Consider the following 68146-nt stretch of genomic DNA (forward strand, 5'->3'; position numbering starts at 1 on the left):
TGTAGCCGAGGGGCACTTGATGCAGTGGCGTCCACCAGACCAGGACGCAGGAACCAGACAGCCCTGGCCCCCCCCCCCCCCCCCCCCCACTGGCTCAGTCACTAAACCTCTTTGGGAATCAGCTCCTTGAGGTTAAAATAAAGGGAGGGACTCCAGCTATGCGTTCAGGTGTTTCAAACCCATGTCTTAACAGTGACTTCTCCCCCTTCTTCACACTCTCAACAGCCAAAAAAAAAAAAAAAAAAAAAAAGAAAGAAAAGAAGAAAAAGTTGGTCTTATTCTCCATGATTTAGATTCTGAAAATATTGATTTCCTGCATATACTCTTACAAGCAGAATACTGCCTCCTCCCAAAAGGAAAACACTGGACTAGAAGGTTCCCTTCTGCTCTACCAAAACCCCACGGAATCTGTTTAACTTTTCATCTCAACTCCTCTTCTTAAGATTTGCCTTCTTCAGAAAGCAGAAGGAAGGAAAAAAAGAAAATCGCAGTCGGGCTCTGGTTCCTCGAGGCTTTACCGTAGGAAGCCATGCTGCAGAGCCCTCTGGCCTTGTGAAAATGCAGTCTGCAATCTGGACACCTTTTATTTAATTTCAAGAACTCCCCTTGCCTGGCGGAAAGGGGTCTGAGCAAAGCAGCGCAGCGCAGATGAGGGGAGGGTGGAAGCAGGACACTCGCAGACTGGTGTCGGCTGGGCTGCCCCGACTGGGACAGAAGCAGGAGCGACGGGAGGGGCAGAACAAGTCATTCTTGACGCAAACAAGGGTCTTGGGGCGCGCCACCCCATCCCAGTGCCTGGTCATGCAAGATGCAGAAATGGAGACCGTGGCCCCTCAGGACCACGGAGCAGATGCACCAACCGAAGGGAGTCCTTTGGGCGCCTCCTGAGGCGCCTGCAGGGTCTGGGGCAGAGTAGGGTATGCTGTCCACGAGCATGGTCAGATAACAGATAGCACCGGTTGGGAGGCTCAGGGCAGGAGACCGAGGCTCTCAGACTCTAGCACCCGCTTGCCCGGCCCTCCCGGGAAGAGACTCACTTCCTTAATCGCTGCTCCTGTGGCCACAGCCTCTCCCTCACCCCTTCACCCTGGGAATAAATCAACTGGAATAAATCAACAAAGTGAGGTCTGACCCAGGGCACCAGCTGCCTCTGGAGGGCCGGGTCACTACTGTGCAGTAAAAAGACGCACCGGATTGAAGGACCGGAGGTGGGAAGAACAGGCTGGGGGCAGGGGACCTACTGCCCGGGAGCGCCTACACAGGAAGAGCCTTTCTGGGAGGCACCAGCCAGGGCATTGCGGAGCTGCTTGGTCCCCCGCCTCGGGGTAACCGGGGGAGTTGGCCCCCCGCTGCTTCTGATTTCTGGTGGGTCAGGGGAAGGAGGCAGGAGAGAGACTGAGAGAGGCCAGGCCAGAATAGTCTCTCAGACACGGGAGGTAGGCAGTGTGTGTGGTGGGGGACACTGCTCTGGGGCCCAGGAGCCCTGCCACTCTTCTTGCGGGATCCTGGGTAAGCCATCCATCCATCTGGGGTCTCTCTTCTCTCAGTTGCCAAGTGGGGACTATCCTACCCCATCCACCTCAGAGGGACAGGCTAAGGGTAAAAACGGCTGACGGATAGAAAACACGTTTAAAAAAGTACAAAGCGCTATTGGAACGCGAGGCAGTGCTGTCAAAAGACACGTTACCCCTTAGCCCATCCCTCATTTCACCGACACACTTTGGCTAACCTACTCGGCATCTCTTAACCTTAGGAACTCATTTCTTTCGCTCAGAAGGCTTCTGGGACTCCCTAGTTGCTTCCCCTGATCACAGTCTGTGACCCCCGCGGCCAGTGGGGCGCGCCAGGTGTCTGAGGGGAGTGCCCGAAGACTGTCACCTCCTCACTGTCCCTCTGGCACCTTCCCTTGGGGAAGACGCTCAGCTGGCCCCTTGGTCCACCCTATGAGATGAGCTGGCCGTCCGTTCAGGCCGGACAGGTCTAGGGGCTCCCTGCCCAACCCCCCCCTTCCCCCCCCCCCCCCCGGAGGACCCTGTCTGGAGTGCAATTCCTCTTCCCAATTTCCAGCGGGCGGCAGGTGGAGGGAGGGAAGGCGCGCCGAGAACCACGAACCACGGGCAGGATCGGGTTGGGGGGGGGGGTGTTCCGGACGCGCCCCCAGCCCGGGGCCGCTCCCCACCCCCTGCTCCTGCCGCCGGGCCCTCCCCTCCCCCAGCCCAGCCCTAGTCGTGCTCTGGTGGCGCCTGGAGAGGCCGAGGGGCGCCGAGCCCCGGGCCGCCACTGTGCACGCGCAGGTGGTCCTTGAGCGACTCCTTGTAGCGGAAGCTCTTGCCGCACTCGCCGCACGTGTAGGGCCGCTCGCCCGTGTGGATGCGCTGGTGCTTGAGCAGGTTCTGCTTGCGGATGAAGCTCTTGCCGCAGAGCGCGCACTGGAACGGCCGCTCGCCCGTGTGCAGCCGCTGGTGGTTCTGCAGGTGCTCCTTGCGGCTGTAGGTCTTCTCGCACTCGGAGCACTTGTAGGGCCGCTCGCCGCGGTGCGTCATCTGGTGGCGGATGAGGCCCGAGTGGCAGTTGAAGCTCTTCTCGCACTCGGCGCACTCGTACGGCCGCTCCTTGGTGTGGCTGCGGTGGTGGATGATGAGGCTCTTGCGTACCCCGAAACTCTTGCCGCACTCGGGGCACGAGTAGGGCTTGCTGCGCGCGCCGTGCAGGAGCAGGCTCCTCCGCAGCCCGCCCGGGCAGCAGCTGCCGCAGCCGCCGCCGCCGCCCCCGGGCCCCCCGCCCGCGCCCCCGCCGCCCCCCTGCGCCCCGCCCGCGCCCCGCTCCCCGGCCAGCGCGGGGAAGCCGTCGTCCGGGGGCCCGCCGCCCGCCCCCGTCTCGGCCGCCGGGAGCACCGCCAGGCTCGGCGGAGCCGGCTGCGGCTGCGGCTGCTGCGGCTGCTGCGGGGCGGGGGGCGGGTTCTTCACCAGCAGCAGGCTGTCACCTGCAGAGGAGGACACACGGAGAAGTGACATGCTGATGGCGCTCTGTCCGGGGTCCCCCCCCTTCCCCCCGCACACCCTCCCTGAGAGGGGCCCAGGCCCGTAACGGATTTCCTCTGCGGCTATCTGGGCCTCAGCTTCTCCGAAAAAATGAGGGGACTGAGCAAGGGCAGGGGGCATGTTCCCTATGGTTCCGGGGCTCCTTGACCCTCTGACATGCCCAAAGCCACCCGCTGGCTGGAGAGCACCAGAAGCAGGTCCAGCAGGTGGCACTCAGTTAGGAGAGGAAACACCTGCAGAAAGCAGGGGCAGGGATGGGGGGGGTGGGGGTGGGGGCTGGGCTATGCGGAAGTCACGTTGGAAGGCCGAATTGCCAGGAAATAAGAAAACAACCGCATTCTGATGTTTGATGCTAATTTATCTAAGGAGAATCTCTGGACCAGAGGGAAAGAATTTACCAGAACTTATCCAAGGCGAAAGCCTGTCTGGGGGCCTACAGAAATGGAATGCAGGGAGTGGGGACCAGAACCACACGGCCATTTTCAGTCGTGTTTCTTTCAAGCCACTGGCCTTCAGACTTGAACAGCAGCACAGTGCCCGGACCACTGGGCCCAGCCTGCCGTCTCTATCCCCATCAAAACTGACCAGACAACGGGGGGAGGGGGGGGGTGTAGGGAGGGTGTTCAGTCAGTTAAGCCTCCAACTCTCGATTTTGGCTCAGGTCATGATCTCGTGGTTCGTGAGTTCAAGCCCCGCATCCGGCTCTACGCTGATAGTGTGGAGCCTGCTTGGGATTCTCTGTCTCCCTCTCTCTCTGCCCCTCCTCCAAGCATTCTCTCTCTCTCTCAAAAATAAATAAATAAACTTAAAAAAAAACCCAAAAAACTGACGAGGTAGAGAGCCAACTCCATAGGACACTGGCCAGGGGCCAAAGCCTCAGTAACTCTCCCGGCCTCAATCCAGGGTGCCAGGCCTTCAATCCTGTAGGACTGATCGTGGGCTGTGGCCTCCATCGCAGCTGCACCACAGGCCTTGTTTCTCCCTCCACCCAACCTGCTTCTCTCACCCCTTCGTTCCCAAGGGGACCCCAAGGAACCACACGCACATAAGCCTCCATTTCAGGGCCTGTTTCCCAGGAAACCCAACCTCTAACAGTCCTAATTTCTACTCTGATAATTCTTCCAACTCGGTGTGTGCATCAATCCACTGCTCTCACCTTCCCATCATGCACCCGCTCCCCTCTGCCCTCCCTTGCTGACCCAGCTTAGTTCCCGTGGTCAGCACCGGGGTTACTGGGCCACGAAACACCCTTTATGCCTCTGCTCTGCTTGCCTGGGGAACCCCAACACAGCAACCATGCTTGAGCAGCTGAAGATGGCTGGCAAAAATTGCACAGATCTCAAAAGGGGCCCCCACCCAGCCTGTCACCCTACTCTACTTCTCAGCGTGCCCTGATTTATGGGGCATACATCCCACCTCTTCCAGCCGCCAGCCTGAGAACTGTTGTTCCCGCCCTCACTGGCCAGTAATGAATTCAGACTTAGGCACGTGACCTCGTTCTGGCCGATGACACGTGAGGAGGAGGCTTCTGGGTGCTTCCTCACTCCTTCGAGTGTAGGAAAAGAGATGGCCTTTCCTTTCCCTCTGGTCTGGATGTGACTGCTTTGGAAGAGCTGTGCCCATCTTGCTCCAGCCATTCCAAGGAGGCTGAACAAAGAGCTGGAAAGAACCCAGGTCCCGGATAACGTAGCTTCATCCTTGAATCAACCTGAGGCTGAACCTCAACTGCCTCTTAGTTACGTAGTGGAATAAATGTCTTCGTTGTTGAGGGCAGTTTCAATCAGGGGTCTAAAGCAGTGGAGAACAGCCTACCAGGCACGGTGGTCCAGTATCTCCCAATTTAAGAGAACATTCTCCCCGGACCCCATGTGCTCCCAGGCTCCGCTACCCCATCTCACCTCATCTTTGGTCCTTTTCATACCAATGTTCTTGAAGAGTTATCTACCCTTGCTTTTACTGATCTCTTTCAAACTCTCCCCGCTGAAACAACTTTTTCAAGGTCATCAACAACCTCCAAGTTGCCCAATCCAATGGCCTCTTCGCAGTCCTGCATATTCAGGCCCTCGTTGTGTTTGTAGTTAACCCTCCCTCGAGAGTCTCTTCTCTTAGCCTCTGGATTTCCTCCAGGCTCACACCTCATGCCTCTTTAATTCTTTGTCTACGCTCTCCCTAGATCTCTTAGAGTCCCCAGCCTTAAAATAACCTATGTATAATAGTTTAGCAGGCCTTTGTCCCTGGTCCCTAGGAGGTAGCCTCTAAATCCTTGGAATTTCCAGGGTGAAAGGAGTGTCTTTCTTATTCAAGGTAGGCTCTGGTGTTATGCTAATGAGGCAATTCGTGGTGAGTGCCTAGATAGTGGAAGCCAAAAAATGATGACTCAGGATCTGGGCTGCCTATGCCAGTAAGACCGTCCCCACGACTGGAGAGAGGGGACAGGCTGGAGAACGACCTCAACCTCACCTCCAGTGGTTCAGTCAATCAGAAGTATGCAAAGAAACTCCAGTAAAAATTCTAGACACAGAAGCTTCAGTGAGCTTCTCTAATAGGCAATACATACTGTGTATTGTCACACATCGCTGTGCTGGGACGGTGACACTCCTGATCCCACAGGGAGCAGACAACATAAGCTTCCATAAGCTTCAATGTTTAGGAGCCTTCCAGAACTGGTCCTGTGGATCTCTCCTTTTGCTAGTTCTGATTTGAATCCTTTTGCTCTAATAAAACTAACTACGAGTATAGATGCCTTCCTGAGTTCTGTGAGTTGTTCTAGTGAACTGAACCCCAGGGGCTAATGGGAACCCCTGAATTTGTACCCAGATGGTCACAAGTGAGTGGGTTGGGGACCCTCAAATTTGCAGCTGGTGTCTGAAGTCAGAGCAGTCTCGTGGAGGAGGGCACTTCACCTGGGAAGTCTGGTCTAATTCCAGGGAGCTGCTGTCAGAAGTCATTGCCACCTACAACCCCAGGTGAATCTAACCCCGAGTTCTCTCTTGAACTTCAGACTCCTGTGTTCATCTGCCTACTTGGATGCCATCTCAGATCTTACAGGCCCAAAGTAGAGCACTTGATTTACACAGTGAACCGGCTCTGTCCCAGGACTCACCATTCCAGGAAACGGAATCTTGGTTCAGGTCCTGATTTCACGGTGTGTGAGTTCGAGCCCTGCTTCGGGTTCTACGCTGACCCCATGGAGCCTGCCTGGGATTCTCTCTGTCCCCCCCACTCCCTCTCCGTCCCTCCCTTTCTCTCGCTCTCAAAAATAAATAAAAATAAATGAACATTAAAAAAAAAAAAAAAAAAAAGGAAACCAGATCATGTCACTAACCTGTTTCTTCCCCAGGGAGGCCTTTCCTGACTTAACCCCCCGGCCCCCACCCCCACCTGCCTGCTTCCCCCCCACCCCCGACCCTCCCTGAGTCATCACCTCAGAGCCCGGACCGCCCCGACTTTATCTGGTATGCTCTCGAACTTGCTTGTCCCCCATCACCTTCCCACATAAGGAGCGACCCAGGCTCTTTTTCCCTGCTGTTCCTAAGTACTTGTAATACTGCATAGCACAGAGTAGGCACTGAGGAAATATTTCTCAAATAACAGAAACTGAAAAAGGCGGGGACCAGTGCTTTAACCCAAGGCAGCGAACAACGTGGGAATTTCAGGAGCGGGCCTTCAAATTGCATTTTGTAGGTGTTGGCATCTGCGTAGGGGAGTCTGGCTCTAGGCTCCTGACCCCACTCGCTCCAGAAGCACCTGGTAGCCACGGGACTCCAAAGTCCTCCTCAGACTTCCTGCTTCGATGGAGCCTCACGCACACTCCCTTCCCTTTGACTGAATTAGATTTTTCTTCCTGTCTTACACTAGCTATCATATATAATTGAGGAATCCCTTTTACTACAATGTAGCATCCAATCAGGCCAAAGTCTGACTTTGGGTCAAATAGGACACCAGGTCTTTCTTGCACACCCCGGGGCAGGGGGAAGGAGGCTGGCAGAGACGGGCATCCTAGGGTTCTGTGTTTTACTCTAATTCCACTACCCTCTCCAATCCCAAACCCTCTCCAGAAGACGTGATCCCACGTCTCACCAAAAGTCCATCCTGTTGTCCTTGAGAAAGGACGTGTACTCTCTAAACCTCAGCGATACCACAGGTGAGATACTAATTTCAAGACGAACAAGCGGAAGGCGGGCCCCCCCTTCGGGAGAAAGTCAGGAAGCTCTGATAAGAGGCTCTGGTGACCGGGCCGGCAGGAGCATTTCCCGACACTCCCGTCTCCCAAACGCCGGGCATTGCCTCCCAAATGCCAAGGTTCGAAGGCCTCCCAGAGAGAAAACAGCACGAGGCAAATCGTTCTGTGACTCAGAATATCCAAACCGAGTAGGTAAAATGGTCTGCTCACTTGCAAAGCTTTGCAGTCTCTGTATAGACTCCCCTCGATCATTCCCATGGCCACATAAGGTCTCCAGGAAAAGGCTCCTCCAGGCCCACGCACCCCCAGGCAACTTGGAGAAATCAAGTGGTCGTGCTGAGGGACGAAGGTTTGGGCAGAATTCCTGGCACGGGGTTTGGTGAACTAGCACCTACGTCTTCGAGGCCAGAAACGGCCTGAGCACCGTCAAGAAGGAAGTGGAAAACTGCGGTCACTTCTTCCTGGCCTCAGTCAGTCCCCTGGCTTGCCCGGTCTCACCCCAGCCCAGCAGCAGGTCGGAAGAGGACCACTTTAAATTCTATTTTCAACAAGGGCACACGCGGCTCCTCTCCGGCACCCTGACCAGTCCTCCAGCCCCAGCCAACTCTTCCAGACTGGACTCAACTGGTCTCACGGAGAGCGGGATCCACTTGCCTGGGTTTTAAAGGGCCTTCCCGATCAGAAATAATCTATGTGCTCAGCTCTTCCCTGGATTCTAGGCTCTTGGAGGGTTTCAGGAGTATGGACAGGGAGCATACTGACCAGAAGACACTAAGTCAGCCATCTCGAGGGCAAGGACATAGTGCTAAGTCTGGCAAGGAACGCCAGCCAGACGCTAAGGGTGTTAAATGATCCGCGAACATATGCCTAAGGTCACTGGCCAATAAGTGAAACTTCAAAAAAGACCCAGGAGACCCAAGTCATGTGAGACGTTTGGTCCCTTACCTACTGGGGGAAAAAAAAATCCCCTCTGCCTGTTGGAGCTTTAGTATCTTTACCAGCTACCCCGGGAGGTCAGCTCAGGGCTGGCTTGGGACTACAGCCAGCGTCTTCTAATTACGTGAGCCACCCGGTGCCATCAACTCCTGCTCAGGCGCCAGTGGCTCGGCTCTCTCCCAGCCCCCTCGCCTTTCCCTGCTGTTACAAGCTGAACTACAGCCCCCCCAAAAGATGTGGAAATCCAAACCCCAGGTACTGCAGAAAGTGACCTTATTTGGAAACAGCCTCTTTCCAGACGTAATTAGTTAAGATGAGGTCATACTGGAGTAGCGTGGGCCCTGACGCTAACTTATGTCTTTAAAGGAAGACGGCCAGGAGAGGACACCGACACGCAGGGAGAACACCACGCGAGGGTAAAGGCAGAGGTGGAGCCATGCATCTACAAGCCCAAGGAATGCTAAACGCTGCCACAAACACCAGAAGCTAGGAGGTTTTCAGAAAGGGCATGACCCTGCCAACCCCTTGATTTCAGACTTCTGGCCTCCGGAACGGAAAGACAATACGTTTCTGTTGTTCTAAGCCACCCCGTTTGTGGTGCCTTATTAAGACAGTGCTAGGAGGGGCGCTCAGTGGGTTGAGCGGCCGGCTTCGGCTCAGGTCATGATCTCACAGTTTGTGGGTTCGAGCCCCACGTTGGGCTCTGTGCTGACACTTCAGAGCCTAGAGCCTGCTGTGGATTCTGTCTCCCTGTCTCTGCTCCTCCCCCACTCGTGCTCTGTGTGTGTGTCTCTCTCTCAAAAATAAATAAACATTAAAAAAAAGAAGAGGACAGCACAAGGACACAAACATGCCCGCCGTCTTCCAAGAGGAAAGGAGACAGTGCTTTGATACAGAGCATCACCCTGTCAGGGGGTAGGCCGAGGCAAGCAACCAGCCCTGTGGACGACATACCCAGGGGCCCCAGGGGACGCGTTACTCACTGGGGCCAGAGTCTAATCCGAGCTCTCCTTCCATGGAGTCACGTGGGCCCCACGGGTATGGCTGCTCCTCCTGTTTGATCCACGACAGAATGTCATGTGCTGAGATCAGAGACTCTGTTCGTGGAAAGAAGGCAGCCTGAGATTCTGTTCATTCCCACTGAGCAGCCCGTCAAGGGTTAGAAAACCCTCACATGCAAGGCCCGCCGCCCCGGCTCACAGGGCACGTGGCAGTGGGGCATCTCTGTCTCATTTCCTGGCCTCCTCACCCTCCCAAGCACCCTCACGGATGGGATCTCGCTTGTGCTCGAGGTATTGAGCTGGCCACGGAGGAGGAGGCTTCGCCCAAAGTCTGTGCAGCTGCAGAACCCAGATGAGAACCTGCATCTTCCAATCTGTCTGCCTGCGGGTCCACAAGAGGCCACAGGGAGGTCTGGTGTCTGACGGCCCATGGGACCGGGGTACAAATAATAGGACTTAAGAACCAGCAATGGCAGGGGCACATGGGTGGCTCAGTTGGTTAAGCGTCTGACTTCAGCTCAGGTCATGATCTCTCGGTTCCCGGGTTTGAGACCCGCATTGGGCTCTCTGCTATCAGCATGGAGCCTGCTTTGGATCCTCTGTTCCCTTCTTTGTGCTCCCTCTCTCTGTCTCTGTCTCTCTCTCTCAAAAATAAATAAACATTAAACAAAAAAAAATTTTTTAAGTTCTAAAGTTGAAACAAGGAATGCTAGCTTTTTAAATTTTTCTAATGTTTATTTTATTTTTGAGAGAGAGGGAGAGAGAGAGAACAAGCAGGGGAGGGGCAAAGAGAAGGAGACACAGAATCCAAAGCAGGCTCTAGGCTCCGAGCTATCAGCACAGAGCCTGATGCGGGGCTTGAACTCACGAACCGTAAGATCATGACCTGAGCCGAAGTCAGATGCTCAACTGAGCCACCCAGGCGCCCCAGGAATGCTAGCTTTTATGTCTGATCTTGTCTTCCTGGTGTGTGGGGTCAGTTGAGACCCTGGGGTCATCGCTACCAAATATGAGGACACGGGACTTCTCCAGCTCTACAAGCACACGTGAAAACACATACACACATGCGCGCGCGCACACACACACACACACACGCAGGTCCCAGACAGGTGCAACTTCACTGTTCTGTATGCGTGGACCGTACCCAGAAGTTTCTCAGAAGAGATTTAACTAGCGTCCGCTCATGAAAAATTCCAAAAAACGTAAATTACTTTCATTCTGTCACAGAAATATACACCAGTTCTAAAAGTCTTTCTGGTTATATTTATTGCTCAAAAATTGTCATTGCTGAAATAACTGTCGCGTCAGTTACGTTGACGCAATAAACTGTCAATGTAATGATTCTTTTAGAAAAGCCCTCTGTACTTTACGAATGGTTAAATTCTAAAATCTGTATGAAGTTGCTAACTGAGGGACATGCTGTATTCTATCCCCTGAGCCTTTCACTGGCCTTTAACCAAAAGTGATCAGACTGACTTCCCAGCAGTTACAAAACTCAGAGAGAGTCTCCGTGTCCTTGACATTCATCCTGGTATCTTGCTTACCTGAATTGGGGTCCGTTGGAATATCTCTCTCTGCCAGATCCTGCTGATCCCATACGCACGGGTGCTCCTCCTGTTTAATCCGGGACAAGAGGTCCTGGGCGGAGGCTGGTGAGTCTGTGGGGATACAGCAACAAAGGCCTCAGGGGACACGAGGGGGCCTGCAAGTCTGTGCTCTGATCCTGCAACGATCTCTTTTCCCTAAAATTCAGGCATAATTGAATCACACTAATTAATTAAAGGTTTAAGTCAGCTTGTCCCCATTTAATGGAGCTTTTGTGGCAGATGAGTGGATACTGTGGGGCGAGCATCATTACCGGTGACTTCGAGAGAGTCTTTCTGTGCTTCGGGAACTTCAGTCGTTAGAGTAAGAGTCACATTTGAGCCCAAAGCTCCACCGTGGCCAGAGGTATTCCTCGCCAGGGGATTTTCCAGGAAAATGCGGCCTTCCATGAGCCTTTTAGATTCACCATTTTATTGGGATTTTTCTAAGATGTATGCTCTCTCTTCTGCAGTCTGCTCAACCTCATTTACTCTTTCTTGCCTTCTTATCTCTCAAAGCTCTCTTTGAAGATACTAATACTGTGATGCCGTCTGGGAGCATGCCTGATGGAAAGGGAACAGGCTTTCCCCCACTCAGATGATGTGATCCCTTACCTGTGGGCGTGAGGCTCTGACTAAGTGGGGGCTGAGGTTTGTGGAACTCTAACCTCTGGATAAGTAATGAGCTATAGTATGTTACGAGATCCTGTGATGGGTAATTTTGTGACAGCTAGGCTATGGAACCCACATAGTTGGCCAGACGTCATTCTAGATATTTCTGTAAATGTATTTTTTTTTTTTTCTTCAGAGATTGGTATTTAAATCAGGAACCCTTGAGTCAAATGGACTGCCTTCCACAACGTGGGTGAACCTCATGCCAACAGCTGAAGGCTTTCATAGAAAAAGACTGAGCACCCCCAAAGGAAGAGGGGATCCGGCCAGCAGACTGGACACGGCAGCCTCCACAATCATTGAAGCCAAGTCCTTAAAATCAATCAGTCTGTCTCTCTCTCTCCACACCCGGACACACACCCACACTCACCTTGTGGGTTCTCGGGAATAGTTAAAATAGTTGAAAACTGATACAAAAAAGACAAGAAACAGGACAAGCTAAGCCCGGATGGGCGGCAGATTGCCGGAGCCATGTTCGTGCCCCTTCAGGAAACCCTGTCTCTCTGCCCACCCGAGGTCCAACTTCTCCATTTCCAGCTCTGGCCTCTGGCCTGGCACACACAATGGACAATGCTGGGGGCCGTCAGACCATGCCGGGCCCTTCCTCTCCCTCCCTGGCTTGGGCAGCTCCTGGACTCACTCACCAGTAATAGACTCCGTGGGGACGGCTCTTTCCTCCAGGCCCCGCTGGCCCCGGACACATAGGGCTTCCTCCCGCTTTACCTGAGAGGACGAATCCTGTGCAGGCACCAGGGGCTCCGCTCCTGGGGAGAGGGAATCATGTCATTTTGGTGTCCTTTCTGAACAACATCACCCGGATGTTCTTGGGGTCAGGAGCACGGCTGACGGCACTTGTGAGGGAAGGACACGGGGGCTTCGGGTTCCTGGTGGGCAACTGCAGGGGACCCTGAGAAGCAGAAGGTCCTGGGAGCAGAGAAACAATCAGTATTCAGGACAAAGGGGTAGGCCTGGCCACAAGATGAGGTGTAATAAGGCCGGGAGAGAGTTCCAGAAACCACCCAGGCTGGGTTCGGTGCTAATCAGGACCAGGTCAGAAGTTTGACCTCCGTGTAGGAGTCACTGATTTTCACTTTTCACCCCAGTCAGAAAGAGGTGGCCAGACACACACACACACACGCCAGGTCCTTCTGATGTTCCATGGCGTGATGTACCAGCCCCGGCAGCGGGCGGCTTGGGTGGAGGGGGACAGATTAGATGAGGGACTGGGTTCAACACTGCCCGCAGCCCAGCAGGCGAGTCACCCAACCTCTCTCTCGGCCTGCTCGTTTCCCCCACAATGTGGGCATAGCGATCACGGCTCTAGCTCCCGCACAGGGATGGATGAGAACTCGGGGAGACTGCTGATGTACCGGACTGAAATGCGAACGCCTGCAGCGCTGGAAGGCAGGGAAGGGGCCGCTCGGATGAACTGTCCAGAGACAGAGACTTGATCAGTGGTGGCCGGTGGCTGGGGGCCGGGGGCTTGGCGGGGGAAGTAGGAGTGACTGCTCATGGGTCCGGGGTCTCCCGTGAGGAAAATGTTCTGGAACTCGACAGTGGTGACGGTCACACAGCTGTGTGAACCACTGAATTACACACTTTATAAGAGTGACTTTAGGGGCGCCTGGGCGGCTCAGTCGGTTGAGCGTCCGACTTCGGCTCAGGTCATGATCTCGCAGTTAGTGAGTTCGAGCCCTGCGTCGGGCTCTGTGCTGCCAGCTCAGAGCCTGGAGCCTCATTTGGATTCTGTGTCTCTGTCTCTCTCTGTCCCTCCCCTGCTCACACTCTGTCTCTCTCTCTCTCTCAAAAATAAATAAACTTAAAAAAAAATTAAAATAAATAAATACATACATAAAAGAGTGACTTTATGGCACATGAAGAGAACAGACTGGCAAGGAGGGGTCACTACCTTCTAAGGGAGCTTCCTTAAAAAGGACAGAGTTCAGGGGCGCCTGGGCGGCTTAGTCGGTTAAGCGTCCAACTTCGGCTCAGGTCACGGTCTCATGGCTGAGTTCGAGTCCCGAGTTGGGCTCTGTGCTATCAGTGTTGAGCCTGCTTCAGATCCTCTGTCCCCACACCTCCTCCCCTACTCATAATGTCAGGAACTAGATCTCCTGGGGACCACACATCCCCTCTTAAGGAAGGCAGTGAGGAAGGCGTGAAGTGTGAATCTGCCTGTGGTGAGGCCCCAGCAAAACCCTGTATCCATGCGGGCTCCCCATCTGCCCCGGGGCTAGGTCCGGCTGCTCCCAGGTCTCCGGCCTCTTCCTGCAGGCGGAGGTCAGGCCTGGGAGGCTGCGAGCCTGCTCCTCTCTTCTCTCTGCCCAGCTCACCTGGGCCTCCACAGCTGCCTGGCTCTGACCCAACAGACAAGCTCGGTGCTCCTTGGGCCCAGAAGCCTCTTCCTGTAAGTGACTGCCATTATTTCGGTGGTGGCAGAACCGGCCCCAAGAACGACTCAAGGGAAGCCTGTCTTGAACTAAAGCAAGGATGGTGAGGCTTCTCTCCTGCCCTGACCTTGGCCCGGGGCTTTTTTTCAGCTGTCATCACCTGTGTCTGGATCCATTAAGATTTCTCGCTCTTCTGGGTCACGCTGCTCCCACACGCAAGGCTCTTCCCTGGGCTCCGCCTGGGATGGCGCATCCGGCTTGGGCACCGCGCCCTCCGCGTCTAGAATGAGTTGGAAGGGAAGGAAGGACACAGCGAAGTTGACCAATGGATCCCGATCAAGGGCGCTGGCAGAAGTCTCCCTCACTCCAGGGGCGCCTGGGTGGCGCAGTCGGTTAAGCGTCCGACTTCAGCCAGGTCACGATCTCACGGTCCGTGAGTTCGAGCCCCGCATCGGGCTCTGGGCTGGTGGCTCGGAGCCTGGAGCCTGTTTCCGATTCTGTGTCTCCCTCTCTCTCTGACCCTCCCCCGTTCATGCTCTGTCTCTCTCTGTCCCAAAAATAAATAAAAACATTGAAAAAAAAATTAAAAAAAAAAAAAAAAAAAGAAGTCTCCCTCACTCCAGATGCCCTCCCCACCAGAGGGCCCCTCGAGGCGGTGGCCATCACGTATACGAGCTAATCTCTTATGAGGAACCTTGAGAACCAGCGAACGGATTCCCAGGTTCTGGTGTAGAAACAGCTGGACTCTAAAAGCCAGCAGCAGACAGACCGTGGCTCGTCCAAGGCTATTGGGATGAGGCGTGTAGTCAGGTGCCAGTGATGCGGTTTGGCTACATTCCAGAACTAAGCAGCCCCAAGCTGAGTGCTATAGTGGCAGTTCCTGTAACTGGGCTTTCAACCATCGTGTTGTTAGAATCATTCTATCTTTAGGGCATTATAACCACAGAGTTTCTTGCATTTCCCTGAGGGATAAACACGAACACCTTGCCTGGGTGGTGTGAACGTGAGTTGGGAAGCGTTTCACTGCCCTCTGCACACGCTGCCTGCCCCAGAGGAGGGAGGGCGCTCTTACCCAGGGACACCAGGGTTTTGTAGTTCTCCTTGACAAGGTTGTTGTAAAGCTCCTTCTGCCACTCGTCCAAGTTCTTCCACTCATCCTCAGAGAAGTAGACAGCGATGTCGACAAATGTCACCGGAACCTGGGCCGACAAGAGTCACAGTCTGGCACCTGCTTGCTTGTCCCCACAGCCTCCCCTCCAGGGGCCACGGGGACCCTTTCACCCCAGAGCCTGGCCTTCGATCTCCACGGCTCCTTGTCCCCCAGATCCCAGCCCAGTCCACCTCAGTGGGGACAGTCCACTCTACTCCCGATCTTCTTATGCTTCCAAAACAGGATGGTCAACATGCCATTGCCCCACCCCCTTTTTTTAACGCACTTAACCATATCCTTTGTAAGTTCGCTTTCAGGTAAACTGGGTACCTGAAGGCAGAGCTGAAATCCACATGCTGCTTTTGGCACTCCAGGTGTCGGAGGTGTGGAAGGTTCTCAGGGGGGGGGTCCCTGTCCCCAAACCTGTATTTCCAGTCAGGTTAGCTCGAGGTACACACTTACGTTTTTGTCACCAAAACACGTAAATCTAAGGGCGTGTGCTAAAGCTGCAGGACCTTGACCTCGATGGTTCAACGCTAGATCCCAAGCATCTGGAGGCACCTGCTTTGGAGCCAGTAACTGTGTGTTGAATATGTCGAACGGCTGTTGCCAGTACTAGGCAGCTAAGTCCACTGCAGCCTGGCTCACCCATTGCCAGTGCGGCTCCCTAGTGATTCCACCCAGTCTAGTCTGTTCTCCAGGACTCCTATTTCGGTATGACAAGGGTCCTTGTCTCTACTCCCCTCAGACGCTCACCGGCATGGCCCAGCCTCGCACCGAATCTTTCAAAATGGTTTCGCTTCATGACTTTATTATCTGAGCTTCCCCTCCGGGACACACGGCCTTGTCGCCATCGCTCGCACCCTGGCCTCCCACCCTCCATTCTCCCCGGCCCTAACTGGAGCGGGTCAGGCTTCGAACCTGCACACACGGCCAAGGCAAGCCCCTGCGGCACCTCTGGACACATTAGGTAAGGACAGCCCTCGGGGTGCCTGGCCCACTGGCGTCCAGCTCGGTGAGTGGGCAGTGCCTTTACATTAGAAATATCTAGGGGCACCTGGTGGCTCAGTCTTTGGCTCAGGTCATGATCTCACAGCTCGTGAGTTCAAGCCCTGCATCGGGCTCTGTGCTGACAGCTCAGAGCCCAGAGCCTGCTTCGGATTCTGTGTCTCCCTCTCTCTCTGCCCCTTCCCTGCTCATGCTCTATCTCTGTGTCTCTGTCTCAAAAATAAATAAACAGTAAAAAAAATTAAAAAAAAGAAGAGGAAGAAGAAGAAGAAATATCTAGGGGCCCCTGGGTGGCTCAGTCAGTTAAGCATTCGACTCTTGGTTTCAGCTCAGGTCACAATTTCACGGTTCGTGGGATCAACCCTCACATCAGGCTCTGCAGCAACAGTACAGAGCCTGCTTGGGATTCTCTCTCTCTGCCTCTCCCCTGCTGGTGCGCGCGCACGCTCTCTCTCTCTGTCTCAAATAAATAAACTTAAAAAAAAAAAAACTTTCATTAAAAAAAAAGAAAAAAGAGGGTGCCTAGGTGGCTCAGTCGGTTAAGCGTCCAACTTTGGTTCAGGTCATGATCTCGTGGTTTACGAGTTCGAGCCTTGAGTCAGGTTCTGTGCTGACAGCTCAGAGCCCAGAACCCGCTTCAGATTCTGTGTCTCCCTCTCTCTCTGCCCCTTCCCTGCTCATGCTCTGTCTCTCTCTCTCTCTCAAAAATAAATAAACACTAAAAAAATTAAAAAAAAGAAGAAGAAGAAGAAGAAGAAGAAGAAGAAGAAGAAGAAGAAATGTCTAGGGGCCCCTGGGTGGCTCAGTCAGTTAAGCATCTGACTCTTGGTTTTGGCTCAGGTCACAATAGAAGGAGAAGGAGGAGGAGGAGGAGGAGGAGGAGGAGGAGGAGGAGGAGGAGGAGGAGGAGGAGGAGGAGAAGGAGAAGGAGAAGGAGAAGGAGAAGGAGAAGGAGAAGGAGAAGGAGAAGGAGGAGAAGAAGAAGAAGAAGAAGAAGAAGAAGAAGAAATGTCTAGGGGCCCCTGGGTGGCTCAGTCAGTTAAGCATCTGACTCTTGGTTTTGGCTCAGGTCACAATTTCACAGTTCGTGGGATGAAGTCCCCACATAATGCTCTGCAGCGACAGTAAAGAGCCTGCTTAGGATTCTCTCTCTCTGCCTCTCCCCCATTGGTGCTGTCTCTCTCTCTCTCTCTCAAATAAATAAACTTAAAAAAAAAAAAAAAAAAAACTTTCATTAAAAAAAAAGAAAAAAAGAGAGGACCTAGGTGGCTCAGTCAGTTAAGCGTCCAACTTTGGCTCCAGTCATGATCTTGCGGTTCACGAGTTCAAGCCTCATGTCGGGTTCTGTGCTGACAGCTCACATCCTGGAGCCTGCTTCAGATTCTGTGTCTCCCTCTCTCTGTGCCCCTTCCCCACTCATGCACTCTCTCTCTCTCTCAAAAAAACAAAAACAAAAACAAAAACACCAGACCCGCTGGTGCCCAGCTCAGTGAGTGGGCAGAAGCTTTATATAAATTAAAAATGTCTTGGGGGTACCTGGGTGCCTCAGTTGGTGAAGTGTCTGTTTTCTGCTCTGCTCATAATCTCACGGTTCGTGGGTTCACGCCCCTTGTCGGGCTCCATGCTGACAGTGCAGAGCCTGCTTGGGATTCTCTTCCTCTTTCCCTATTTCTCTCTGCCCCTCTCCCACTCTCACACATGATGCCCTCTCTCTCTCTCTCAAAATAAATAAATAAACGTTAAAAAAAAAACCAAAAACGACAGAGGGGCGCCTGGGTGGCTCAGTCGGTTGAGCGGCCGGCTTCGGCTCAGGTCATGATCTCATGGTCCGTGAATTCGAGCCCAGCGTCAAGCTCTGTGCTGACAGCTCAGAGCCTGGAGCCTGTTTCAGATTCTGTGTCTCCCTCTCTCTGACCCTCCCCCGTTCATGTTCTGTCTCTCTCTGTCTCAAAAATAAATAAACGTTAAAAAAAAAAAAGTTAAAAAAAAAAAAAAGGACAGAATTGTCTGCTCTCACATCAGGTGCTCATAACCTCACGGGCATCCTGCACACCTATATGCCACCTGCTGAGTGATAGCTCACGCATCACCCATCTTTAGAGACAGAACAGAATTCCTAATTTCCTGGATCTTCCACCAGACTTCGGCAAATCCCCAACCTGGGAAAACCGACACAGACCACTTTCCGCATTTGAATTTCCTGCTGCTAGACAAAAGTCACAAAATTCTGCAGGTGACACCCACCATACGTTCGTGCCACTTGTCCCAAGGCTGCTTTGGAAGCCTCTAGTTGATCTTGTTGGCATCTGCTGCGCTCCCTGAGAGGCATCTTTCAAACTCTTCCCTCCTCCCATCGGTCCCAGATTCTGATCACAGGTAGCTATTGGTCTCACCAAGTCAACCCTCCTGCTAACGTGCCCCTCATTTCTCCTCCATCTCCTGCCCGGGAAACTCAACCCAAACAATCTTTTCTCTCTGACATCCCAGGCTCTCCCGTGTGGGTCACCCAACCTAAGATGAACCCAACTCTGCCGCGTCGAGACCCTACCCTCCCTCTTCGCTTGAAACACACTTGGCACTTTGTTCTCCACAACCCATGCCTCCTTTAACCCTTTACAATCCGGCTATGAACCCCTCACACTCCGAAACCACACCCTGGATGGTCATCAGTGGCCTCTTGTTAACCCTCACCCTTTCATACCTCTTTGAAAGGGCAGATCGCCTTTCTGGAATGTTCTCCTTGTTGGTTTCCACAACTCTGTTTCCTCCCGCCCACCACAGCTTACTGCTTCCTCTTCCTCCCCCAACCCCAAGGCTCTGCCCTTCCCCTTCCCTGTTCCTTTGCTTTTTCTTCGGCAAATTCATCCCCTGCACCACCTCAGTGGTTACCTCTTTGCACATGACACTCTTCGGCTTTCCTTGTTGCCTTCAGAGTTCAGATTTCCACAGCCCTCTGAGTGGCTCCATTCAGTCGCCTTTTAGGTACCTCAAACTACACGTATCCAAAACCAAGTTCATTCTCTTTTCCAACAGGCCGACTCCTCGGCCTCACTTCATCATTTCTATGAAGAGTCACAATTCTGGAATCATATTCTCGGGGTCGGAAATAGATATCCCTTCATAAAAACTTCCCTGGGCCAGGATACAGTCTGAGACATGGCCGGAGACTACAGGGAGCCTACAGTCTGGCTAGACAGAAAAGACTATCTGTGAATTATCTGTCGGCCAATTAACAGACACAATAGAACCCAAAAGGCACAGAGGATCTGAGAGACAACAGCCTTCCTTGGATCTGACAAAGCAGATGCATTTAGCATGGCCAAGAGTACACGATGAATTCTAACTATTACTAGCAACGTTAATTAACTTTCTCATGGTGCTTTACGGGCGTGGGTTTTACAATAGGCCCACGAATTCTTTGACCGTCCCTTCCAAAAGTACAGCCCAATTCTCCTCCCCCTGAGCGTGGGCAGAAGATTCAGTGACCCACTTCTAACAAATTAAGCAGCGATGTGTACGATTTCTGAGACCAGGTCATAAAAGACATTACGGCTCCGCGCCGGTCTCTCTCTGGGGTCACTTAGTCTTGGGGGACAGCTGCCATGTCGTGAGGACACAACAGGCGTGTTGGGAGGTCCACATGGTGGGGAACTGAGGCCTCCTGCCATCAGCCAAGTGAGTGGGCCATACTGGAGACAGGGTCTCCAGCCTCGGCTGAGCCTTCAGGTGACCATAAACTGGATTATAACTTCATGAGACTCTGAGCCAGACCCACTCAGCCAAAACTCCCTAAATTCCTAACCCACAGAAAGCACAAGATGGTAAATACGCTAAGTTTTGGAGTAATCTGTTACACAGCCACAGATAACTAACACACAGGGAGCTACACAGTGTTGTCCCATCAACAAAATCAATGAATCCTCACAATTCATGCGACACACGTATCATCATTTTCATTTCCCATGAGAATACTGAAACTCAGAAGGACCAGCTGGGCATTTACCTACAGAATCATTTACTTCTCCTTCACTTCTTTCAAAAGAGGGACTGAGGAGGCTCCGCGACAACCAAAAACAGACTTCAGCAGGTGTAGGAAGACAGTACGTGGCAAAAGCCGAGATTCACACCCTAGTCCTCTGATCCCAGACCCCATACCCATCCCATCGTTCTGCGAGGGCATATGTCAACTTGGAACGCCTAACGCCCGATCCGATGCACAGAACACACAAAGGTGCCACCAGAGGCCACGGAGCCGGGTTAAAGCATGCGGCACGGAGAAGGGGAAAGGGCAGTGTGTGAAGAGATGCCGGTTGGGCCAGATAAGCAGTGTGCCAAACCACACTGAGAAGGAGCGTCTGTGGCCGCAGCGGGAGGGGGTATTCGCGGGAGGAACCAAACCACTCTTACAACTCAGTTCTAGGAGCCCGCAATAAATTGCCGTCACACCACTCTGCTGGCAAAGTCACTGCCTTGGTTGCCTCAGCAGATATGGAGACAGAGGAGACCCAATCCCTTATTTGGAGGTGGGAGCTCTCCAGCTGGACAGAGTCACTCAGCAAATACTTTTAGAATACTGACTAAAGTCAGGTACAGCTATAGGCAAGGAGACACAGCAGTGAACCATGCAGAAATGACATTCCAGTCAGAGAAAACCATCCAAGGGGACAAAAAAAAAAAAAAAAAAAAAAAAAGGAAGTACATACTTAAGGTGACCAATGGCACAGAGCAGGGACAGGGAAAAGAGCATGTAGGGATGGGGGGGCGTGGTTTTCTTGTTTGGGGGGAGGGGCATGGAAGGGCAGACCCCCGGACGGATGGAAGCGACAGGAGGGGGCCAGGTAGGTACTCAGGGAGGGAGCTTGCTAGTGGACGAAAGTCCCTGAGGTGAGACTGCGTGGCTGGGAAGGAGTGGACAGGAAGGGCGGAGGGGAGAGGAGGTCAGAAAGGTGCAGCTGGAGAGAGGGCTCCTGATGGAACAGGGACTTTTATGTTGCATGAGAGGGAAGCCGTTTGGGGGTTTTAAGCAGAAGTAACTGATTTTTTTTTTTTAATTTTTTTAAATGTCTATTTTTGAGAGAGAGAGAGAGAACATGCACAATTGAGGGAGGGGCAGAGAGAGAGAGAGAGAGAGAGAGAGAGAGAGAGAGAGAGACACAAAATCTGAAGCAGGCTCCAGGCTCTGAGCTTTCAGCACAGAGCCCTACTCATGGCTCGAACTCACGGACCTCGAGATCATGACCTGAGCCAAAGCCAGAGGCTTAAATCAGCCACCCAGGTGCCACTAACTGGTTTATATTTTTGAAGGATCGCTCTGGCTGCTCTGCTGAGAACAGACTGTACAGGGTGAGGGACGAGGATGGAGACCAGGCAGGAGACCATGGCGACGGAGGTTCCCACCAGATGATGGTGGGAGCAGTGGAGATGGAAAGCAGAGATTAGACCATGGATAGTATTTTGAAGAACAGTCAGGCAGACAGCATTTACCAATCTATTGGAAGGAGGGTTGAGAAAGAAAGGAAGCAAACGTGACCCCAAGGTTTTTGGCTTGAACACCTGGAAGGGTAGAGTCGTCTTCCATGGAGACGAGGATGATTCGGTTAGAACAGGTTTCAGGCGGAAGATGGGAGTTCAGTTTGGTCCTGTTAAATCTAAGATACTAATTGAATACCACTGGATTAGCAGGTAGACATGTGAATCTAGCATTTAAGAAGGAAGTCTGGGCAAGAGACAGAGAGAGAGTGTGGGAGGGGGAGACTGCATTCGGGAGCCGACAGCACACAGGCTGCATTCAGAACTCTGAGACGAAATGAAATCATGAGGGAGGGAGCGTAGATAATAAGTCAAAGGTCAACACCCAGCTCCGGACCTCTCCAAACAGAAGAGGTCGGGAAGTGGAGGTGAACCAGTGCGGAAGACTGAGCAGGAGTCACGAGTAGATAGGAGCAGAATCAAGAGAGGTGACTTGGGAGCCATGTGAAAAGGTGTTTCAAGGAGGGGGTGGCTTACTGTATGCATTGCCACCTTCAGGGCAGAGAGGACGAAGACAGAACTGACTGTGGACATCACGAAGGCTTTGGCAAGACGAACAGGATGGAGAGGTGACAGCATAAGCCTGGTGGGCAGAGGTTCCAGGGAGAATGATCCAATTACCAAGGTACTGGGATACTGAGAATAGAGGAACACGTTCACCGAGACCATGGAGGACGCAGAGGCAGAATCCAGACAGTCAGAAACTTGGGAGGACACACGGCCTACTTTCTTCTACACTTTTTTTTTTTTTTTTAATGTTTATTTATTTTGAGAGAGAGAGAGAGAGAGCTGGGGAGGTACAAAGAGAGAGGGAGGCAGAAGATCCAAAGCAGGCTCTGTGCTATCAGCGCACAGGGGATCATGGGGCTCAAACTCACGAACCACAAGATCATGACCTGAGCCGAAGTCAGATGCTTAACCAACTGAGCCACCCAGGTGCCCCTCTACAGACACTTTTCATGGAAAAATGAAAGAGACGAAGGAGGAACTGACAGATTTTAAAAGACTTAAAAAAAAATAGCACCTTCTTAAGTTCTGATCCAAACAAATTAATAGAAAACAAATTATAACATGTTTGGAAGACCAGAAAATGTGAACACTGACTGGATGTCTGAGTGGGCTGAGGCTTTTGTGGTGGTAGCAATATTGAGACATTATTTCAGAAAAAGACTCTACTTTTTAGAGCTGTAGACTGAAATATTTACCAAAAAAAAAAAAAAAAAAAAGACTGATATCTGAGACTGGCTTCAAAATAAAATGGGAGGGGATGTGGGTAGGGATTTAGAGGAAACGGGCCAAGGGCTGACAGCCATTGAAACTGGACAAAGGACAGGCACCTGGGTGGCTCAGTTGGTTAAGGGTCCAACCGCAGGTCAGGTCATGATCTCATGGCTCGTGAGTTCAAGCCCTGCGCTGGGCTCTGTGCTGACAGCTCAGAGCCTGGAACCTGTTTTGGATTCTGTGTCTCCCCCTCTCTCTGCCCCTCCCCCACTCACGCTGTGTCCCCCCCCCCCCCCACCGCCTCTTTCAAGGATAAACATTAAAAAAAAAAATTAAAAAAAAAAAAACAAAACTGGATGACGGCACAGGACAGTTCATCACACTATTCTATCTACTTGTGTGTATATTTGAATTTTCTATAATAAAAGGATGAAAAAGGGGAGGGAGAGAAGGAACTGGAGACAGCAAATACTGATGACTCGGTTAAGGAATTCTGCTCTAATGAGGAGCAGAGAAATGAGGCACGGGCTGGAGGGAGAGGCAGGGTCTAGGGACGGTTTCATGACAGAGACAGGCAATGTTCGAAGATGTCTAGAGCAACCAGTAGAGGGGGGAGTGGACGACCCAGAGGAGAAAGGGGGAGAAGGCCAGAGTGAGCCCCGGGGTCGGTGAAGGGTGGGCCAGTAAGGCTGCAGGAACAGGGAAGGCAGCAGGCCCGAGGCAGCATCGGATGAACGTGGTGGCTTCACGTGCATCTCTTTTGGGGACTCCCATTTTCTCAGTGGACCAGAAGGCAGGGTCATCGATCGACCGTGCTATGTTGAGGATCCAGAGGGACAGTGGGAGAGCGAATGGAAGGGGGAGATGGAGCATGAATTCTGAGCTGCAAGAGGGGCCCACAGAGGGGACGGTCACAACTTCCTAGCAATTCCAGTTAGCATGGTTTGGGGTGTGTCTCAGCCACGCTCGGATAAGTTCATCCAAAGATAACCAATGACTCATGGTCCTCTGTAGGTGCCAAGGGGAAACCCCAAGCAGTGAAGAGCTGCAGGAGTCTGCAGACACCCAGGTACCTTGGGGGTATTGGGAAAGGTGACGGGAAAGGCCAACAGAGAGAAGCAGCACACGGATTCCGCGGGCAATGGGTAGAGGGCAGCCTCACGGAGCTAGAAAATTCAAGACTAGGTTGTTTAAGTGGAGGCAGGCTTTAAGAAAAACTGAAATCCCACATGGGGGAGCCAGAGAGTTTCATGGGCAGGACTGGCAATTTGAAATCAAGAGTTGTTCACATGTGCGGGTCCTCGCTTCCATCTCTGCCCGCGCGGACCACTACGTACCTTGGGGACCTCCCCCTTGCTGCCTGGCGGCAGCCTCAGCACCCAGAAGTTCCTGTTTCTCAGCAGGTTCTCCATGTTCTCCAGCCGCCTCTGCAGCAGCCCGTACTCCTGCAGCAGGGTCCCCAGCACGGCCCACTTGCTCTCCATGTGATTCCCGAACTCCACGGCCGTCTTCTCGCAGTCCGCCAGCTTCTTCTCGGCGGTGCCCGTCCGCCCCTCCAGATTTAGCAGCTGGCTGGCCTGGGCATCCACCTTCCTCTCCACGGCCTGAATGGCGGCCACCACGGTCCAGAGCGAGATCTCTGCTGTGGGCAGCTGGGGCTCTCTCATCATGCGGTCAGGGAAGACGGGTGCCCTATCTGGGAAGGGCGGGAACTGAAAAGGCATCGGTCGCCGGGCATCCATGTCCCATTCTTGAGCCTGTGTGCGGAGCGAGAAAGTGACAGCCTGGGATGAGACCCTATGTGAGTGGGGAGTGGGGCCTGACAACAGGAAACAACGAATCAAATGCCTCAGATTCTCGCCCTTCCGCCATGCCCCCACCCTCCAGGCCACGGTGTTCGTTAATGTCCCCAGTGACAGCTCAAACAGCCCAGCCAACCTTCCCATTTCCTGCCATGGTCACTGGTTCACCTACCTCGACCCTTGGCAGGTCAAGGCTGTGGACAACCCCCCCCCCCCCCCGCCTACAATGTCACATATCGCTTTCACAGAACAGCCGCTTTCCTCAGGGGCTAGACTTAGTGATGAACTCTCTCTCTGGAGTTGCCTAGTGCTTTCTGTTTCAGAGTAAGAATTTTCTTGTAAGTCATCTGACCCTAATCTTCCCAGCCATCTCTAAGCAGGTTGGGGCAAGAATCATTATCTCCGCCTTCGAGATGATGGAACTGAGGCACGGAGAAGTGGTGGTCATTCTACGGCACCTGGTTTCACCGCCAAATGGGGCAGCTCTAGGTGCCGCAGGGAACAAAAACACAGTTGAGAAAAGTGCCACCGTACCCAGCAGGGCTGTGACCCAAGGAGCCACCAGAGAGCCCCAGTGAGTGAGCTGAAGGGCAGCCTTTTTTCCATACACAACTACTTATTCATATTTTCTAAAATGAAAATAGGCTCGCCAGAAAACATTCACTGACGAGGGGAGAAGAGGACGTGCCTAAGAGGAAGAGGAGACTTCCCAGTCCCGTCATTGCTTCCTGGAGGAGGGGCACCCCAGGGTGCAGCTCTGCCCCCAGAAGGTGAGGCCCCCTGGGTACAAGTTGGGAGCTAAACCCTGTGACCAAGAGGGGGTGGTCACAGTTCATTGGTGACCTGGGAACCAGCCCCATACCATAGCAGCAACCAGGGCTTAATAATGGACAACAGCAGGGATGATAGCCAATTCTCCTTACATGTGCGATGGGAGGAGGTATCGTTTTCCTTTCTCCCTGTTGCTGCTGAAGAGGCCCTCAGGCTGGGCAACGTGGTGGCCTGCTGCTTAGGGGTGACCCGGGCAGGCTAGGGACAGGCATGCCAACTGCCCTAACTCTAAGCAGCTGTGACCGTCACAGAGGAACACCCCACAGCTTCCAGGGAATCGCTCGGTGACCTGGGATAAAGGGGAACAGGGCCCTGAATGCCAGGCCCTGCAGAAGAAAGAGGCGATGTTTCCATCAAAGCCATCCATCTGAGCAGATTTAGGCTTGACTCCTCCGGGCCCATAGGAGGAGACAAGGGCCGACAGCGGACGCTCAGAGCGTCCCCAGGCCCAATTTGCTTTTGGAAGGTTTGGAGACCTAAGGCTGAAAAATGATCCAACACAACGGAGCAGCTCCCGGCTAACTTGTCAGAACCCGGTCGAGAAGCAGGCCAGGAACAGAGGGGGCTTCTGGGGGATCCGCCCAGGGTCGGTTCCCACACTCTCCGGGGGCGGGGGGGCGGGGAGACCCGTCCAGGTCTCCATGGGCACCACCTCCTCGCCTTTTACACAGTACACAGCTCCCAAGCACTGGCTATCAAACTCCTCTGCACACTGAGATCCTCACGGAGCTTTAAAGAACTGACTGGTGTCTCCTCTCAACCTTAGAGACGCTGATTTCACTGGGTTGGGGCCAAGTTGGGCGTCAGGAGTCTTAACGCTCGGGTGACTCTAACGTGCAGCCAAGTTTGCCAACGGCTGAAAAGAAGGCAAAGTCACCTCTCGACGGCCCCTCTCCTCCGTCACACCCGGTGCAAGGGAAAAGCGAATGACTCGTTAGACTTGGTGCAAGATGGCAATACAACATCCAAAAATATCTTTTTGTCAAAGTGGCTACGGTGTAAACCTGTTGGGGTACGCAGGTGCGCACACGCCCGGGGCCGGGGCACGAGTGCGGCGGGCCGAGCGCTCGGCCGCCGGGCGCGAAGGTGAGCCGCGGTCACGGCTCCGCCAGGTCTCGGCCCCCTTCCCCGCGGGGCCTCCTCCGGGCGCCCGCACCCCGTGCACGCGGCCTCGGGGCCTGCTGCTCGGCGGCGCGCGCGGGCCGGGCCTGCTCGGGCGCCGGGGCCGGCCGCGGGACTCGGGGCCGGGCCTGCTCGGAGCCGCCGCGCCCCGCCTGCCGCGCGAGTCCGCCCGGGCCCCGGGCCCACCGGGGCCTCCGATTCCGCGCCCGCACGCCGAGGGCCCCCGGGCGCCCGCAGCCCCGCCCCCACGGCCAGGCGGCGCGGCCATGGCGCTGGGCGGGGGCTGCACCCACCTGCATGGGCGGCATTCCCTCGGCCATTTCCCCGCGCAGCGCCGGCTCCTGGTGGCAGACCTCCTCCGGGGGCAGAGCCTGGGCCCAGCTCCAGCTCCCGCTGTCCAGCCCCAGGCCCTGGATGCCCAGCTGCTGAGGCTGCGGCCGTGTTGACACAAACTGCATCCTGGGAGTGCTGTTCCCCGCTCGGGCCGGCCAGGGAGAAGAAGAACGTTTTCCAGGCGCCTTCCCCCTCGCCGGGGCCGGACAGCTCCATCTACAGCCCGTAGGAGCAAACAGTCCCCTTCGGCGGCGCTCCCCGCCCCTGCGCCGCCAGCTCGCCAGCCAATGGCCTCCGAGCTCCTGCCCGCCCGCGGGGACCGGCGGGGGCCACTTCGGGGCCTGGGCCACGCCCACCGCCGCCCCCCAGGTGGCCCTGGGTGGATATGCTCGTTGGATCCCTGCGTGTGGGATGCCTGGCCCCAGAGTCCCAAACAATGCCGGGTCCCGATTTCTGTTAATGCTGCAAATATGTATTGGGCATCCCCAAGGGAAATGGTGTCTGACCCTACTGAAAAATTTGCAAGAGTAACTGTGCCTGCGGACTGTATCTTCTGGCCTTTCCCCTTCCCTCGTTCCTTCACGGGCTTTACCTCCCACTCTCCCTCTTCCCAATCCAAATTTACCGCGACCAATTCCAGGCCTTTGCATTGGTCTGGATGACAGAGAAGTGATCTGGGCCAACGTGTCAGAAGAGGGCCGAACTCTTCCTCCCAGGTAAGGTGCACCGTATTTTAATAGCAGCCTCTTCCAAAACCTTTAAATATAGGTCAACATCACTTTGAAACGTCAAGCTAAATCAGAGGAGGAACCAGGGGGAGGCCCTGGTAGGCTGATGGAGATTAGGGTGAGGGGGAAATTCACTCATTCATTCCACAAATATTTACTGAGCAGCTACTATGTGCCCGGTACTGCTTAGGCAGAGGGTGGGCTTTGCAGTTGGATATACCTGAGTTTAAGTTCCAAAATCACCACTCGCTAGCTGTGACCGTGAGCAGTTTAACTTCTGACCTTCCCCTCGGTCTCTTCCTATAGAAATGAAGCAAATGTCTATTCCACAGCTATAAAATCAAATGAGACGAGAACAGTGCTTAGCACATAATAGGCACCCAACTAAGGTAGTTACCCCCCAAAGATGTCTTACAATTATCCTTAAAATTGTATCTACTTTGTCTTCCTAAAGGACTAGTTCTTCTCTTCTAAAGACCAAGATCTCCAAAGCTACTTACTGCCCTGTGTAGAGGCAGGCCTACCACAGAATCACCCCAGACTGGTACCCTTTGGTCCCATTGCACTTAGTAAAATAAAAGGCATTGTCGGCCCAGGTGAGACCTGTGCTTACAGCATCATATTCCGATGAATAATTATCAAGTGGTTTCTCTGTTAGACACCCTTTCCAGATACAGAATGAGTATCTTGTGGAAAGTCGTATCCTCAAGGAGCTTACAGGCTAGTGAAGGTTCTATTCCCTGCATGATAAGCTCAAAGCTACTGAACTCAAACAGAATTTAAATGTACAGCTTTCACCGTACCAGCATTATTCTAGAACCACCATGCTTGGTGACCACAGGCCACAAAAACCAGTGGTAGCTACAGCTGGGTGGGAGGGAGGGAAGGGGAGGCAGGGCGGGGCGGGGGAGAATGGATCAGGGACACCTCCCAAAAGGAAAACAAGAAGGGCCCGAGGAAGGGGCTGCTGGAGCAGCACTGCCCACAGACCCTCTGATGGGTACTCCAGTGACCGATGGCCTGATGGGGCTGAGGGCTGTGCTAGGAAGGCGAGGAGATCTCATACTGGGAGGGCTGTCTGGTCATTAGACCTGTTTCTCTGAGTCACTGGGTAACCAAGAGGCAGTTTAAATTATTGAGGGGCAGAGTAAGCAGCTGGACAATGTGGATTATAAAATGTCAAGTATCGTTGTTAATAAACAGCTCTTGTGAGGGAAAGAGACCCAGGCTGTGGACCCTCTGTCTCTCTGGTGGGAACTGCTTTTCATCTCCTCACTAGAAGTTCCATAACTACTGCTCTGGCCAGGGTGTTTGAAGTGATAGATGCTGAACCAGAGGATGTGGGAGAGGCCAAAGGAGAGGGCATTCATAAATGCCAGAACATTTATGTGTTGTGATGGGTCATTTTACACACCAACTTGGTCGGGCCCAAGAATGGCCGGATGGTTGGTAAAACATTATTTCTGGGTGTGCCTAGGAGGGTGTTTCCAGAAAAAATTAGCATTTGAATTGGTAGACTGATTATGGAGAAGATACCCTCATCCAAGTCATTGAGGGCCTGAATAAAACAAAGAGGCAGGGGAAGGGCAGATTAACTCCTTCCTGGAGCTGCGACATCTATCTCCTCCCGCCCTTGGACATCACCTCTCCGGGTTCTTAGGCCTCTGGACTCAGAATGAATTGCACAACTGGCCTTCCTGGTATTCCAGCTTGCAAGTGGCAGATCATAGGACTTCGGGACCTCCGTAAATGCATGAGCTAATTCCTAGAATGTATCTCCATATACCCTTTTAGTTCTTTTTCTCTGAAGAATCCCAACACGTGTGTCTATCACTTCCTAGGTATTCCTGCTGCCCCCATGCACTCCACGCCCCTTCAACAACCACAAGCTTTATTTGAGGAAGGGAACCTCCAGATTCACTCAGCGAAGCCAACACGGTAACCGGATTTGCACTCCTATCTCAGTTGTCTCCCCACGCCTAATTTACCAAGCAGGCTTAGGGCCTACAGTGTAACCCACGGGAAGGAGAACAGAGCAGCGGCAGGTCCCCTCACCCGCTGGCGTGTCTGTGGTGACAACTTCCTGTCTTCATGTTAGGCTCTAGTGCTGCCAACCTCCTAGGAAGGGTAACCTGTGGGTGTCAAAGTCGCTGATATCCTAAGTGTGACTAAAAATCAGGCAGGGCTTATGGAGGGGCGGGCACTGCGGGGCGAGGTGATAAAGCTCCGGCTACTTAAAGAGGCAGCGTGCTGATGGGAGGGTCACAGCAAAATGTTTTGTATTCTAGAGTTTTAAGGTCAGTTTGCTCTCACTAATGAGTTTCCAACATACTTGCCCTTTCAGACCCACCTTTGCCAACGTTTTTATTCAAACTTCAGTGTGTGCGTGCATGCACACACACATTCCCTCTTTCTCACTAACTTCTGAGAATTACTGCTTTGCAGAAAGTTTAGAGAAAATACTACTTTTTCCCTCCTGAGTTTATTCTTAGCCTACTTCAAGTAGGCATTTCGTCACCTTCTTTACAAGTCTTGGCACAGCAGATGAGTGAAGTTCCCTGGCTCTTCCTCAGTTCTTAATGACTACGGTACTTTGCTCAGTGTCAATAAATATGTGATTGCTTGGGTGCCTGAGTTAGCTACTCAACAGTTCTACTGCGACAGGTGTCCAGGGCTTAAAAACTCTGTGCATGCAGAAGACAGGTTTTGTGTTGGTAAATTAACAATCGCAGTATGTTCTCTTGAATCCTCCCGACGGGCATCACTTCAACTTTTAAGTGTGGATTTGATTACTAAAAATGGTCAAAATTCATTCCAAATGAAGTCCAGTGCTCCTACAGAGTTAATACTGGTTTTCCTAAATGCGACAAATAAGGTGTGAAACCCCGTATTATTGTTAAAGCCGAGCCGGTAAGGACATCACCAAGATCACTTTTCATTCTTCATCAAACTGCTAGTGTCACAATACGAGTCAGGGTACACTGCAGGCACCAGAACGGATCCCATCTGGGCTCGTCCGGTATGCTGACAGTGTGTCACACACCCGGTCTCTCTGGCCAGAGCCCGCAGTGGGCGCAGCAGAGAGAATGCGGCTTTTCCCGCGGCCTCTAGAGGTCCTACCGACTGCGATCAGTCAGAACTTTTTCAACCACCATGCCCATAGCCTTACTTCCAAGAAATTAGGACGGCCCGTTGTGGATTCAGTGACCCTTTATGAATCTCCGATCCACAGCTCCCTGCTCCAGTAAAGCAGGCTAACTGCTCATTTCCAGTCCAAGAATTCACTTTCTTGTTCTAGGATCTTCTAAACTTGCAGGCACATTAGAATCGCGTGGGGGGGCGGGGGGGGACTTAAAAAAAACCAAAACACCCAGGCTCCACCCCAGGCAAATTAGACCATGCCAGGGTGGGCCCTGGCACCAATTTATTTTTTAAGGTCCCCGGCTTCGTCTCACGTTCAGCCGAGATCAAAACAGTGTGCCTGTCTCCGCCTTACAGGATCACCCTGTGGCAATGAGCATCCCGAATCAGTACTTATTGGCTAATAAACATGGGACTGATTGAACTATTCTTGTCCATTGTTTTCATCTTGCTGTTTACTCAGTGAGCTTGGCTTGTAGATATTGTTTTCCTTACACAATTTTTTTACAACTACAATTCAACGCCAAGAACTAACGTATGTAGACTGCTTTCTGTGCTTCCTTGATTTTGAATTCAGCCTGTTTAGCCCCGTCTCTCCAGTAATGTGCCCGCCTTTCTAATTTGTTACAATTCCTCATATACATAAAACTGGTTATCTGGCATAAGTTGCTGGTAGAAGTGAACGCATTATATAGATAGGTCTGACACTTTCTGCATCAAGCTTTGTTTTCAGTCTCTGCTCACACATACTGTTCTTCCCACTGCTTCCCAAATTGCCGTCTCGGGCCAGCTTCTCCCCAGCACAGGCAGGCAGACTGGAAGCGAAGAAACAACCGCTGCCTGGCCTTGAACGAAAAGATGCACCAACAACATCCAGGAAATTGTTTAACTGGTCAACAAGTAATTCTGCATCGATGTCAACACTTTCTTAGGCCTGCAGTATGTTTCAAAGTGCTTTCAAAGACCTTTCCTCATTTGAGTGACCTATGTAAAGTTAGTAAAGTGGGCATTATCCTCATACTAGGAATGAGAAAACCAAAATGAGATTCAAACTCTGGCCTCCTGACTTCCTTTCCAAGAACTTTTTCATTACGATAAGCCTTATTCTTATAAAAGCATTATAGATGCTGGACATAAAGTATTTTACATTACAAACACGGGGAGGAAGAACCCACTTTCCAAAAAGAACCACTGAATGGCCCCAGCACCCTATATCCATCATTGTTATTTTGGTATGCCTTCTTTTTGTTTTCCTGTGCTTTAAGTAAAATGCAGTCGAATGTGTACTGTGTATTTAAAACAAAATGTTATAGTTTTGCTGGAATTTTGTCAGTTTGTATGGCTTTGGAGTAATTATAATACGGTTAGAATAGGAGTCTAAGAATGCATACCTCTCCAAGGTGTTTATTCTACTGTGTCAGATGCAATCTCTCAACAGGGCAGAATCTGGGGAGAAACCAGACAAGGAAAACAGGACCCAGATGTAAAATGTTTAAATTCCACGATTTTGGAGTTGGAAGAACCATCATGTTCTGTCTGCATATTAGAATTAGGAAGATGAGACCTACAAATTAAGTGGCTTGCTCCCTATCAAGTAAACGGTGTTCAGCTAGGCCAGAATCCCGTTTTTAACTCCTGCTCAGGTGGTCTTTCCACTGGATGATTATGCACTGAACACCCATGTCCCTATCAGCACGTGGCCCGTGAGGGATACGGAAACAGGATATGGCCTGTGTTCTTGGTTATTAGCTCACTTTTTAGACCAGTTTCAAGATTTTACAGTAAATAATGGCTTTGCCATTAAAGCCACATAGCTCAATGAGACTTTATCAAATATTTCAAATGTACCTGGCAGTTTTTGAGAGCATTGCAGCACACTGCTTCTGAGGCTTCTCTGATTGGGCCGTATCTCTCTGCCTCCTTTAGTGGTTGATTGGCCCTAGGGGTGAAATACTTTTTTGTTTTGAAGAGACAACTTGACCTAGCTGACAGAAGTCATTGTGTATGCGTATATATAGGATCATGGCCAGAGTTACACATTTGAAAAGAAACTAGAGCGGGGCCAGAAAGGGAGGAGTTAACACCTTAGAAGGTAAGAGATTGCTCATGTTGCAAGATACATAAATAGTACCTTCTAGTTCCCTTATGGTAGGGACAATAAGCTCTGGTCTCTTAAAGTCCTAATGAAGTAGACGTCTTTGAAACAGAGACTGTCCCCTGTCCTGGTGGTGCCAGAAATACAACCCTGTGCCACCATTTGCCCATTCCCAGGCCCACAGACCCTGGTGCAGGAAGCACAGGACGTTTCCTCCTGACCACAGCTGACTGAACCAAGATGAGCGTGCAACCCAAGGGCAGCCAATCCAAGGGTTGGCTGGAAACCTGTGTGACCTGGTATAGAAAGGGGAGCTGGGCCACATGGCAGGCTTTAGAATCTGAAGAAAAAACAAAAGAATCAGAGCCATGTGGGGTCAAGGTACACAGAAACCTGTGGGTTCCAGGAGGTACAGGAAAGACAGAATACAAGAACAGGTTAAACAGAAGCAAAAGACAGCAGTCAAAAAGCTGAGACATCAGGCAATTAAATGCTTCTGTAGAGCAGCCCAGACTTAGGATCGTCTCTCCAGTCGGTCCCGTAACCTTTCTGGATAGTTTCCATACTGACCCCTGTGTTGGCAGGCTCTGAGCTAAGCACTTCACACAGGCTTCCTTTTCCTCTAAGCCCCAAACCCTCTTGAGACCTAGATGTCATTCCATTTTACAGATAAGGAAACTAGGCTCATGATGGTTACATAGCATATGTTATGATATTTCTGATGATGCTAGGACTTGAATACAGGTCTGACTCAGAGTCTGTGCCCATTAAGCTCTACTAACCCACGTGTGTCCTTCAGTTAAGGCGCTGTGCACTTCCCCCTCCTGCCCCCCCTGCCAGTTTGACCTAACTTGAGGTTCTTTTGCTTAAAGAACCTGGTACTTCCCTGCTCAAAGGATGTCCTATGTATAGACCCTGTGAGTTTGTAGAGTTAACGGAACAGGGTCAAAGCATCCACCAAACACACAGAAGAAACCTATCTGATGATAACAGAGTTCCTCATCTATAAGAGCCATTTGGGGAAAGACTTGCTTTGACTCATTGCTATTGAGCAGCCCTCAGACAGCTTTTTGTTGTCTAAGAAGCTTCAATATGGGGTGGAAGGTGGGGGGGAAGGACCAGGGCGTTCTGACTCTCCTCGGAGAAAACCTGAGCAGAAACTGGGTTCTCCATCCCATTTGTTATGAATAAAGGAACCCGGGTCCTTTATTATCAACAAAGTTTTTGCGGACTGAGACAGTGAACGTTTGTTATTCCCCAGTAAGCAGCCATCCGATCTCATCCTGGTTGAGATGGGCATGGTCACCCAAGTCTTTCCAAAACGCTCCAAAAAGCAGCCCAGCAGTCTCCCACTGGAACCTTGCAGTCTTATTTACGTAAAGCACTGCTCTAGCCAGAGCCCAGCTACCGTATTTCCAATATTAAATATCCAGCAGAAAGGACCAGAGTCTTCTTTCACTTTCTAGACAAGCAATCAACTTCCATTTATTTTCACACCTGTGGCTGAAACAGAGGCTCATCTAATGGTGACGATGAAAAACTTGGCAAGCAAAGAGTGAATCTGGTTAGAGTCAGTATCTGGATCTACTCCAAGGGGATATGCCTATTTGTACGTGACAGACCTCTTAGCCCAGGGGCAGACTGACGGAGAGCACATTTCTGGGTTCTCGTCTTTCCTATCTTGCCTGGTCATGACAACCAATCCTCAGCTACTTCAACTGCAGTTAAATGGTCTCTCTCAAGAGCCCTCGATGGACCAAGTTTCTCCACACTCTGAAACCTTTCTGTTGGACTTAAGTTTTCCACCGATACATTTATGCATCCGCTCAGGAATCTTAAGCAAATAAACTCTAGAGCTGGCCCGGAGTTCTACCTGTTAGAGGATCGGTGCAGGGAAAGATGACCAGAATGCACAATCGAAAACCCCTGGTGTGTATGGGGCTAAGGATTAGAACACGGACTTCCATCTTTCTGGCATGGCCCTGCCCATTCCCTGTCATTCAGCTTCATGGCTATTGCCATGGCATTTGAACCACCTCATTGATATCTGAACCGTGTTCAACTTCTTGCCAGAGTGTGGGTCCCTGCTGACTACAGTTCCTTGCAGAAAAGACTGTGGGATGTATATGTAGCATTTTAACCCACAGGTCTCTCTCATTAACAAGCTCTGTACCCTCGTTAAATCTTTGAGTAGAGAGTTTCTGACGTTATCTAGACCAGCACCACACCTAATGTAGGAATCCCTTTCTAGCACACCCAGGCAAATATTCAAATCCTTCCAGAAAAGGGAACTCACCACCTAAAGGTAGTACTTTGATTCTTGTCCCCTTTAATGAGGAGACAAGGTTCAAACCAGAGCTGGATCTCACACCAAGTTCCTAGTAGGTCACCAGTGAAGCTGGAACCCTGGCTTTGGGAGCCCCAGAGCCCCTACATTTACCTATAGTATTGGTCTAGATTCTAACTAGAAAGCACTAATCCCAATATGCTGGGGTTCTTTTCATCAGTTGTCCTGGTTTGTTCTACACTGGATTTTCTCATTGCCTTCAGACTATAAGTTATGGCAGGGAATCGGGTCTCACACTCATTCTTAGGTCTCCCGTGATCCCTGGTATTGTGCATGCCACAGAGCAGATGTTTCATAAATGCAATTGTCCTCTAAGGGCAGCATGTTCAGACAGAGCCTTCCCAGGAGCAAAGCTAGCCAGGGCAAAACCTTTTTCCTAGTGTGTTTATGCATAGCTAGACTGGGTGAAGGCTGGGCTAGGTGATAAGGGAAAAATGGGTGCCTCCCTTATCATTTCATCAAGAAACTGTCCTAAGTACTTGCAGACCTTGTTTCCAGGCATCTGAGAAAGATTCAGGGGAAACAAGAGAGGGTAGGAATCAACAGCGTTACAGCCCAAGACTTAGGGCAGGCTCTCGCACCTCAGGCTCCCAGCCGGAATAAAACAAATCGAGTTTGGTCAAGTTTCAACAAGAACGTGTCTGCTTGGATTTGGGGGGGTCTTATTTGGCTTCGCCTGGAGAGAAGCCAGAGTTAGAGATAGAATTTTGGCAGAAGAAATGAACCACGAGTTTTGTTAATTTCTTTGTTAATTTCACTTTTTTTCCTTCCACCAGCCTCATCATTTTGCAGATGAAAATTTGCAGTCTGTACAGGGAAAGGGACTTATGTCCCACTGCAAAGCCACTTAGTAGCAGGACCACACTCCGATGCCCTCCTCTGACTGAATGATCTCGAGCACATGGGAGCCAAGGTCCCTAAAAGCAGAACAGGCAAGAAGGGGCTGTCCTTGTCTGTACTGGTGCTTAGTGCTCAGGGACCCACAAAGCCCTTCAGTCTGCCCACTGCCAATGGGGAGAGCCGGAAGGGGCGCGCAGACACTGGTAACTCAAGAAAGCTGCAGGAGAGCACCATCATCTCACTACTGAGGAAAGGGAAGCTGAGAGCCACGGGCACTTTCTGAAACTCCGTAACGCTTCTGGAAAGCGCCGTGATCTTTTCTGCTGATGACTGTCAAGAAGATGAGACAGCAGGAACGGAAAAACCAGCTTATTAGCTTGGAAATAAGGAAAATCTGACATAAATCTTTATGTCATGGTTCAGGCACAAATTTCAGGCTGTTCTGTCATTTCTCTGGGCTCTCTAGATTTTAAAGCTGGGGTGAAGGACACTGCTCCCGCTTTCTTAACGAGGACCTCCACAAAGGCTCCTAGCAGTTTAAATGCCAATAAGAGCCTGAACTCTTCAAATCAAACTATTCAAAGTTAGGAACTGTTCTCCTTAAGAAGCTTTTAAAGTCAGGCTTCTTGCTCCCCGGATATTAAACAAAACGTATTAGAAGAATTAATCTAGGAAACCTAGGAAGGCAGTCTTGAATTCTCATCTCGGGAGAGGCAGTACATCAGCACAGGAGCAGATTTTAGCTGGTATCAGGAAGGGGCGTACGCGACCCAGGCTCCAGCACTCCCTCCTAACAACCATCTCACCATCAAGGAATTAACCAGAGGTTCGGTGAGACATTCTCATGCTTCAGGATGGGCTTCGAACTTTGGAGGCTCTTCCTACCTAGAGCCACAATCATTATTACCTTACGACCCTGTGATGGATTACCAGAGGACAAATCTTGCTTCCTAACCTCTCTGCAACATTCGTATGTAACATTCTTATACAACTTCTGCTTAGGTAATACTTTTGAAACGATCGGGATGCTGGGTCCCTTTCCAGGTCTTTCTGGGTTTCAAAGTGTGGTGTTCTTGTAATGTTGTCAAGTTCCAAATTCCGGCGTGTCTGTAGTCAAGTGTGTAAGATCCCAAACTCATGGACGTGCCACACGGCGATCACTGCGGAGGGCCCAGGGGCCAGCGGGCACGGAGAACCGCGAAAGGAGCGAGATTTACAAAACTCCCCCTCCGCTCCCTTCCCCGTACCACTGACTGGTCTCTAGACCTTCGGTGTTAACGCCCAGGCCAGAAGTCTCGAGCCCAGTTAGGAGCGGCCCCGGGGGGTCGGGCGGCTGTCCAGAGGGGTCGCTGTCGCCCGCACAGCCCCCGCTGTGGCCCGAGCGCAGGTGGTCCTTGAGCGTCTGCTTGTAGCGGAAGCTCCTGCCGCAGTAGGCGCAGGGGTAGGGCCGCTCGCCCGTGTGGATGCGCTGGTGCTTCATGAGGTGGTGCTTGCGGATGAAGCTCTTTCCGCAGTGCGCGCAGCTGAAGGGCCGCTCGCCCGTGTGCAGCCGCCGGTGGTTCAGCAGGTGCTCCTTGCGCATGAAGCTCTTACTGCAGTCAGTGCACGGGTAAGGGCGCTCGCCCGTGTGGATCATCTGGTGGCGAATCAGGGCCGAGTGGCCATTGAAGTCAATGCCGCACTGGGGGCAGGAAAAAGGCCGCTCCTGCGCGTGCCCCCGCTGGTGCAGCAGGAGGCTGATTTTCAGGCTGAAGCTCCGGCCGCACTGCGCGCAGCGGAAGGGCCTCTCGCTCGCGTGCGCTCGCCGGTGGCTGGTGAGCCGGGCCTGGTCCGCGAAGCGCTTGGGGCAGTCGGGACAGGGGAAGGGGCGCTCGGTGCTGTTATGGACCCGGAGGTGGTAGGTGAGTCTTGACGGGTGAGTGAAAGTTCTGGCGCAGTGCGGGCAGGTGGGGGGCGTGTCACTGGCGTGGGGCTGGGAGCTGCTGCTGAGGTCGGCCTGCTGGGGAAAGTGCTTAGGGCACTGGGCACAGGACAAGGGGTGCTCACCTGTGTGGCTACACTGGTGGGTCAGCAACATGTCTTGGCTGAGGCTCTTGCCACAGTGGTGGCATGAAAATACCTGTTCCCCGGCCGGAGGCGGCAGGGGGTAGCTGCCCAACTGCGTGAAAGTCACTTGTCCCTCAGAGGCTTCGGCCAGGTCGGCGGCTGGACGTCCAAAAGGTGCCATGGACGCAGACGGCTGGCTTTTGAAAGCCACATCGGAAAAAGCGTCCTTCGCTGCCGGTGGTGGTGAAGAGAAGGTGACGGGAACCTCGGGGCACAGGGAGGCTCGGGCAAGGCCTTCAGCTTTGATGACAAGCTCCTCATCTGAAAGAAAGGACTCAGGGTCACCCCTGTCAACAGCCGTCTGATGGCAACTCCCGGTACAAGGCCTAAAAATGACACATTCATCTACTCTTACTTCTCTTCGGTCGGCCAGATAAATGCTTCATGACTATTAGCTCTCTTTACTTTGCCTGAAAATCCAGTCCACATTTCTGGCTCTGAATCTTTGCTCATTCTGCCCTCCCTTTTGTAGCCTCCATCCATCTCTTCCCATCTTCCCAAATCACACCCGACCATGTCACGCCAATCTCGCAAGGCCCAATTCCGGCTTCACAACTGGCTGGAGGCCGCAACTAAACACCTAAACTAAAACTGACGGATCTTCTCCAAACTCCTGATTTCTCTTATAGAAGTCATCCACCCCACTCACCCTGGAGACTTAACAGTGGGCATGCCCAGTCCTGGGGCGTGGGGCGGGGGGGGGGGGTGTCCAATATAAATATCTGGAAGAGCACCAACTGGTATTTTTTATTTGTTTCCTAGAGTCTAATGGAACACAGGGCATAAAGATATTTAAAACAGGCTGCATCAAGTCATATATATGAATGGGTTCCTTCTGACCTTGGGATTCTCTTCTACAATTCAGATGGCAAAATATAGATGGTGCTAAATCTCTGGGAAGGAAGCTATTTGCTGCTTCTGCCATCACTTTGTCCCACGGGAGAGCTTTGTCAACACTTGCGCCTCTCCAAGGACATTCTTGTCTCTATGGCTCATCTCCTCCCCCCGTTTTTGTTCTATCCTTTCTACACAATCCTCAGATGGTCTTTGGTCTTTCCTCATCCTCCTACTTTTGGTCCATCCTGTGGGCACTTATCTTTCTCCCTCTAACAAATCGACCTTGTCTTTAAACTTAAAAGGGTGTGTTTTCACACGTAAAATTCATCTTACTTTGATTTCATTATTTCTAACCTACTTGAGTGTGTCCTTTTCCCCCTTTCCCCAGTCTTCTTCCCCGTCCTTGCCTCCACAACACCCCCCCCCCGCCCCGCCCCCCACCTGCCGCTTCCTCAGTCAGTCCTGGCCTGAGCAGAATCTGGACGGGGGCATCTCCGAGTCCTCACTCACCGGCATAGGCACCCTTGTGCGGGTCACTCTCCTTGGCCTCCTGTGGGGCCCCAACCTGGGGTTCTTCCTCTTGTTTGATCCAAGACAGAATATCTGATGTTGAAATGCCAGGCTCTATTTGTGGGGAAAAGAGAATGGCCTTCAGGGCTTGACTCCAAAAGTGAAAATGATCGGGTTGGCTTGCTGAACACTATGTTTTGCCCAAATATTTATCTCCAACTGGAAAACCAAAACTAAACCAGCCTTTGAAAAAAAGGCATACATCTAGAGAACCAGATTTATGTATTTTTACATGGTATACTGAAACCTGACTATTTTGTTTCTTTTTATTTATTTAGTAAACTTTCACTCGTGGCCCCAAGATCAAGAGTCAAATGCTCTGTCGACTGACCCAGCCAAGCATCCCTTGATTCACTATTTTCATTTTTTTTCAATACAGTATGAGTGCTGTAGGCACACCCACATTTCTAGAATACTTTTTAAGTTTATTTATTTTGAGAGAGAGGGCAAGTGAGGAGAGGGGGGGAGAGGGAGAGAGAGAGAGAATCCCAAGCATGCTCCACACTGCCAGCGGGGAGCCCGACACAGGGCTCAAACCCACACACTGTGAGATAGTCATGACCTGAGCCAAAACCAAGGTTGCCCGCTTAACCGAGCTACCCAGGTGTCCCTCACTACTTTCATTTTAAAACAAATCAGAGTTTTTACCTTGGAGAGGACACCCTGACATAATCTAGAATCAGTAGTGCTTTCATTTTGTTAGCATTCTTACTTCCAAAATGTTTTCACCTCACAGCTTTTTTTTTTTTTTTTAATTTTTTTTTTTCAACGTTTATTTATTTTTGGGACAGAGAGAGACAGAGCATGAACGAGGGAGGGGCAGAGAGAGAGGGAGACACAGAATCGGAAACAGGCTCCAGGCTCTGAGCCATCAGCCCAGAGCCCGACGTGGGGCTCGAACTCACTGACCGCGAGATCGTGACCTGGCTGAAGTCGGACGCTTAACCGACTGCGCCACCCAGGCGCCCCTCACCTCACAGCTTTTTAATGAAATAATAAAGCAGGGAATATTTTCTCCATTTCGGTAGAGAGGGCCCCCAGAGGTTAAATAAATTGCCAGTAAGGAAGTATGTATGGTGAAATGCCATATTAGCAAAGGTCTGCTTTAAAATATAGCAGGAAAAAGGCAGAAGAAACAAGATTGACCAAGTTTTTCTTAGATGTTAATTAAAAAACATGGGGCGCCTGGGTGGCGCAGTCGGTTAAGCGTCCGACTTCAGCCAGGTCACGATCTCGCGGTCTGTGAGTTCGAGCCCCGCGTCAGGCTCTGGGCTGATGGCTCAGAGCCTGGAGCCTGCTTCCGATTCTGTGTCTTCCTCTCTCTCTGCCCCTCCCCCGTTCATGCTCTGTCTCTCTCTGTCCCAAAAATAAATAAACGTTGAAAAAAAAAAAACAAACAAAAAAAAAAAAAACAAAAAAACAAATACATTCCCAGAATTACAAACTTAGGCCTATTTATTTTATTTTTTTAACGTTTATTTATTTTTGGGACAGAGAGACAGAGCATGAACGGGGGAGGGGCAGAGAGAGAGGAAGACACAGAATCGGAAGCAGGCTCCAGGCTCTGAGCCATCAGCCCAGAGCCCGATGAGGGGCTCAAACTCACGGACCGAGAGATTGTGACCTGAGCTGAAGTCGGACGCTTAACCAACTGAGCCACCCAGGCGCCCCAACTTAGGCCTATTTAAACACAGATCTGACTCCTCAGAAACATACTTTTCAGGTTCTCAGTTCTAGGCTCTAAAAGATCATAGTACTTTAAAAATTAAAAAAAAAATTTTTTTTAACGTCTATTTATTTTTGAGAGAGAGCGAGCAAGCAGGGGAAGGACAGAGAGAGGGAGACACAGACTCTGAAGCTGGCTCCAGGATCTGAGCTCTGAACTGTCAGCACAGAGCCCGATGCAGGGCTTGAACCCACGAACCACGAGATCATGACCTGAGCCAAAGTCAGATGCTTAATCGACTGAGCCACCCAAGCGCCGCTAAAAATATTTTTTTTATGTTTATTTTTGAGAAAGAGAGAGAGTGTGAGTGGGGGAAGGGCAGAGAGAGGGAGACACAAAATTTGAAGCAGGCTCCAGGCTCTGAGCTGTCAGTGGAGCCCGATGCAGGGCTTGAACTCACGGACTGCGAGATCATGACCTGAGCCGAAGTTGGATACTTAACCACCTGAGCTACCCAGGTGCCCCAAGATCATATTACTTTTGCCTATTAAATGATACAGCTCATTGTTCCCTGAACCCCCAGGAGAGGGAAGAATAGTATTTCCAAGTCCCTCAGGCCTAGTGGATTCTTCTGGAAAGAAAAAAAGAACAGCCTCCAAATGCTTTGCACATAACATGCCTCATTTGGTCAGTACAGAAACAGCTGTGCTTGCTATTTGAGCCAAGGCCTATATGGCCTTTTTTGGCCTAAAAGGACAAGCTGGCAAGCTGAGAAGGTACAGAGAGTAAATTCAAACTATACTATTTCTCAAAAAAGCCTTGTAGGTAGGTTCTGGTTTTATTTGTAGCAAATGAGCAGAACTCACTGTTCTGCCCAGTGCCTTTAAAATCAGTTAGAGTCCACTGAAATTTGGTGTGCCTAAAGCAGAAATAGGAGGTGGACAAGACTAAGGCCCCAAAGACTCTCAGGTTATGCAGCAAGACCAGGAAAATACAGGTTCTAGTGCACACAGCAGGTTGCCTTTCCAACTTCCTGCTTTAAACTACAGGCTGAAATGTACTAAACATAGTCCAACGGTATGTTTTTTTCTTCCAGATTTTATACCCACACACACATATGGAAAAGAGCAGGAGGGGACAGACTAGGTGTAACGAAGAGGGTCTTTTTACAGACATCCAGAGGATGAACTATTCATCAAAACTACGAGACTTTTAAAACAGTGCTTTAGAAACCTCTACATGTGATTCAAGTGGTTTTGACTTTTTTTGCGGGGGGGGGGGGGGGCTGTAATATATTTGATGAGTTTCAATCCATTGCTCAAATTGTGCCTTCTTTGGCCAGTGGGAGCCTCTTCAGAGCGGCTCCATGTCTTTTCATATCATCAGACATCTAGTTTCTTCCATTTCTGGCATGACAGACTATCCCAGGTTCATCCTGGACATTTCCTGTTCCACACACACAATCACTGATCTGAGAAACAGAATTTAGAGACCGCAATCTGGATGATGAGGATGCCAACAGTTAACAGGTTGTTGTTACTTCTCTTTTCAATGGACACAGCTATTGAAATACATACCTTTTAGAAAAAATGTCATGAGTTTACATTCATATTCATGATTCATATATAAGATTACACGGCTTTCATTAAATCCTTTCATTTTATACTTGTATCTTTTCTCCCTTACCTTGAAAATTTTGGTTCCTAATGACATTAGTATAATCTTTGCTTTATCTGAAGACGTGTGTCAAAATAATAGTAATGTTACAAACAAAAATATGAACTCGATTTAAGATTATTTTGTGACTCTTTTATATATCCTCTAGGGATATATAGTTAAAATATTATGTTTTATTAAAAAACTTTTTTTTGGGGCGCCTGGGTGGCGCAGTCGGTTAAGCGTCCGACTTCAGCCAGGTCACGATCTCGCGGTCCGTGAGTTCGAGCCCCGCGTCAGGCTCTGGGCTGATGGCTCAGAGCCTGGAGCCTGCTTCCGATTCTGTGTCTCCCTCTCTCTCTGCTCCTCCCCCGTTCATGCTCTGTCTCTCTCTGTCTCAAAAATAAATAAACGTTAAAAAAAAAAAAAAAAACAAAAAAAAACAACTTTTTTTTAATGTTTATTTGTTTTTGAGAGAGAGAGACAGCACATGAGTGAGGAGGGGCAGAGAGAGAGGGAAACAGAATCCGAAGCAGGCTCCAGGCTCTGAGCTGTCAGCACAGAGCCCAATGCAGGGCTCAAACCCACGAAACACCAGATCATGATCTGAGCCAAAGTCATATGCTTAACCAACTGAGCCACCCAGGCACCTCAAATATTATGTTTTAAAGCCATTTGAAAGAAATCTATTTTATGTATTTATGTCACACATGAATTATATAGTTTAATTATGTCAGCCTATGCTTTTTAAATTCTAATTGTTTTTTTTTTTTTTAATTTTATAAAATAATTACAAGGTAGTGCGCTTGGGTGGCTCAGTCAGTTAAGCGTCCAACTTCGGCTCCGGTCATGATCTCAGTGTATGAGTTTGAGCCCCGTGTCAGGCTCTGTGCTGACAGCTCAGAGCCTGGAGCCTGCTTTCAATTCGGTATCTCTCTCTCTCTCTGCCCCTCCCCTGCTCACGCTCTCTCAAAAATAAAGATAAAACATAATGTATAGAGATCTTTCTCATTCCTTTCTAGAGCTGTACTAGGTAGCTATACCATTGTTTATTCAAGAGTCCCCTACTGATGGGTATTTGGATTCTGTCCAATCTTTTGTTAGCAGCTAACCATAAAAGTTATGGAAGGGTAAAAAAACAACCCAGTTCTCCACTTTATTAAAACCCACTGGCGCCTGGGTGGCTCAGTCGGTTAAGCGTCCGACTTCGGCTCAGGACATGATCTCACAGTCCATGAGTTTGAGCCCTGCGTCGGGCTCTGTGCTGACAGCTCAGAGCCTGGAGCCTGCTTCGGATTCTGTGTCTCCCTCTCTCTCTCTGCCCCTCCCCTGCTCATGCTCTGTCTCTCTCTGTCTCAAAAATAAATAAAAACATTAAAAAAAATAAAAAAAAAAACCCACTGGCTAAGTATATCTTCACTGAACTTGGGAAATCATAGGAAGCCAACCTTTCCTGTGGAATAATGATGCTAAAAGTTCCTGTGGTCATTTAGCTAGATCAGTACAACTAAGGACATACTGATTTTGTTAAATAATTCGGTCTCGGCACTCCAGTCACAGAATGCAAAGAATACTGTGGTACGTCCTATGCTGGAGTGGGAGTGGTGGGAGTGTAGCCGGAGAACCTTTTGGACCCGAAATGAAAGGAGCAGAACATGAATACTGTGATGGCCTGAGACAGAAACCTGCATGGTCACAGTATGGCAGCTGCCGGCCGGGCCACCACAACTTTCAGAGCAAATTCCTCACAGGCCTGCGGAGTCCCAACGGTGGATACTTACAGAAACATAAAATGAAAGTCAAATCGTGGGTTCATGCAAACAGCAGGCTTTGGAAAAGCCAGAGAATAGAGAAAACCTGAATAGCAATGAGGAGGAAGTCAAAAAATGCTGAGGTTCTAGGTCTGAGAGGTAGTTAAAAATAGAAAAGCTGATCACAAGAAAATATAAAAATTTAATGTCTACACCAGTTAAATATTATTTTAACTATGAGGAAATTGGAGTGTGTGTGAGTGAGTGAGTGTGTGTGTGTGTGTGTGTGTGTGTGTGTGTGTGTGTGAAACAGGTAAGGGCCCATGCTGTCTGAAAAGGAGCTGGAACCTTGAGGTTTTGGGATATATACAAAGGTGTTATAAACTGAGTTAAAAATGGTACAGAGATCTGACTTTTTAAGGAGACAATAAACAATACTTGATACGTGAAACAACCATTGGTAAAAATATAAAAATTTTCTTTTAAAACTTTTTGTGAGGGGCACCTGGATGGCTCAGTCGGTTAAGCGTCCAACTTCGGCTCAGGTCACCATCTCGCAGCTTGTGAGTTCGCGCCCTGCGTCAGGCTCTGTGCTGACAGCTGGGAGCTGGGAGCCTGGAGCCTACTTCGGATTCTGTGTCTCCTTCTCTCTCTGCCCCTTCCCCTTTTGCACTCCGTCATCTCTCTCTCAAAAATAAATAAACATTAAAAATTGTTTTAAACTTTTTGTGAAACAGGTGTGGAACGGAAACGTTGCCAGGTGAATGTGTTAAGTATTTGTGTGAGTTAAAACCTCAGAGTTTTATCATTCCCAGGATGATTCTTGTTTTCAAGCAGGATAAAGCAAAATCTAAGGGGTATCATACTAGGATGTGCCTTAATCACTGAGTTTGTATAGGAAACGATGGCCTCACTGGACTAGGGTCAACAGGCATCAACAGGGGCTAATGGCAATGCACCTGAAACCATGACCAAGGAGATCTCCCCAGAAGTGTAAGACTTAGAAACGAATTTGTTTTACTTTTGGGTCATTTTAGAATCATTGCTTGAGTTCATGGCTTCTGAACTAGAAGAAGGACAAAGATAATGGACTTTCAGTAACTATTCCATTGGAACTTCTTGGGTAGTTTTTCTCCAAAGAATTGCAAAAACTTGGGAGTTCAATATTCAAACCGTTAGTGGCCAAATAATGGCCATGCCCCCCCACACACAGCTGATCTGCACTTGGCCCTAATAATAGAGTTAAAGAAGAACTTCAGAAAATCTCAAGATTATATTTTTCTGTATTCTCCCATTCACCACTCTTCTCTACTGATTGTATGGAATTTTATCCAACACATCAATAGGTGTCCATGACCATTCCCTAGGGAGGTATAACAATTTCTCTTTCCCTTCATCGGATTCAGATGATGGTGATAGGGACAGAATGTAACATTAATTCCAAGATATTTGGCCATAAAAAGGAAGGGGACTCGCATGGTACCATTGCTATCCTCAAATCCATTCTAGCTACATATTTTTATTATAACGCACAGTTCTTTCTAAAGCTCTAAAATGTAATACAATAATACATTATGGGCTTTATTTTATGAGAAATATGGATAAAATCCAAATTATTTCAGAAGATTAAGGTTTCTAGAAGTCCATCAATTATTCCAATATAAATACACTGACAATAATAAATTATACAATGTGTTAAAATTGATTAAAAAAATTTGTTTAGGGGTGCCTGGGTGGCTCAGATGGTTAAGCATCTGACTTCGGCTCAGGTCATGATCTCACAGTTCATGAGTTAGAGCCCTGCATCGGGTTCTGTGCTGACAGCTCAGAGCCTGGAGCCTGCTTTGGATTCTGTGTCTCCCTCTCTCTCTGCTCCTCCCTCATTCATGCTCTCTCTCTGTCTCTCAAAAAAATAAGTAAAAGTTTTAAAAAGTTTATTTTTAAGAAAGAGAGAGACAGAGTGCAAGCGGGGGGAGGGGGGAGGGGCAGAGAGAGAAAGAGAGTGAGAGAGAAAGAGGGAGACAGAACCCGATGCAGGGCTCGAACTCACAAACTTTGGAGATCAAACTGAGGCAAAGTTGGATGCTTAACCAACTGAGCCACCCAGGCACACCTAAAATTGATTTTTAAAAATATGATGTTGCTTTATGGAAGAAAAGCTGCTTGCACAAAAGTAAAAGAGCAAACAAACAAAACAAAAATGATTAGTGTTTCCATTAGAACAAGATGAAAATAGGATTTAAATGGTTAGAACTCTAAGGGAAGAGGGGTGCCTGGCTGGCTTAGTCTGTAGAGTATGCAACTCTTGATCTCAGGGTCATGAGACCAAAGGATTGTGAGTTCAAACCCCATGGTGGGTGTAGAGATTACTTTAAAACAACAACAACAACAACAAAACCTAAATGGAGAATAATCTATCAAAAAGATATTTTATTAGTTATGTCACTAAAGTGGCCTAGAATGAGTACCTCTGCCTAGTATTTGTATGCACCCTAATAACCAGTTTATTCTCCACTGAACGGAATCAGGATTTTGTGTGTGTGTTAGGAGCAGAAAACTCTGCTGGGCCTGTGTTAAGGCAACAGCCTGAGCCTGCCTGTCGTCAGAAACGCCTGTTGCAAGGTTTACGTCCCTACACCAATTGGAAACTTCCCCCAAATGTTAGGAGGGCTTCGCCTGGCCTAGTTGTTTGTGCAGTGGAGGTTATGCTGAACGTTTCTTTTCCTTCTGGGAGTCCAGAACTTTGGAATATGCTAGGCAGAGGATGCCTATGTGACCAGCTTGTAGTGAAACCCTTGGATGCTAAGTCTCTAAGTTTCTTTGGGAGACAACATGCTGTGCATGTTGTCACAACTCCCTGCTGGAGGAACCGCATGTGTCCTGTGAGACTCTACTGAGAGAGGACTCTGGAAGGTTCCCCTGGTTCCCTCCAGACTTTGCCCTGGGCACCCTTTATCTTTGCTGGCTTTGCTCTGTATCCTTTTGCTGTAATAAACCTCAGCCCTAAGCATGACATTATGCTGAATCCTGCGTGTCCTCCTAGTGAAGGACCGAACCTGGGGGTGGCCTTGGGGACCCCCCAGAATAGACTGGAGCATATTTTTTTTTAAGAAAACAAGTACTGAGGCAGTACTGGAAAGACACAGGAAACCATTTAAAAATCATCTCACTTGCCAAGTTGACAATTTCAGCAACCAAAAGAAAACAGGCTTAAATGAATGAAAAGGCATGAATATATGATTAAATCTATAAGGGGGGGAATATAAAGGATTCTAAAGTAGAGACACATCTGAGGGGGTTTTAAAAATGCTATATATTGATCTGCCCAAATAATATGAAGCCTGTCCTCAAGTTCTAGTAAGTACCTAGGTTGATAATCACCAATGTAAGCTAAAACTGTACGGGATCAAACCAGAGCATTAAAGAAATTCAATGCTTACACTGTTTGTTAATTTTCCGTAAACACGTATTAATACATTTGGTTGACCACCCACAAATGGAGCCTTAAAAACCATGATAAGGGGCGCCTGGGTGGCTCAGTCGGTTAAGCATCCGACTTCAGCTCAGGTCATGATCTCATGGTTCGTGAGTTTGAGCCTCGCGTCGGGCTCTGTACTGACAGCTCGGAGCCTGGAGCCCGCTTCGGATTCTGTCTCCGTCTTTCTGATCCTTCCCTACTTGCGCTCTCTCTCTCTCTCTCAAAAATAAACAAACATTAAAAAAAAAAAAAAAAAAGCCATGGTAAAAATAGACAAAATGGCAACTAAATGAAATTTTCATATATTATTATAAAACCAAATTATTTACACCTTTTCCATTCATCCTCAAAAATAAGATGACACCCTGATTTATACTGGTTGAAAACTATGTTAGATAGCCAATAACATCAACTACGGCATAATTTCCAATAATTTCTGTAATCGAGTCACCCATCCTTGTGATATGATTTTAGATTCATTACTTAGATCCATGATATGAAGGTTCATCAAATTCAACCTGTTTGATTGCTTAATACCACCACCCACAGAGACTGTAGAATAACATAATGTGTGGCAGATATATACATTCTTCAAAATTCAGAGACTGTTGGGGTGCATGGGTGGCTCAGTCAGTTAAATGTCCAACTCTTGATTTCAGATCAGGTCATGATCTCAGTTTGGGAGATAAAGCCCCAAGCTGGGCTCAGTGCTGACAGTGTGCAGCCTGCTTGGGATTCTCTCTCCCTCTCTCTCTCTGCCCCTTCGCCTGTTCACATACTCTCTCAAAATAAAGAAACAGACATTTAAAAATAAAAAACTCAGGGCGCCTGGGTGGCTCAGTCGGTTAAGCGTGCAACTCTTGGTTTCGGCTGAGGTCATGATCTCATGGTTCGTGGGTTCAAGCACCGTGTTGGGCTCTGAACTGTCAGTGCGGAGCCTGCTTAAGATTCTATCTTTCTCTTTCTCTGCCCCTCCCCTGCTCTTCTTCGTACTCTCTCTCTCTCTAAATAACTAAATAAACTTAAAAAAATATATTGAACTCTAGGCGAATGATATTCATACTGAACTACATATGGGGAATTTTTTTTTTTTTTTAAGAAGGAGAGAGAGAGAACTCAAGCAGGGGAGAGGGGCAGAGGGAGGAAGGAAGAAAAGGAGGACAGGGAGGGAGGGAGGGGGGAGAGAGGGAGAGAAGGAATGAATCTTAAGCAGGCTCCACACTGAGTGCGGGGTCAATCCCACAACCCTGGGATCATGATCTGAGCCGCAATCAAGTGTTGGGCACCAAGCCAACTGAGATGACCCAGGCGCCCCTCTGGGGAAATGTACTGATGTGTGTATTGAACTGGAAATACACTGAAAATAGGATGGATTGATAGGGATGCAGAGACGGATAAATACGTGTAAACTGTTAGTGACAGAATCTAGGTGGTAGGTATCTAGGTGTTCACTGTAAAATTATTTCAACTTTTCTATTTAGAAATTTTCATCATGAAACGTTAGAAAAAAAATAGTGCCCGGGAGAGGGGGTGGGTTCCAAGAAAAGTTCATCTAATAGAGTGGTCTGAAGGATGAACTTTCTGTGAGCTTTCTGTCCAACAAAGAACGAAATGGTGAGCTTTTTCTGACCGCAGAGGTGGGACTTGAGACAAACACTACAACTGTACTTGGCTGAGCAGTCTTTGCACACAACAGCAGGCAACTGCCAACCAAATAAAGTACGGAGGGCTCATTAATGACAGCTGGCTCCCAAACCAGGTGAAGTTCACTTTGCCCAGGTGGCCATCATTGGGCTCCGCCGATTAAGCGCATCTCCGAGGGACCCTGCGGACGCCCACCGCCCCCCATCATTTCTGACCCGCCCGGTGTATATTCACTGAAGCCACTTCCCTCCAGGAAAGCATAACCGCTTCCCCTGCCATCTAAGGATGTTAATTTTACCAGATAATTAGGTGTGGGAACCAGTCACGGAACACCATGAATAGCCCTCAGAGGTGCGGTAGTCGTGGGGACAGGCGATCTCTAATACTCCCTCCTATTTAAGTGTCTGAGGGTCAGGCATTACTCACGGTCTAGCTGATTGAGATTGGAGAGGCTCTAGAAGCCCCAAGCCCTGCTTACTTAGTTCTGAGCCATCGTCTCTGACCAGGAAGGGGAGACAAGGAGGGGATCATCTCCTCTCCTACTTACCTTCACTGGGGTCTGTGGGAATCTCACTGTCCTCTGGTCCTGCCTGCTCCTCTGTGTTATGCTCTCCTTCCGGCTGAATCTGAGATAAGACATCAGGTTGATTCATGGCATAATCTAGGAGAGGAAGAAGGGAAAGGAGGTATGACAAAGAGCTCAATGAGGATGACAACTAATTACCATTAAGGCTGAATTGTAGGCTTTGAGGTCCACAGTCCCAGGGAACTTGTTTCAGATTCTAACAAGTTGGGCGCTAACAAGTTGGAGCGCTCCTCCCCTTCCACTCCCCTCCTGTACGGATGACATCTCTTGGGAACGCACATGAGAGGAGAGGTGATGGGAAAGGCATGGTGCTACTTTAGCACTGCCCACCTGCTACTTTCACTGAGGAAGAGGGACAGTTGCCTCAAGGGGGAGAACAAGGCCCTTTCAAAGTGAAGAACACCTATGGAAACCACTGCAACTGGGAGACCCCTAACCCTGAGCTTCATTCTCCATCCGATGAACTGGCAGGAGAGATTATGATTTCCTACTTGGGAAGGGTGAACTGGAAATCTCTGGCTTGCACCTAGAATCTGAAGTGTGTGGGGACAGAGGGAAAATGAGGACCACTGGAGGGAAAGGGACTGCTCTAAGCCCCCGTGGAGCTGGGGTCCCCTCATTCAAAAGGCGCCAACTTAGCCTCACCCATGGAGATAAGAGACTCGTAGTTGCCCTTCATGATATTCTTGTAAAGCTCTTTTTGCCATTCTTCTAATTTTTCCCACTCTGGAGTGGAAAAGTAGATGGAGATATCATCAAATGTCACAGGCACCTGAAATTATAATCATATTGGAGTTAGTCCCTCCCACTGCAATTCAGTCATTTAGCCAATCTTACTAAGTGCCTACTTGTCACACAAAGACTGTGTGGGATGCAGGAGGGATACAGGAAAAACAGGGCACAGACCCGACCTCTAGGAGTTGAAGATGTTTTCAAGGAGAAAGGCAATAAACTTTAGAGCGACCAGTTTTGGGAGGTTGGAGCAAATGACTTGTAAACAGTCCCTCACGGAGAGAGGCACAGATGCAAAGCAGTATATAATTCACACGATACAACATGTTCTGAATACCCACTACGTACAAGCTTTATCCTAAGTGCCAAGATTACAAAAATACGGTTTCTGCCCAAAATAAGCATATGGTCACATTCAAATTGAAGACATGGACCAGAAATTTTGGATATCGAGCTATAATAGGGCTGGGATGAGTCCAGAAGAGATGGGGCTCTGGTGGGTTATTAACAGGCCTAATGGGAACAGGAAAAACATGTAAGCATGGAAAACAGGAGATTACTTTCAGAGGACAATGATGAAGCCTGCCGAGTTGGGAGCTCGGGCTTCATGTAGGGAATGGTCATACGCAGAACAGAATCCCCCCACCCTCTGGCAAAGTTTCGTCCAAAGCCAGGCACTTTTCCCTAGGTAAAAACTGGAAGGTTCTTCTGTAATGAAGTATAAGAGTTGCCTGGGGAATTTAAGGTACCTAGTACGGGCACTATCGCCTCATTCTGGCATCTAGCTGATCATAAGGCTAGCTCACCCTCCTGTCACCAGACAGCTTCCTGTAGTTAAATTCTGAAATACAAGCTAAGCACTAACTGTCAATGCCCATTTAGCAAAGTCGGCCACTTGAACAAGAAAGACTAAAATAAGGGAGGAAAATGTGGAAGGAAACAAATACCCAGGCAACAGAATTTAAAAAACAAAAACAAACCACCACCACCTCCTAACTAGTATTCCCACAAAGATTTGAGAGATATTACACCACCCATAAAATAAAAACAGGATACTATGGAAAAAGGAATATCAGAGAAGAAGAAACATTTCTGGTATCTACTATAGACACACACACACACACATTTTTTTCCCAAAATTAAAAAATTCAATGAAAACCATACGTATTTATTTTCATAAACTTAACATACTCATTAAGAGTCAAAGGTCTATGCAATACTATGAGGCAACTGGGTTTATTTTCTAATTGCTTCATTTTCCAACTAGAAATTTTGTTCTTTAGGGGCTAGAACTTTAAATTACTTACTTTACACTTGCTCAGCACCTAAATCCAGGGTGAGGGCAAGTGTAGATGACATAATTGTATCTAATGTCACTACACAAAAGATTTGTGATACCTTACAACAAAAACACATGACAAAATAATGATTAAAAAAAAAGGATCAGGATGGGATTCTGGTTCAAGGCTATGAACTAAACACATATGTATCTTCCTTCCCTCCCTGAGTTCTACTGAAATGACAGTAAATAAGATCAGCAGGGACTAAATCTTTTTTTCTTTTAATGTTTTTTTATTTTTGAGGAGGGGAGGGGCAGAGAGAGAGGGAGACAGAGAATCCAAAGCAGGCTCCTCACTGGGAGCGCAGAGCCCAATGCAGGGCTTGATCTCATGAACCACGAGATCATGACCTAAGCCGAACTCAGACACTTAACTGAGCCACCTAGACGCCCCATATCTCTAAAGCAGTGCCAAGAATAAGGAGAAGCCATCACTAGACCAGAGTTTTTGATGAGTTTCGCACCGAGACCCAAACGATGGGCACGCGCTGGGGTCCAGGGTGTGGGAGGAAGCCGCAGCTCCGCTACTCCGCGAAGGACAGACTGCAGTTGAAGAATCCAGAGAATTCCAAGCTCAAAGCCGGCAGAGACAATGAATGAGTGGGAAGAAAAGTGATTATGGGTTGCAGTTTGAAGGTGTATCTTGGGACTAGCAGGGACCCCTCCACTGCCCTGGCAGAGGGAGGAAGTGGCAGCGTTTACCCCAGAGCTGAAACAGCAGACATCACCTCTAAGGACATCTAACAGCCCAGCCCACCTGGAGACAGCATGCACTTCCAGAGGGCATGTGATGACACAGAGTACCACTTCCCTCCTGGTCTCTGGGTGGTCCCTGCACCCCGTACTTGCTCCTCACCAGGGCACCTCAAAGCAAAGCCCAACTATGTCTAGCATCAATGGAGGCAGCTCTCTGCTGTAAAGGAAAGATCTTTTGGTTAAACAGACTCACACGGTGGCCGAGGAGACATGCCAGCTTCCTGTCATTAACCTATTAATCAATTGAGCCTGTCACTTATGGATACACAACCTAGGTTTACTCAATATTAAAAAAAATGATGCTGTGAGGATACACAAACACTACAAACGATCCTAGAAGAAAAAACAATGAAGAGGGGCATCTGGGTGGCTCAGTCGGTTAAGCATCCGACTTCGGCTCACGTCATGATCTCACAGTCCGTGAGTTTGAGCCCCGCGTCAGGCTCTGTGCTGACAGCTCAGAGCCTGGAGCCTGCTTCAGACTGTGTCCCCCTCTCTCTGACCCTCTCCCATTCATTCTCTGTCTTTCTCTGTCTCAAAAATAAACAAACATGAAAAAAAAAACAAAAACAAAAAAACAATGAACAAATTAAACAAGCCTCTAACACATATTCCCAGAGACATTTGAATATCACATCCATTTAAATAAATTCAGGTTGCTTCAAAAAAAGGAGATAGAAATAACTATTCTTGAAAATTAAATATGTAATTTTTTTTAATGTTTATTTATTTTTGAGAGAGAGAGACAGAGCATGAGTGGGGGAGGAGCAGAGACAGAGAGGGAGACACAGAATCCAAAGCAGGGTCCAGGCTCCAAGCTGTCAGCACAGAGCCCGACGCGGGGCTCGAACCCACGAACCATGAAATCATGACCTGTGCTGAAGCCGGTCACTCAACCAACTGAGCCACACCCAGGCACCCCTAAATATGTAATTTTTAAAATAAAAATGAGAAAGTCTGGAAAGGAAGGTGATGAAACTCTAAAAAGGTGAACAAGGGGCTCCTGGGTGGCTCAGTCAGTTAAGCATCTGACTCTTGATTTCAGCTCAGGTCAGGATCTCATGGATTGTGGGTTTGATCCCAGTATCAGGTTCTGCACTGATAGTGCAGAGCCTGCTTGGGATTCTCTCTCTCCCCCTCCCCCCACTTGCACATGCGTGCGCTCTCTAAATAAATAAATAAATATGGGGTGCCTGGGTGGCTCAGTCAGTTGGGCGTCCGATTTCAGCTCAGGTCATGATCTTGCAGTTTGTGAGTTCGAGCCCCACGGCTCTGTGCTGACAGCTCAGAGCCTGGAGCCTGTTTCAGATTCTGTGTCTCCTCTTCTCTCTGCCCCTCCCATGCTTGTGCTCTGTCTCTGTCTCTCAATAACAAATAAACGTTAAACATTTTTTTTTAAATAAATAAACAAACTTTAAAAAAAATTTTTAAAGGTGAGGGGCACCTGGGTGACTCAGTCGGTTGGGCGACCGGCTTCAGCACAGGTCACAATCTCATGACTCGTGCCTTCAAGCCCCGCGTCGGGTTCTGTGCTGACAGCTCAGAGCCTGGAGCTTGCTTCAGATTCTGTGTCTCACTCTCTCCCTGCCTCTCCCCCACTCACGCTCTCTCTCTGTCTCAAAGGTAAATAAACATAGGTGAATAGGGGGTGCTTGGGTGGCTCAGTCGCTTAAGTGTCTGATTTCAGCTTGGGTCATGATCTCACAGTTCATGAGTTTGAGCCCTGTAGGGCTCTGTGCTGACAGCTCAGAACCTGGAACCTGCTTCAGATTCTGTGTCTCCCTCTTTCCCTGCCCCTTCCCCGTTCACGCCCTTTCTCTCTCTCAAAAATAAACATAAAAAAATTCTTTTGAAATAAAAAAAAGAAAAAGGTGAATAATAGGAAGGGAAAGTTAGAGACAAAGATCACAACCCACCATGAGTCAGATGGTAGTTCCAGAAAAAACAGGAGAAATGGGGATGAAATATTCTAAAAATAGGATTATGGAAGAAAAGTTTCCAGAGCCGAACAAGACACCCATCTTCCGAATGAAAGATAACACCAAGTGTGTGACACAAATGTTAAAAGACATACACGAAGACACACCCTCAACACGTTTTAGAAAAACAAGTACAAAAAAAAAAAACCAAGTACAAATGGGAAGATTCTAGAGAACAGATTTCTTGTAAACAGATTTGGTGTTCATTTGGAATTAATGCTGAAATATTAATTTGGAATTGATTTGGTATTAAGGTTTATCATCAATGGCATTCGATGTTATGAGACAAAGGACCGATGCCTTTAAAATTCTGAGAGAAGTGGAGTATTCAGCCTTAAAAAGGAAATGCTGATACAACATGGGTGAACCTGGAAGATATTGTGCTGAGTGAAATAAGCCAGTCACGGAAGGACAAATAGTGTATGATCTCATTTATATGAGGAACTCAGAAGAGTCAAATTCACAGAGACAGAAAGCAGAATGGTGGGCGCCAGGGGCCGGGGCAGAGGGGCTGGGGGATTAGCGTTTAATGGAGACAGAGTTTCAGTTTGGGAAGTTGTGGAGATGGATGGTGTTGGTAGTTGCACAGTGATGTGAATGTACTGAGTACCACTAAACTGGGCATTTAAACGTGGCGAAAATGGTACATTTTAGGTTGTGCACATTTTACCACAGTTTAAAATTGAAAGTAAGAAGAAAACTGAGGGAAGATTATTCTGAACTTGGCACTCAGAAGTAAGGACAGGGTCACCTGGCGGTGGGGGCGGGGGGGGGGAGGGGTTCAGTCAGTAAGTGTCTGACTCTTGATTTTGGCTCTGGTCATGATCTCATGGTTCATGAGTTTGAGCCCTGAGTCAGGCTCTGTGCTGACAGCGAGAAGACTGCTTGGGATTCTCTCTCCTTCTGCCCTTCCCCAGCTCTCTGTCTCTCTCAAAAAGAAATAAACAAACATAAAAATAAAGTAAAGACAGAATAAGAAGAGTATTTTCAACAAAGCAAAGACGCAAATTTTACTTCCATATTTAAAGCTAATAAATCTCTAATATGTTCTAACTTCATGAAGATATCTTAAAGAAATATCACATTATCTTCTATATGATTTTGGAGTTTAAGATGGAGAGTTTAAACGTTATCCATTTATCTAGGTAAGACAATGGGTACACACTTTAACTTACCTTTTCTACTAATCTTAACTTACCTTTTCTACTAATCTTATGGCAATACTAAGTATAAATTATCCCAAAGAACTCCCCACCCTCCCCTCCAGACACACAAGTAAAACACACTGGGGAAGGTTCTCTATCAGATGCTGACTCTGATATCCCTCCCTGCAAACCTGGAAAGAGGCATCGGTCATCATTCTCTCCCTTTTCTCCCTTCCCACTCACTCTTCAACCTGCCCTTCCCAGACTTCTAGGCCCCGCGTCTTAGCAAGGTCTCCGGCAAAGTCTGTGTTGCCAAATCATACTCTGTCTGCATCTTTCTAGACCTCTCAGTGACATGCAATCCAAATGACAGCTTCTCCTTGAATGCTTTTCCTCCTCGTCCTCTGATGCCACATACATTCCTATCTTGTTTCCATCTCGCTGGCCACTCCTTTTGGTCTCCTTTGCCAGCTCTGCCTGCCCCTGGAGCATGGTCCCTGGACTCTTCTCCCTGCTTTGCCATGCTTTCTCCTGAGGCAATCACCTCCAGTCTCAGGACTTTCAACAGGGTCTGTGCACCCATGACTGCCAAATATTACTCCGCTCTGAGCCGCGGGGACCACTTAACATCTCTCCTGACTGTATCACGGGCACCTCAAACCTAATACTGCCAAAAGAGAGCTCCTAATTCCTTCCCACTCCTCAAGATAGTCCCCATCTCAGTAAATGTCACCACCATCCATCGGGTTCTTGGAGCCAAAAGCCTAACAGTCAGTAAACCTAAGGTGGTTAAGAGCATATGCTCTGGAGCCAGCTGGGTTGCAATACTACTCTATTACTTATATTTAGTAACTAAATGATCTTGGGCAAGTTAGGGTTCCTATGAAAATAACCAAAGCACTTAGAACAAGTTCTATGTAAATTATCACACACTAAATTTAAAATTATCGTTGTTCTTCATTACCAAATTTCCATCCGTGACTTCTACCCAGCATCTCCGCCAAAAGTCCGGAATCTGCCCACTATCCGTCTCCACCACGGCTGCCCTCACCCAAGCCACTCTCATCTCTCCCACTATTGCAGCTGCCTCTTGTTTTCTCCCTGCTTCTATTCCTTTTTTTTTTATTTTTATTTTTTTCAACGTTTATTTTTGGGACAGAGAGAGACAGAGCATGAACGGGGGAGGGGCAGAGAGAGAGGGAGACACAGAATCGGAAACAGGCTCCAGGCTCCGAGCCATCAGCCCAGAGCCTGATGCAGGGCACGAACCCACGGACCGCGAGATTGTGACCTGGCTGAAGTCGGACGCTTAACCGACTGCGCCACCCAGGCGCCCCTCCCTGCTTCTATTCCTACCAACCTGATCCGTCTCCTACGGAGCAGCCAAAGTGATTTGTTCAAAATATCAACCAGATAGAACTCCTCTGTTTAATACCCTCAATTTCTTTCCATTATACCCAAGATAAAACCAATTCCTTACCTTGGTCTCAGACCCCTACATCAGTGATTCACAGCCCCGGTTGCACATTAGACCCCACCACGGAGATGTTAAGATTTGTGTTTTAGCCTCATCCAGGACCCACTAAATCAGAATCTCTAGGTGTGATGCCCACCAAAATGGAAAAAGCCCTCGGGTGATTCCTGTGTACAGTCAGTGCTGAAAAACACTGCCCTAAATAACGTGACCTCATCCATTTCTCTAGGCACAGGCCTGTTTTCACCGCATCCCAGCTAATGGGTTTCCCCTTGCCTTCAGTGTTCAACGTTTGTTTGTCTTCAGGACTTTGCACGGGGCATCGTCACCGCCTAGAAAGTTCTTCCTCAGATCTTCTCACAGCTGCGTCCTTCCTGTCATTCAGTCTCAGCCTAAATATTAGCACCTTTATGAGAGCTGCTCTGAAAACCCACCAAAAACTAAATCACCGAATAGCACTTTTTTTAATCTACTTGCACCTAAATGGATTTATATTCTTGTCTGTTTATATTTTCTGTCTTTCTCCACTAAAATTTAAGCTCCAGGGAAGCTTACATGAATTGTTCAGTGCTGTGCCTCCAGGATATAGATATTCAGTAGACAGTATGTGCTCAGGAAAACCAGATGCCTCGAGGCTGTGTTTCATAGATTAAGAATGAAGTTTATTTTCTTCTGGTGTATGGGCCACTCCCTGCAAAAGGGCCGGGCCCTAGCCCCACAACATACTTCCGTAAAGGGTACTAAAGGGCAGGATCATGCCAATCTTAGGCCTACAGAGAGCCCCAAACCATCTACTTGCCAGCTCTTCCCCCAGACTCCTCTTTTCACCAGAATTACCAACAAATTCATAAGGGCTGATTGAAATGATATTTAATTTAGCTTCCGCACCAAGAACGAAGCAGACAGGTTAACAAAGACAAAAGGGACTCGGAGATAAAGGGCAGGAGAAAGCTGAAGAGAAAAACAAAATCTATCTGCCAGGTAGCCAACTCTGAATTGGAAAGAGGTTTCTAATCTTCAGTCGGACACTTCAAATCACAGCTAAATTGAACGTGAAATGTTTCCCAAATAGATGAACAAAACACAACTTAATCGCTCCTTTAGCCTGACTGGCCAACGGGATCCCTTACTCCTAGTCTATGGACTAGTGGTACCACTTTCCACCCAGAAGGGGCGAGGGAATTACCTTTGGGATATCCCCTTTGATCCCCGGCGGCAGTCGCAGGATCCAGAAGTTTCGGTTTCTCAGCAGGTTCTCCAAGTTCTCCAGCCGCCTCTGCAGCAGCCCGTACTCCTGCAGCAGGGTCCCCAGCACGGCCCACTTGCCCTCCAGCTGGTTCCCGAGATCAGCCACTGTCTTTTCACAGCTGGCCAGCTTCTTCTCCGCCGTCCCCGTCCGTCCTTCCAGGTGCAGGAGGCGCCGGCTGTGGACCTCCACCTTTCTCTCAATGGCCTGCACGGCTGCCACCACGGTCCACAGGGAGATGGCTGCCGTCTGCAGGTGGGCCTCATTTGCTGCCGGGGGCGTGGGAAGAGGAAGGGGCTGCAGGGAGGTAAGGCATTCAGAGTCCCATTCAGAAGTCTGTACGCGGTGGAGAGAGGAGACAAGACACTGAGTGTTGGAAGGAACCCTAAGCCAAACTAAAATCAAAGAAGGACTGGTTGGCTGGTTAACCAGCTGTGATTCATCTAAATACAGTTTTAGCACTGCCTGCAAAAGCTTCATCTTTATGGTGCTCGTCAGCAATAAAAGCCAAGAGGACTGCTTTGGCGGTTCAGGGATAAATGAAGTCAGACAGTGAGGGACACTGGATTCAGAACCAGCCTGGCCTATCCCCCGGGGTGTTGTACGCTGTAGAGCCAATTGTCCAGAGGCTCGGGTTGCTGCTGCATCCTCTATTTCTGGAAAAGGCCTACGTGCACCAGATCTTTCTAGGTTCCTCTGGACTCACTGCCTTCTGATAAAACCTTTATTGATTTATGCTCCAGCCCTGTCCACCACCCTGCTTACGAACCTCAACCGTACCATTCTGTAATACTTTAAAAAGCTGAGAGTATTGAGCATGGAGAAAACATATTTTCAAATATTTGATGGTTCTAAAACGTTAGGCAGAACAGACTTTTTTCAATTAAAATTTTTTTTAATGTTTTAAATGTTTATTCATTTTTGAGAGAGAGAGAGAGAGAGAGAGAGAGAGAGAGAGACAGAGTGCAGGAGGGGCAGGAGCAGAGAGAGGAGACACAGAATCTGAAGCAGTTCCAAGCTCTGAGCTGTCAGCACAGAGTCCGATGCAGGGCTCGAACCCCCAAACCCGCAAGATCATGACCTGAGCCAAAGTTGGATGCTTAACCAACTGAGCCACCTGGGAGCCCCCTTAATTAAAATTTTTTTAACGTTTATTTATTTTTTTTATTTAAAAAAATTTTTTTTAACGTTTATTTATTTTTGAGACAGGGAGAGACAGAGCATGAACGGGGGAGGGTCAGAGAGAGAGGGAGACACAGAATCCAAAACAGGCTCCAGGCTCTGACCTGTCAGCACAGAGCCCGACGCGGGGCTCAAACTCACGGACTGCAAGATCATGACCTGAGCCGAAGTCGGATGCTTAACCGACTGAGCCACCCAGGCGCCCCAATGTTTATTTATTTTTGAGAGAGAGGGTGCATGTGCAAGAGAGCAGGGAGGCGGGGCAAAGAGAGAGGGGGTCAGAGGATCTGAATCTTCGCTGAGAGCAGAGCAGCAGAGAGCCCAATGTAGGGCTTGAACTCATGAACCGTGAGATCATGACCTGGGCTGAAGTCAGACACTTAACTGACTAAGCCACCCAGGTGCCCCCAGAACATTATCATTTTTTATTTAATGTTTAATATTTTAAATATTATATTGCATTTATTCCAGAGGGCAGAACTAGAACATGGAATTTTCAGGCAGGCAAACTCTGTCCTACATAAAAAATTTTTGAAACTAGATCTTTCCAAGAAAATACCAGGCTGCCCCATCACTGAAAATGCTGTGAAATAAAATGTATATTAAAAAAAAGAAATTCCAGGGAACCTAGGTGGGTCAGTCTGTTGAGTGTCCAGCTCTTGCTTTTGTCTCAGGTCATGATCCCAGGGTCATGAGACACAGCCCCCGCTGAGCGTGGAGCCTGCTTAAGATTTTCTCTCTCATCATCCGACTTCAGCTCAGGTCATGATCTTGCGGTTCTTGGGTTCGATCCCTACACCGGGCTCACTGCTGTCAGTGCAGATCCTGCTTCAGATCCTCTGTTCTCCTCTCTCTACCCCTCCCCCACTTGCGCTCTATCAAAAATAAATAAAACATTAAAATATTTTCTCTCTGCCCCTCTCCCCAGCTCATGGTCTCTCTCTCTCTCTCTCTCCAAAATTAAAGAAAGAAAGAAAGGAAGGAAGGTCCTACAACATAGGGGAGATTGGACCAGAATGACCTCCACAAAGCCTTGCGACTCTATGAATTTGACAACCCGTTCCCTGGCCACAACCTCCCATCTCTCCAGCTCACCCACCACCTGCTCTGCAATCCCACTAAACCCCTGCCCAAGCCATTTGCTCCTGGCTTCCCAGCCCGTTACAGGCTTTGTTTCCTTCCTCGGTGCATCATTTCAACCACCTTCAACCCCTTTCTGTCTTTCTGCCTCACCTGCTCCAGCTCTGAATCAGTCTAACTGTTCCTTCTCTGTTCCTGTAAGCAAGCTGGTAAACCCTACTAAAGGAAGTCACACGACAGGGAAAACTGGTGTCACCCCACACCAGTGGTCTCTAAGCTCAGCAGGAACTCAACATTGTCTGGTGCCCCCTACGCTTTTCTTCCCATTCCATATAGTAGCCACTGCAACCCCCCCCCCCCCCCGCACACCCCTTAAACTTTTAGTACAACGCTTCTCAAACTAACGTGCCCGAGAATCATCTGCAGATCTTGTCAAAAGGCAGACTTTGATGGTTGAGCGTCCAACTCTTAATTTCAGCTCAGGTCATGAGATCGGCCCCGCATCTGGCTCAGCGCCGACAGTGTGGAGCCTGCTTAGGATTCTCTCTCCATCTCTCCGCCCCTCCCCCACTCGTGCTTGCTCACTTGCACGTGCGCGCATTCTCTCTCTACAATAAATAAGCTAAGAAATAAAAATGCAGACTTTGATTCAGCAGGCCTGGGAGGCAAATTGAGATTCTGCATTTTTACCAAGCTGCCGGGTGATGCTGATGCTGGTGGTGCAGAGAGCACACGTGGGGCAATGAGACCCTTGTCCACTGCAGTCCCCCTCAACCTCAGGGGACAACATGGCCTCCTACTTTGAGAAGAAAGAGTAATTAGCCTGCAACTCTCTCAACTTTCTCCTATTACACTGGCTTCTCACTTCAAACTCATCAGTAGCTTAATCCATGCTTTCTTCCTTCCTTCCCACAGGAAAAGGTTGCACGCATCCTATTTAAAACTAATCTCTCCACTTATGCTCTGAATGCCAACGCTTTCCACACTTTTAGGGACATTGTTCTTTTCTCTTTTTTATGGTCAGTAGTTCAATGTCTCCTAATTCTTCTCGGTAAAGGCAGACCCGCACCATTCAAAATGGGAACCGCATGTGGCTATTAGCACTTGAAATGTGGGTATTGTGACTGGGACGTGCTGGAAGTTTAAAATACACACCAGATTCTGCAGACTTAGTATGAGGGGGGAAAATGGAAAACTTCATTAGTAAGTTCTTAATATTGGGAGCACCTGGGGTGGCTCAGTGGGTTGAGCATCTGACTCCTGGTTTTGGCTCAGGTGACGATCTCAGGGTCCTGAGATTCAGGTCTGCCTCTGGCTCAGGCTGTGCACTGAGCATGGAGCCTGCTTGGGATTCTCCCTCTACCTCTCTCCCCCTCCCCCGACTAGTGTGTGCTCTAAAATTCTAAAATTCTTTTCTTTTTTTTTAAGTTTATTTGAGAGACAGTGCACGTGGGGGAGGGGCAGAGGGAGAGAGAAAATCTTAAGCAGGCTCCATGCAGCCAGTGCAGAGCCTAAGAGTCAGATGGGGGGGGGGGGGGGGGGTTGAACTCACAAAACCAGGCGATCATGACCTGAGCCAAAACCAGCAGTCAGATCCTTAATCGACTGAGCCACCCGGGCGTCCCCTGCCCCCGACAAAAAACATTCTCAATATTGGTTACACACTGAAATATTCCGTATGCTTTGGATTAAATAAAATATATTAAAATTAAATTCATCTATTTGCACTTTTTAAATGCCAGTACTAGAAAATTTAAAGGTACATATGTAGTTTCCACTTTATTTCTATTAAATAGGGTTGGCATTGAGGCTTGATCATCTTTACTCTGGTAAAAAAAAAAAAAAAAAGGAAAAAGGAAAACAGATCCAAGGGCAGACACCGCGTTCCTCTCTACCCTACTCCCCACCCCATCGCTACCTGCTCCCTCTTTTCCTCCTCACTTTCCAGGCACTCCATTGCCCATTCTGTTTCCTGACTCACTAAAACGGCTCTCCTTGGGGCGACCAAAGGCTTCCTGGCTGACAAAATGCACGGCGTCCGTTTCAGTCCTATGCTACTGGGCCGGTCCCTGCTCCTTCTACGTGGCTCTTGTGCGCAGGGACTACGTTGGTCACCTCCGCGGCCCTAGCAACTGGGAGAGGGCCTGGCTCGCTGCCCGCCTGCGGGAAATAGCCGCGGGACGAATAAACACGTATAAGGCTATCTGGTCCTCGGAACCGCACCAGTCGTTCAGCAGCACAGACGGAGGGCCTAGAGTGGCGCGCGTTGTCATCTACCGGGCGCTGGGGACCCCGGCGCTCACGCAGTCCTTCGTCCCGCCCGGGGGCTACCGTCCGCGCCGCATCCGCGGCCGCGAGGGGCTCCGGCGGACGGCCCCGAACGTGATTCCGTGCGGACGGCTGCCGGAGCCGGAGAACGCTGATGGAAACACCCAACCAAGCTTCCTGCCCGCCGCGCGTCTGGCGGGCAGTGGCGGGGCTGACACCGAGCGGGAGGAGCCCCTCTTCACTCATTCCTCTTTCATTAGCGGAAGACGCGCTCTCGGCTCTAAACGTCCGAATGGGAAGGAGGAGCCCCGGGCCTCGCACCCGAGGCGCCGGGACCGCACGATGGGGGAGGGGGCGCCGCCGTCCCGGGCCGGAGTTCGGCGTCGGTGTCCCCACTCGGCGCCTCAGGCCCTTGCCCGCCGGCGGGACCCCGGGAGCGCCCTTGCGCCGGGGCCCCGCGCCTGACAGGCCGGGCGACCCGACCTCCTCCCCTCCCGCGGGTCCGCGGCGCTGAGCTCTAGGCGCCCAGACCGTCCCGGGCTCGCAGCGCTCGGCGCGCGGGCCGCTCTTACCGGAGCCGGGGCCGCCTCGGCCATGGCCCTGCGCTGTCCGGCCCGGGCCGGAGTCGTCGTCGTCGTCGCCGCTGCTGCCGCCGCCGCGCGCGGCCCCACGCAGGCCGGCCCCGGGTCTCTCCGCAGGCGGCGCCCTCCCGGCTCTGCCTTCCCTGCCCGGACTCGCGCGGCTGCTCGGGGCGCCGGGACGCAGCGGAGGCACGGCGGCCGGCCGGTGAAGCTTAGGAGGCGGGCAGGCTCAGCGGCGCTCGGCCCGCAGCGGCCCCTCAGCTGGCGCTTTGTGGCCACCGAGCTCACCCTGGAAACGGCTCCGGCCTAGACGCGCCGCAGGCCCGCGCCGCCCGCCCGCCGCCGCAGCGCGCCCCCTGCCGGCCCCGGCGGCCACTTCCGCCCCGGCGGTGGAGGTGCGGCGCCCGAGGTTTCTGGTTTCTCGTTTACCCCCAGAGGCTGTATCTATCAGAGAGGAGCTTAGGACCCATCCCCAACCCAGGGCTCGTTCCCGGCAGCGCCTTTCTTCCTGAGGGCCCGGTTAGCGGGCACCGCACGACGGGAGGCGCACCGGCGGGAAGACAGCCCAGTTTGGAAAGGTGGCGATCGGCGGAGTGCGAGAGCCAGACCGGCCGGAGCGAGCCGGTGCGTTACGACGAGTGACCGAGAGGCACAAATCTGCGACGAAGAGACGTCCGTCATTTGCAGACATAGCACTGTGGCTAACAAGGTGAAGCGGCTTACGTCTCATGTGGCCTGTGTTAGGACCAAAAGTGAAGTCTGCAGTCTCGGATTATTGAGGTTGCGATTTGCTGCGTCTGTGCTGATGAACAGGAGAGAGCCGAGTGTTATTATTGGAGGTCGTGGGTGTTACAGTTAAGACAACCACACAATCCTGAGTTTCTAGCACAGCCCTCAGTTCGAACATGCTCGACGTGAATGAAAATCCTCCCGAGCCTGTATTTCAACAAATGAATCAAGTCAATGCCCGTAACGGTCAAAGTAACACTAAATCACAAAAGTATGAGAACCATCCCGTTGGGGCACCTGCTCTTGAGCATACAAACTATCTTTAGACTGGAGCTACACCTGAAAATCTATTTTGGTCAAGTGGTGAATGTTTGATAGTTAAAAATTAAAAATTGCTATTCTCTAAATGAGAATGTCGCCATAACAGAGTGAGCTTTTAAAAAAGAAAAAAAATACGAACTTCCCTGGAAACTCAGTTTTTATGGTTTTATTATTAAAAGCGTAGCAGTTAAAATGTTAAAGTTTGGCTTTGTAAGGCAAGAACAGTAACTTCTCACCCCTGGCGACTGCTGGATGCTTATGGCCAATAAACAGGTTCATTTACATCACCAAATAAGATACTTTCAACTGGGCTTCAAGGAGTAGCAAGGCTACATCTGCCAGTATAATATGGTAATATTGCCACCAATTATGTGTTTCTTCCTCTAAGAGGAACTGATTATGGTAAAGACTTTGTTCCTTTTTAATTGTTGGCCTTGATAATTTCTTGGGCAATGACAGCATTCCATTGAAGCAATTTCACTGACTAAAGTTTTGTGCACTTTCAAGAAAAGGCATGATACTTTCAGAAGCAGGTTTTAAGATGGTTGTACTCATTTATTTAGATTCTAAGTTGTAATATTTTTGTCTGTTCTTGCCACTATACACGGTGACCAGAAATAAATTTGTCCTTAAAGTTTGGATCTAGAAATGTGACAATGGAGCGATTTAATTACCTTTCAGGTTAAGAAAATAATCAAAGTTCCGTCTGTAGCTTATCTTGTATGCACACCAATTTCAGCATCTTCCCTGGAGTAGAATCAAAGGAAGATCTTTTCAGCAGGAATCATGCAGGAAATACTTACACTCTTAAGGCACATCAATTTATGCATCAAGTTCCAACAAGCAAACTGCTTTCTATGTAATTAACCATTGGTTATTAGTAAGTCTTGCTATGTTGGTAATGTTCTTTGGGAAATACAGAATTAAGGCCTTATTCATTACCTTTGAAAAGCATAATAGCTGTTATTCCACCTTGTTTAAATATCTCGTATATGAACTGACAATCTCACAATCTCTTGTATATCATATAATTTGTTACTGGCTGAAGAGAAATTATGGAAGTGGTCTTTCTGCTTGCAGCCAGTCATTTTTTGTTACATCTTTTTAAGCTATGACCATTTTATGAATATAAAACTGAAGGGTGTAAACAAATTACAGTGTGTTTGTGTTCATAGCCTTTTACCATATGTGTCCTGTAGTCAATGATAATTTCATGCATTGGTCTGTATGATTTTATATTTCATAAATATTTCTCAAAGTCAGATCCACTGTGTGAGACACAAGAATCTTTCACCAAGTAAGGAAAGTGGAAACATGGTTGAATTAATCTTTAATCCTCTTGGTTGTCAAATCTAAAAATTAAGGTTGAGTCTTCCAACCTTGTGTCCAAAGGTCACACCATATACTTTGGGAGCATATGTAACATTCTCATTAACCTTTTTGTGTATAACAAAATATAAATCCAGCAACAGTTTTTAGGAATGTTTTCTAAAATAAATCAATATTTACAATCCATAGCTTCAGCAAATCTCAAAAATCCTTTCTCTTCAAATGCAGAAACGGTTATTACTCTATTGCAATTGTTTCTACAAGCTTTAAAAAGCATTAGCCTTCACAGATCCCAAACCATGAGGTATTATCTTATTAAAACCATTCTTGAATAGTTCGTTATTTAGAGAGAACGAATGTATTCTGGGTGTCTCATTTTATCTAAAAATTCTTTTTTTTCATTCTGTCTTTATACTTTTAATCATGACGCAAAGACGATTTATCATGGGCACCTGGGTGGCTCATTTGGTTAAGCATCCAACTCTTGATTTCAGCTCAGGTCATGATCTCATGGTTAGTGAGTTTGAGCTCCATGTTGGGCCCTGGGCTGTCAGCATGGAGCCTGCTTGGGACTTTGTCTCTCCCCCAACCCCTGCCCCTCCTGAGTGGTGCTCTCTCTCTCACACAAAATAAATAAACTAAAAAAAAAAAAAAAAAAGGTGATTTATCATACATCTGTTGTATATGAGTTTTTGTCTTCGTGAAATTTTGAGGTAGCCATGTTGACATTCTGCTTTTTATTATTTTTTTTAGTGTTTATTTATTTATTTTTGAGAGAGAGAGAACACAGTTGGGGAGGGTCAAAGAGAGACAGGGAGAGAGAGAGAATTCCAAGCAGGCAGAGCCCGCCTCAGGGCTCCATTTCAGGAACAGTGAGATCCTGACCTGAGCCAAAATCAAGAGTTAGACACTTAACAACTGAGCCACCCAGGCACCGCCCCCCACCGACATTCTGTTTTTAATTTATCCTCCTAATATGTGAAAAATTACCAAATAGGGCTTTTTGAGATTCACAGACTAAATGGAATTAAGTAAGCAGACATTAGTTTCTACATATTTTTTATAAAGTATTTTTATTTTATTTTATTTTATTATCTCTTTTTAAGTAAGCTGTATGCCTATCATAGGGCTTGAACTCACGACCCAGATATCAAGAGTTGTGTGCTCTACCTACCAAGCCAGCCAGGAGCCCTTCTACAGATTTTATTTAGTGTTATGAATGCCACTGCACCAAAGAATTCCACAGTAATTAGAATTATGATATAATCTAATCTATTATTTTGCCCTGTGTTCATATTTATATTTTTATAAACATCTATAGGCTCAAAAAAGATAACAGTGTTCTTTCTAAAGTTATCTGGGCAGGAACGCCTAGGCCTGGGTAGCTCAGTCGGTTAAATGTCCACCTTCAGCTCAGGTCATGATCTCACAGTTTGTGGGCTCGAGCCCCTCATTGGGCTCTGCGTTGACAGTGCAGAGCCTGCTTGGGATTCTCTGTCTACCTCTCTCTCTGTCCCTCCCCCTCCTCTCAAAATAAACATTTTTTTCAAATCTTTTTAATGTTTATTTTTGAGAGAGAGACACACAGTGTGAGCAGAGGAGGAGTAGAAAGAGAGGGAGACATAGAATCTGCAGCAGGCTTCAGGATCCCATCTGTCAGCACAGAGCCCAATGTGGGGCTGGAACTCACAAACCGCGAGATCATGACCTGAGCCGAAGTCGGAGGTTTAACCAACTG

At 49.3% G+C, this 68146-nt stretch overlaps 2 protein-coding genes and 1 long non-coding RNA gene across 6 annotated transcripts; 1 reads left to right on the plus strand and 2 right to left on the minus strand.

Moving 5' to 3' along the window:
• Positions 1-566: 566 nt before the first annotated feature.
• On the minus strand, positions 567-27845 carry ZNF282 (zinc finger protein 282). Of its 2 annotated transcripts, XM_086687359.1 has the most exons (8): positions 26763-27066; positions 24052-24471; positions 14879-15005; positions 13967-14086; positions 12061-12180; positions 10706-10819; positions 9144-9257; positions 567-2983 (listed from the first exon to the last, which is right to left on the minus strand). In XM_086687359.1, the coding sequence occupies exons 1-8, from the start codon at positions 26925-26927 to the stop codon at positions 2223-2225; spliced, it is 1941 nt and encodes a 646-aa protein (XP_086543485.1). In that variant the 5' UTR covers positions 26928-27066; the 3' UTR covers positions 567-2222. The 2 variants fall into 2 exon arrangements, with proteins under 2 accessions (XP_086543485.1, XP_086543491.1); XM_086687365.1 differs by lacking the exon at positions 9144-9257 and having other exon boundaries at positions 26763-27845.
• LOC147582976 (uncharacterized) lies at positions 27400-29882 on the plus strand. Its single transcript, XR_015244193.1, has 3 exons — positions 27400-27518; positions 27985-28126; positions 29372-29882. It is a non-coding gene; the product is annotated as an uncharacterized LOC147582976 (long non-coding RNA).
• Positions 29883-32055: 2173 nt separating this feature from the next.
• On the minus strand, positions 32056-64340 carry ZNF398 (zinc finger protein 398). 3 transcript variants are annotated; one of them, XM_086687410.1, is made up of 6 exons: positions 64021-64340; positions 58859-59254; positions 50893-51019; positions 50209-50322; positions 39407-39520; positions 32056-38320 (listed from the first exon to the last, which is right to left on the minus strand). In XM_086687410.1, exons 1-6 carry the CDS (start codon positions 64042-64044, stop codon positions 37167-37169), a joined length of 1929 nt encoding a protein of 642 aa, XP_086543536.1. In that variant the 5' UTR covers positions 64045-64340; the 3' UTR covers positions 32056-37166. The 3 variants fall into 3 exon arrangements, with proteins under 3 accessions (XP_086543536.1, XP_086543527.1, XP_086543544.1); XM_086687401.1 differs by lacking the exon at positions 64021-64340 and adding an exon at positions 63404-63978; XM_086687418.1 differs by lacking the exon at positions 64021-64340 and adding an exon at positions 63162-63273.
• Between the last annotated feature and the right edge of the window lie 3806 nt (positions 64341-68146).

This window comes from Puma concolor, chromosome A2 (genome assembly GCF_028749965.1).
Source record: "Puma concolor isolate L17-30 chromosome A2, mPumCon1.1.hap2, whole genome shotgun sequence".
Taxonomy (NCBI): domain Eukaryota; kingdom Metazoa; phylum Chordata; class Mammalia; order Carnivora; family Felidae; genus Puma; species Puma concolor.

Excerpts from the sequence above, each read along its gene's own strand:
- ZNF282 (XM_086687365.1), bottom strand. The coding sequence starts at position 27,452 with ATGCAAAGGCCTGGAATTGGTCGCGGTAAATTTGGATTGGGAAGAGGG. Across the intron at positions 15,006-24,051 it reads GCAAGGGGGAGGTCCCCAAG|GTTCCGGTGACATTTGTCGA; the intron begins GTACGTAGTGGT and ends TTGTCGGCCCAG. Across the intron at positions 10,820-12,060 it reads CCCCACGGAGTCTATTACTG|ACTCACCAGCCTCCGCCCAG; the intron begins GTGAGTGAGTCC and ends GTATCCCCACAG.
- ZNF398 (XM_086687401.1), bottom strand. The coding sequence starts at position 63,694 with ATGAGTGAAGAGGGGCTCCTCCCGCTCGGTGTCAGCCCCGCCACTGCC. Across the intron at positions 50,323-50,892 it reads CGAGTCTCTTATCTCCATGG|ATTATGCCATGAATCAACCT; the intron begins GTGAGGCTAAGT and ends TTCCTCTCCTAG. Across the intron at positions 38,321-39,406 it reads GCACAAGGGTGCCTATGCCG|ATGAGGAGCTTGTCATCAAA; the intron begins GTGAGTGAGGAC and ends CCTTTCTTTCAG.